The sequence below is a fragment of the Apium graveolens genome, chromosome 2 (genome assembly GCF_009905375.1).
Source record: "Apium graveolens cultivar Ventura chromosome 2, ASM990537v1, whole genome shotgun sequence".
Taxonomy (NCBI): domain Eukaryota; kingdom Viridiplantae; phylum Streptophyta; class Magnoliopsida; order Apiales; family Apiaceae; genus Apium; species Apium graveolens.
Genome location: NC_133648.1, coordinates 280,451,240 through 280,523,328, shown reverse-complemented (window position 1 = coordinate 280,523,328; position 72,089 = coordinate 280,451,240). Strand labels below are relative to the sequence as shown.

At 37.2% G+C, this 72,089-nt stretch overlaps 2 protein-coding genes across 3 annotated transcripts; one reads left to right on the top strand and one right to left on the bottom strand.

The window, feature by feature from the left end:
• The first annotated feature begins 46,651 nt into the window (after positions 1-46,651).
• Positions 46,652-47,499, top strand: LOC141701372 (uncharacterized). Its single transcript, XM_074505039.1, has 2 exons — positions 46,652-46,739; positions 46,781-47,499. Exons 1-2 carry the CDS (start codon positions 46,652-46,654, stop codon positions 47,497-47,499), a joined length of 807 nt encoding a protein of 268 aa, XP_074361140.1.
• A 7,031-nt stretch (positions 47,500-54,530) lies between these two features.
• LOC141708533 (protein HUA2-LIKE 2-like) lies at positions 54,531-70,552 on the bottom strand. 2 transcript variants are annotated; one of them, XM_074512201.1, is made up of 12 exons: positions 70,083-70,552; positions 69,377-69,453; positions 62,998-65,085; positions 62,243-62,840; positions 57,363-57,471; positions 57,143-57,255; positions 56,870-57,054; positions 56,225-56,699; positions 55,544-56,105; positions 55,272-55,448; positions 55,096-55,151; positions 54,531-55,013 (listed from the first exon to the last, which is right to left on the bottom strand). In XM_074512201.1, the coding sequence occupies exons 1-11, from the start codon at positions 70,203-70,205 to the stop codon at positions 55,120-55,122; spliced, it is 4,539 nt and encodes a 1,512-aa protein (XP_074368302.1). In that variant the 5' UTR covers positions 70,206-70,552; the 3' UTR covers positions 54,531-55,013; positions 55,096-55,119. The 2 variants fall into 2 exon arrangements, with proteins under 2 accessions (XP_074368302.1, XP_074368303.1); XM_074512202.1 differs by having other exon boundaries at positions 55,096-55,145.
• Positions 70,553-72,089: the final 1,537 nt, after the last annotated feature.

The following is a 72,089-nucleotide window of genomic DNA, read 5'->3' as shown; positions in this document are numbered from 1 at the left end:
GCAATCAAAAAGACCACTAACTATTAGTTTTAAGGACCCAGACTTGCTTGGATCCTTTGGCCTTTTTAGGTTTGTTAACATTTGCAGCGGATTTAGCATCAGATTTTATGTTAACAGTTTTCTTATCAGAACTTATACTACCAGACTTTGAATCAGAACTTACACTAGAAGGAACAACAGAAACTTTCTTTAAAGAAGGTTTTATTTGATAATAATCATAGTGCAAACTATGATATTCCTTACAAGTATAAATGGAATGCCATAAACTACCACAATGAAAACAAGGATCTTGTGGTTTGTATCTAACAGACTGACTCTTAACTCTTGATTTTGTAGATAAGGAGTTAATATTCTTATTCTTCCTGCAAAAAGAAGCCAGATGGTTAGAACTTCCACAGTTATGACACGCTTTCCTAGGAGCATCAGGAACAGATTTATAGTTATTGCTTTTATTCACACCTTCCTTTCCATTCCTGTTTTTCCTAGGTGATTTTACCTTGTTTGCATTCTTAACATCTTTCAGCTTATGCTTAAGCTGCTTCTTTGTCATTAAGCCTATGTTAACTTCAGCTGTCTTTTCCTGTTTTAGTTTGTCAGAAGCTAATTCCTTTTTAACTTCTGATTTCTCATTTTCAGATTTTTCAGTTACAAACTTAACAGGTTTTAACTTCAGCTTTTGCTTATCAACAGGCTTAATTTCTACAGTTCCTTTTTCATTTTTATTTTCTCCATAACCTAAGCCCTCTTTCCAGTTTCCACTGCTTAGCAAATTTTGAGTTGTTTTGCCAGAGTTAGTCCAAGTTCTGATAATCTCTCTCTCCTTTTCTAACTCAGTTTTTAGAGATTCATTCATTTTTAGCACTTCATCCCTAACATAAAAAGCATCATCTCTATCCTGCTGAGTTTGATGGAACATGACTAACTCTTTTTCTAAGAAATCATTTCTTTTCCTAAAAGCAAGATTTTCAGAAGTTAATCTTTCACATGTTAAAGTTTGATCTCTATAACTAACAAACATGGTTTTAAGATATCTTCTCAACTCATTAATATCATCAGTATGAAAAGCATAAGTAGTCTGAGGTACCTTTGTTTCAGCAGCTTCAGAACTGCTCTCAGAACTTGATTTATCAGCATTTGCCATCAATGCATAGTTCTCCTCACTTTCAGAGTCTGAGGTGTCTGTCCAGCTTTTCTGCTTTGTGACAAGAGCTTTGCCTTTGTCACTCTTGGTCTTCTTGCAATCAGGAGATATGTGGCCTACAATTATAACATTTAACATTAGCGTAATCTCCTCTGTCAGACTTTCCTCCTCTTCCTTCAGATCTTCTGAAATTCTTCTTATCAGAACTTATGCCTTTTCTGGAAAACTTCTTTCCCTTCTTGAACTTCCTGTATGCAATCTTTGTGATTCCTTTCACCATAAGAGCACACAGCTTCATCATCTCCTCATCAGCATCAGTTTCAGGCAAGCTTTCAGAATCTGAGTCATCATCACTCTCAGAACTTGATGACTCAGTATCAGACTTTATGATAAGAGCTTTACCCTTGTCTTTCTTTGAGGAAGGTGGTTTGGGGGATTCCTCTTCAGCCTTGAGAGCAACTGTCCTTGACTTTCCTCCTTTCCTCTTGCTTCTTTGTTCCATCTCAAGTTCATGAGTCTTGAGCATTCCATAGATTTCATCAAGAGTTGTTTCATCAAGATTGTAGTTGTCTCTTATTGTTGTTGCCTTCAAATCCCAACATTCAGGAAGAGCTAACAGGAATTTAAGGTTTGTATCTTCAAGATCATACTCCTTATTTACGAATGACAAGTCATTCAAGAGTTTGACAAATCTATCATATACATCATTCAATGACTCATTAGTCCTAGAGTCAAAGTGTTCATACTCTTGAGTGAGTATTGTCTTCCTGTTCTTCTTAACTGTTTCAGTTCCTTGACACCTTGTCTCCAGTGCATCCCATATCTCCTTAGCAGTCTTGCAGTTGATTACCCTGTTTGACATTACATTATCAATGGCACTATGTAATAAGTGTCGTACCTTGGCATCCTTAGCAATAGATGCTATATCTTCAGCAGTGTAATCACTCTTTTCCTTTGGTACGGTCTTTGCTGCTTCACCTGCAACTACAACAGCGAGCTTGGTAGGTTTGTGAGGCCCTTCCTTGATTCTATCAAGGTATTCTGGATCTGTTGCTTCCAGAAACATGGTCATCCTTACCTTCCATATGGGATATTCAGATGGTCTCAATATGGGAACTCTGATAGTCTCATATCGACTCTGAGTTGATGTCTTTGATGATTCCTCAGTTTTGGTAGGCTTAGTTGGAGTTTCTGTGTCAGACATGATTGTGTTTGGATCTTTAACTGTATGTGTGTTAACAGAAGGCTCTGATACCACTTGTTAGGTCACACTTTTACTGTAGAGGGGGTGAATACAGTGTTTATTACAATCAAATCAAACTTCAAGAACTTATGTAACAGAAAACAAACTTTATTGAAACAATAAACTCTGTTACAATCTGGAACGTGTAACTTAGAACTTAATCATCAGAACGTGTAACTTAGAACTTGTCCTCAGAATTTGTGCAATAATGACACAATGACTGTTTATCTAAAATAACATAGACCACCACAGAAATTTTCATCATTCAGATGGAGTGATTAGTGTGTGCATTAAGCTAAAAACAGACAAAGAGTAAAGTCTGATTCACTTCAGTACATCTTAGAAATAAGGCATAACTAAAATTTTGCTAAAGATCTGTCATTGTCCTGAAACCTACTGAAGAATGAGTTTATGCTTGAGTCCACCTCAACTATTTTGTGCTAATTTTATGCATCTTTTGAAATTCTATTTTACAGTGGCTTCTCAGTGTAAGTGAGTCACGACTGTTTATCAGAATTTATGCTATTATCAGAGTATTTCTCCAGTAATCATAGAGTGTAAAAAGTCACCAAGAAAATATTTTGCTTTTCTAATGCATATTTACTTAATACCAGCAATGCACTTGGGTCGTCCCTTCCACATTTTTACTCTAGATCTCAAAGGAGTACCTGATTTTAATCTTTGATCTTTTTGCTGTTTCTTTTGATAAGAGAGGTTTATCAGCACTTAGTACATTCAATAGTTTTACTAGTATCAGAACTTAACAGATGAGTAGCATTATTCTAATTTGTGACTCAGTAATAAGATATACAAAGTAAACTTAACTAAGCTCAGTTATCAGAATTTGCTAGTGTCATAAGATTTCCACTGAAATAATTACTTCTTCCATGGAATCATTTGTTTATTGAAGACTACTAGGTCAGTATCTAGCACAGTTATCCTCATAGGATTGAATAGGTACTAGAACAGATATATCACTTATCAGAGTTTAGAAACATATATCAGACAACAATCAGTACTTAAAGACATTTATCAATTAAGCACAGAATACACAATGAGATTAATTCTGTAAATACTGAGCATAAAGTCTGATACTACAGAACAAGTCTAAGCAGATTTAGAGAAAGAACCTGAAACCATTCCAAGTTCATTTACCAATCTTGTAAAAGTAGCTTCACATAATGGTTTTGTGAAGATATCTGCCAACTGTTGATCTGTGGGAACAAAATGCAATTCCACTGTACCTTCATCCACATGTTCCCTGATGAAGTGGTACCTGATGCTGATGTGCTTTGTCATTGAGTGTTGAACTGGATTACCTGTCATAGCAATAGCACTTTGATTATCACAGTAAATAGGGATTTTGAAATATGTTAACCCATAATCCAGTAACTGATTCTTCATCCAAAGAATCTGTGCACAACAGCTTCCTGCAGCAATATACTCTGCTTCTGCAGTTGATGTGGAAATTGACTTTTGTTTCTTGCTGTACCAAGAAACCAATCTGCCTCCAAGAAATTGGCAGCTTCCACTTGTGCTTTTCCTGTCAATTTTCCAACCTGCAAAATCTGCATCTGAGTAACCTATTAGTTTAAAATCTGATTCTCTAGGATACCATAATCCCAGAGCAGCTGTTCCTTTAAGATACTTAAAGATTCTTTTTACAGCTGTTAAGTGAGGTTCTCTTGGATCTGCTTGAAATCTTACACAAAGACAGGTAGCATACATGATATCAGGTCTACTAGCAGTTAGATAGAGTAGAGAGCCAATCATACCTCTTTAGTCAGTAATATCTACTGATTTACCGGTATCCTTATCCAGTTTTGTTGCAGTGGCCATTGGAGTGGATGTACTTGAACAATCTTGCATTCCAAATTTCTTTAGCAAGTTTCTGGTGTACTTGGTTTGACAAATAAAAGTGCCTTCCTCATTCTTCTTGACTTGAAGGCCCAGAAAATAGCTAAGTTCCCCCATCATACTCATCTGATATCTTGACTGCATTAGTTTGGCAAACTTCTTGCAAAGTTTGTCATTTGTAGATCCAAAAATGATATCATCAACATAAATCTGGACCAGAAGTAAGTCCTTTCCATGGTTGAGGTAAAACAGTGTTTTGTCTATTGTCCCTCTGTTGAATCCACTTTCCAGAAGGAACTGAGCTAAAGTCTCATACCATGCTCTAGGAGCTTGCTTAAGTCCATAAAGTGCTTTGTCAAGTCTGTAGACATAGTCTGGATGTTTGGTATCTACAAAACCTGGAGGTTGTTCAACATATACCTCTTCCTCCAATTCTCCATTGAGAAAAGCACTTTTCACATCCATTTGAAAGACAGTAAACTTTTTGTGAGCAGCATAAGCCAAAAATATCCTTATGGCTTCTAACCTAGCAACTGGTGCAAATGTTTCATCATAATCAATTCCCTCCTGTTGAGAATATCCTTTTGCAACCAGCCTTGCCTTATTCCTTGTAATTATGCCATCACTGTCAGTTTTGTTTCTGAATACCCACTTTGTACCAACAACAGATCTATTCTTTGGTCTTGGTACTAGGGTCCAGACTTTGTTTCTTTCAAATTCATTCAACTCTTCCTGCATTGCTTGCACCCAATCAGCATCTTGAAGAGCTTCTTCCACTTTCTTTGGCTCAGTCTGAGAGAGAAAAGAATTGTAAAGACACTCATTTGAAGTACCTGTTCTAGTTCTGACACCTGCATCAGGATTTCCAATTATCAAATCAGGTGTATGTGATTTTGTCCACTTCCTTGCAGATGGAAGGTTTTCTCTAGAACTGGATGCTCCCCCATGATCCATGCTATCTTCATTTTCATTTTCTGATGCTCCCCCTGAAACTATGCTCTCTGAGTTGGATTCTTCAGTATTTAGATTTTCAGCACTATCAGAACTTGGCTTATCAGAACTTGACGAATCAGAACTTGAGGAGCCAGATGCATGTTCGGATGTTTCTTGAGATGTGGTAGGATCTTGAGTATGCTCCCCCTGCATAGGTGCATCTTCCTTTAACGTAGTCACCACAGTTTCAATAACATCAGAGTTTAATCCATCAGAGTTTGCAGTATCAGGACTTAGACTGTCAGGATTTTCAGTATCAGAATATGAGACTTCATTTGCAAATCTCAGCTGATCATGGTCAATGAAATCTTTAAGACCAGTGATCTTCTTGTCATCAAAAGAGACATTGATAGATTCCATGACCACTTTTGTTCTCAAATTATAGACTCTGAAGGCTTTTGTGGAAAGTGGATATCCAACAAAGATTCCTTCATCAGCTTTTAGATCAAACTTTGATAGCTGTTCAGGATGAGTCTTGAGAACAAAACACTTGCATCCAAATACATGAAAATATTTCAGATTTGGCTTCTTTTTCTTCACCATCTCATATGGTGTTTTTCCATGCTTGTTAATGAGTGTTGCATTTTGAGTAAAACAAGCAGTCTGCACAGCTTCAGCCCAGAAATAGGTTGGAAGCTTTGCTTCTTCAAGCATTGTACGTGCAGCTTCAATGAGAGTTCTATTCTTCCTTTCAACAACTCCATTTTGCTGTGGAGTTCCAGGAGCAGAAAATTCCTGCTTTATTCCATGGCTTTTGCAGAACTCTTCCATTATCAAATTCTTGAACTCAGTGTCATTATCACTCCTTAAAATTTTCACAAAATCTTTGACCATTTTATCCAGCTGTTTGACATGATCAATCAAGATAGATGCAGTTTCACTTTTTGTGTGCAAGAAATACACCCATGTGTATCTCGTGAACTCATCTACTATGACCAACGCATACTTCTTCTTTGCAATAGACATGACATTTACTGGACCAAATAGATCAACATGTATAAGATGATAAGGCTCAAGAATTGATGAATCAGTCTTGCTCTTGAATGAAGATTTTCTTTGTTTGGCTTTCTGACATGAATCACAAAGACCATCAGGGGCAAATACTGTGTTTGGCAATCCTCTCACAAGATCTTTCTTGACCAGTTCATTTATATTATTGAAATTTAAATGAGAGAGTTTCTTATGCCAATTCTAGCTTTCTTCAATTGATGCTCTACTTAACAGACAGATTGTAGAGCCATCAGTACTTGTTGAAAGCTTAGCTTCATAAATGTTACCACGTCTGTATCCTTTCAGAACAACTTTGCCTTTAGATTTACTCACAACTTCACAGTGTTCTTCAAAGAAATCAACATGATAACCTCTGTCACATATTTGACTTATACTCAGTAGGTTGTGTTTAAGTCCTGAGACCAGAGCTACTTGTTTAATTATGACATTTCCAAGATTGATATTGCCATATCCCAATGTTTTTCCAATGTTGCCATCTCCATAAGAAACACTTGGGCCAGCTTTCTCCACAAAGTCTGATAGCAGGGCCTTATTTCCAGTCATATGTCCTGAACATCCACTGTCCAGAACTATAATATTTTTCCTGTTGCCCTGCAATCACAAAGACCACTAATTATTAGTTTTAAGGACCCAAACTTGCTTGGATCCTTTGGCCTTATTAAGTTTGTTAACATTTGCAGCGGATTTAGCATCAGAGTTTATGTTAACATTTTTCTTATCAGAATTTACACTATCAGACTTTGAATCAGAATTTACACTAGAAGGAACAATGGAAACTTTCTTCAAAGAAGGTTTTATTTGATAATAATCATAGTACAAACTATGATATTCCTTACAAGTATAAATGGAATGCCATAAATTACCACAATGAAAACAAGGATTTTGTGGTTTGTATCTAACAGACTGACTCTTAACTCCTGATTTTGAAGGTAAGGAGTTAATATTCTTATTTTTCCTGCAAAAAGAAGCCAGATGGTTAGAACTTCCACAGTTATGACACGTTTTCCTAGGAGCATCAGGAACAGGTTTATAATCATTGCTTTTATTCACACCTTCCTTTCCATTCCTATTTTTCCTAGGTGATTTTACCTTGTTTGCATTCTTGACATCTTTCAGCTTATGCTTAAGCTGCTTCTTTGTCATTAAGCCTATGTTCACTTCAGCTGTCTTTTCCTGTTTTAGTTTGTCAGAAGTTAATTCCTCTTTAACTTCTGATTTCTCATTTTCAGACTTTACAGTTACAAACTTAATAGGTTTAAACTTTGGCTTTTGCTTAACAACAGGCTTAATTTCTTCAGTTCCTTTATCATTCTTATCTTCTCCATAACCTAAGCCCTCTTTCCAGTTTCCACTCCTTAGCAAATTTTCAGTTGTTTTGCCAGAATTAGTCCAAGTCCTGATAATCTCTCTTTCCTTTTCTAACTCAGTTTTTAGAGATTCATTTAATTTTAGCACTTCATTCCTAACATAAAAAGCATCATCTCTATCCTTCTGAGTTTGATGGAACATGACTAACTCTTTTTCTAAGAAATCATTCCTTTTCTTAAATGCAAGATTTTCAGAAGTTAATCTTTCACATGTTAAAGTTTGGTCTCTATAGCTAACAAACATGGTTTTAAGATATCTTCTCAACTCATTAATATCATCAGTATGAAAAGCATAAGTAGTCTGAGGTACCTTTGTTTCAGCAGCTTCAGAACTGCTCTCAGCACTTTCTTTATCAGCATTTGCCATCAATGCATAGTTCTCCTCACTTTCAGAGTCTGAGGTGTCTGTCCAGCTTTTCTGCTTTGTGACAAGAGCCTTGCCTCTGTCACCCTTTACCTTCTTGCAGTCAGGAGATATGTGGCCTTTCTCACCACAGTTATAGCATTTAACATTGGTGTAATCTCCTCTGTCAGACTTTCCTCCTCTGCCTTCAGATCTTCTGAAATTCTTCTTATCAGAACTTATGTTTTTCCTGGAAAACTTCTTTCCCTTCCTGAACTTCCTGTATGCAATCTTTGTGATTCCTTTCACCATAAGAGCACACAGCTTCATCATCTCCTCATCAGCATCAGTCTCAGGCAAGCTTTCAGAATCTGAGTCATCATCACTCTCAGAACTTGATGACTCAGTATCAGACTTTATGAAAAGAGCTTTACCCTTGTCTTTCTTTGAGGAAGCTGCTTTGGGGAATTCTTCTTCAGCCTTAAGAGCAACTGTCCTTGACTTTCCTCCTTTCCTCTTGCTTCTTTGTTCCATCTCCAGCTCATGAGTCTTGAGCATTCCATAGATTTCGTCAAGAGTTGTTTCATCAAGATTATAGTTGTCTCTTATTGTCGTTACCTTCAAATCCCAGCATTCAGGAAGAGCTAACAGGAACTTAAGGTTTGAATCTTCAAGATCATACTCTTTATCAACCAATGACAAATCATTCAAAAGTTTGACAAATCTATCATATAAATCATTCAATGACTCATTAGTCTTTGAGTCAAAGTGTTCATACTCTTGAGTGAGTATTGTCTTCCTGTTCTTCTTAATTGTGTCAGTTCCCTGACATCTTGTTTCCAGAGCATCCCATATCTCCTTAGCAGTCTTGCTGTTGATTACCCTGTTTGACATTACATTATCAATGGCACTGTGCAGTAAGTGTCGTACCTTAGCATCCTTAGCAATTGATGCTATGTCCTCAGCAGTATAATCACTCTTCTCCTTTGGTACGGTCATTGCTGCTTCACCTGCAACTGCAACTGCGAGTTTGGTTGGTTTGTGAGGACCTTCCTTGATTCTATCCAGGTATTCTGGATCTGTTGCTTCCAGGAACATGGTCATCCTTACCTTCCATATGGGATATTCAGATGGTCTCAGTATGGGGACTCTGATGGTCTCATACCGACTCTGAATTTGTGTCTTTGGTGGTTCCTCAGTTGTGGTAGGCTTAGTTGGTGTTTCTGTGTCCGACATGATTGTGTTTGGATCTTCAACTGTATGTAAGTTAACAGATAGGCTCTGATACCAATTGTTAGGTCACACACACACTGTAGAGGGGGTGAATACAGTGTATAGTACACTCAAATCGAACTTTAAGAACTTAAGTAACAGAAAACAAACTTTATTGAAACAATAAACTCTGTTACAGTATGGAACTGTTACCTCTCAGTGATGAACAAATATCACGAGAGCTGCTAGGGTTACAATGAATAATCTTTTCTAATAATGATAACACTTATAGTGTAAACCCTATGTCTGTGTTTATATACTACACAGTTACAAGATAATCGCTAATTGATATGGAATATAATTCTGCTTCCTAAAATATATCAATCAGATATATTTTCTTCCAAGTATTCCATTCTTCACGGAATTCCTTCTTCATGCATATCTCTTCTTATGTTTATCTCGATCTTCTTTCCTTTAATCAGCTACTGTCCTTATCTGATTGTCCTTCAGCACTTAAGTTCTGATATCTATCTTCTGATGATTATCTCCTGATAATATAAGTACTGATATCCTTAAGTCCTGACTTCCAGTATAAGTACTGATCAACAGTTAAGTACTGATTTATCCTGTTCACGTAAGATCTGAAAGCTAAACATAAAACATATTAGCCATGACATTATCAAATATATCTAACAGTTAATATATGCAGCAAAAGACTTCATATCAGAGTTTATGTTAACATTCTTACTATCAGTATTTATACATGCAAAAACAAATTTTGCTTTGTTTAAAGAGGGTTTCAATTCATAATAATCATAATATAAACTGTGATACTCTTTACATGTATAAATAGAGTGCCACACACTACCACAATGAAAATAAGGATTTTGTGGTTTTATATCTAACTGCTCTATTCCTAAACTCTGATTTGGGAGGAGTAGTATTTATCTCCTTATTCTTCTTGCAAGAATTAGCAAGATGATTAGTACTACCACAGTTCAAGCATGTCTTTCTAGATGCATTTGAAGCAGTTACATAATTACCATTCCTATTAACACCTACTTTACCATTCATGTTCTTCCTAGGATTTTTCTCCTTGTCTTTCATGTGTAATTTCTTCAGCTTTTGCTTAAACTGTTTCTGAGACATTAAACCAATATTTACTGATCTTGTGTGAACTTGTTTACTCTTATCATTATTTAAGTTTGATTTAGGTGCTCAAGTCGAACCTACCTCAAAAACTGACTTAACAGCGTCAGCACTTGAATTAAACTTAATAGGCTTCATCTGAACCTTGTTCTGGATAACCTTAGTATCAGTATTTACTGGTTTAGTTCTCTCAGTTTCTTTTCCATTTTTCTTATCAGAATCAGATCTATTAGCATATCCTAATCCTGATCCCCAACAGTCATTTTCTAAAATTTTCTGAGTTGTGAGTTAGTCCAAAGCTTAATAACCTCTCTTTTTTTAGCTAACTCATTTTCTAGATAAGCATGCTTTTCTAATAGTTTTTCTTTAACATAAACAACATTATCTCTTTATTTTTGAATTTCTAGCATGGAAAGTAACTCTATTTCTAGGTGATCATTCCTTTTTTTTAACTCAAAGTTTTCACTCTTAATTCTATTATTCGCTAAAGTTTGATCCCTATAACTAACATGCAGATATTTAAGAAACAATCTTAATTCATAGATATCATCAGTGTCAAAAGTAAGTGTGGTTTAAGATACCTTTAATTCAGCATTATCATCCTTAATTTCAGCATTTTCCATGAGAGCATAGTTAACACCATCATCTGAATCTGATGAATCATCCCAGTTTTTCATTTTTGTGATCAAAGCTTGTTTCTTCTCAGCCTTTGGTTTTCTGCAGTCAGCTACAAAGTGTCCAATTTTATCACAGTTATAGCATCTTTTCTTTGACTTGTCAAATTTTCCAGACTTTGATTCCTTCCAATCAGTATTTCTTCTGTCATTCCTCTTATCAGATTTTGAGTAATTAGAACCCTTTCTGGAAAACCTTTTCCCTTTCTTGAAGTTCTTGTAGACCATCTTCTTGAAACTTTTAACTAGTAGAGCAGCCATATGTTCCATGTCTTCATTATTATCATGATCACTATCAATATCTGATTCACTATCAGTATTTGAATTATCATCAGAGTTTGATGACTTAGTATCAGACTTTACAATCATAGATTTTCCTTTGGAGTGACCTTTTCTCCTAACTTTCTCCTTTGACTTCTCTTCAACTCTAAGTGTAGTTGGTCTTGACTTTGATCATTTTCTCTTACTTCTTTGCTTCATCTCTAGTTCATAAGTCTTCAACATGCCATAAATCTCATCTAGAGATATATCCTCAAGTTCATAATTATCTCTTATTGATGTGACTTTAAAGTCCCACTTTTCAGGGAGTGCAAGTAGAAACTCCAAGTTTGAGTCCTCTAAGTCATACTCCTTGTTGACAAGAGATAAGTCATTCAACATCTTTTGAAATCTATCATAGATCTCAGTTAAGGACTCATTGTCTCTTGAGTCAAAGTGCTCATATTCTTGAGTAAGTACTATCCTTCTGTTTTTCTTGATAGTAGTAGTACCTTGACACTTTACTTCTAAAGCATCCCAAATTTCCTTTGCTGTTTTACATCCAAAAACCCTATTGGACATAACACTATCAAGACTGCTATGCATGATATGTCTTACTTTTGCATCTTTCATGATTGATGATAGATCCTTAGGAGAATAGTCATTCTTATCTTTATCAACCATCTTTTCATCTTGACCTGCAACTGCTACTGCTAATTTCATTGGCCTATGAGGACAATCATAGATCCTGCTTAGATATTCAGGATCTGTAGCTTCCAAACACATGGTCATAGACCTTCCAGATTGGATATTCATGAACTTTCAAGATTGGAACTTTGATGGCCACATATCTTGTAACACCCCCAAATCCGAGGTCGGGGATCCGGGTTATCACGAGTTCCATTTCCCTTAATAACACCCAATCTTAATCCACAATCAACTACTCTATACTGTGACCCCACAATAAACACACACACCACAAGTTATAGTCTCAGAGATGAATATCCAAAAATAATCTCAAGTCGTTTTATTCCATAATTATATGTCAATACACCTTAAAAAGGTTTCTGAATAGATTTACATTTCTTTGCCATTATTACAATTGATAAAGATACATAAGTCTGGTACATCAAAAGTTGAAAGCCTAGCCTATTGGTAGTTCCTACCTCAGCTACAGCGACATCAACGCCTATAGGAAACTGCGGAACATTTCCTAATCGCTTGCGAATCGGGAGCTTGGTCCTGTTCATCTTTTCTATCTGTTGTTGTGTGATGAAAGAAGAAAGCAAGGGTGAGCAGCAAGCCCACCAAAATAATATGTATAATGATTAATAATATATGAGCCTTCTCATAGTACTCATGAAAGTCTTGGTCAAAAGAAATGAACCAAGTTTGATATCTTTAATGCGATGAAGTCGCAAAATATTCAGTATATATACATATATACTTTTCAAAATCTTGGAAGTCCTCTTCCATGTATAATATATACAAAGTTCCAGTTTATAATTGTATAAAAATATCGTTGCAAGGTGATCTCATATATCTAACCTTGTCTCAACGTTTTTCTGAAAATCTTTGTCATTCATAAGACAATTATTAACTAGATATAAGTTTAAAAGATGAAGTTACAAGATACTCCAATATACTTATATCTTTTCCAAATACTACTTGAACTACCACCGTTCAAGATATAATAGTTTCAAAAGTTCATCACATAGATGAGACTATAAGACAAGTTTTGAATAGATTTAATCTTTGAATATCTTTATAAATAATGAAGTTACGAGATACTTCATTAAGTCCCGATATATATATATATATATATATATATATATATATATATTCATATATATATCTCCCATACATTTCCTGAAAACCTCTATCATGTAAAGTATGAACAGAGTTGCAATATCCAATGAATTTGGAAGGAAAAGAATTTTGGCATAAACCCGATATCTTGCTGATCAGGAAAAGATACCAATAAGTAACCTTTTCTACTAGTAGATGGACGAATTCCCCACTGGTCATCACCCTGGTCGCAATAGGACCTTATGCTGGACTGCCACTCAGCCACTTACGCATTTGATGGACTCCCACTGAGCCACTTACACTATCATGGACGCCCACTGAGCCCATGTTGCTTATGCCGACTCGATAGATGGACTTACTTCCCGAACGTTGGGTAAGTAATCAATTTATTTACCAAAACTGCAACCTTGTTGCGAATATAAAATACACCATAGAGCCGGATCCTTCAGGTTTTGAGCGAGTATTTAAATCCCCTTTTTAAAAGGAAGATCTTAAATATAAAAATGAGTTTTGGGATCCGCTCTAACTTTTAAAAATCATTTTGAAGACTCGAAAACACTTTAAAGAGTGTTTGGAGTAATGCTGATTTAATGAAGTAAATCAGTCCCAATATATTTAGAAAATGTCTGAATATTATTATTTAAATAATATTCTCATAAAGATAATCCTTATAAAAATAATCGAAGTAGAAGTATTAAAACTTATACTTTAAATGGATATTAAATAACCAAAGATATACTTATATAAAAGTACTATCTTTATTTGAATAATCGAAAATAAGTTTGATTATTTACACCTTATTCTTTAATAAAATAAAGAACAAATCTCAGCCAATAATCGGAGTCATAGATCCTCAAATGAATATTCAAAAATATTCATTAAATAATATAAACTGAGTCATAAGCCCTCGAATGAATATTCAAATAATATTCAGATAATAAAATAAAAGGAGTCATAAGTCCTCGGAGGAATATTCAAGTAATATTCATTAAATAAAATAAAGTGAGTCATACATCCTCAATTGAATATTCAAATAATATTCATTTAATATAAAGGAGTCATACGCCTTCGAATAATATTCGAAATAATATTCAATAATAAAATAAAGTTAAAGTTATCGAATAAACCTTATTCGATTAATAGTTTTGAAAACTATGACTATATATATATATAAGTATATATATATATATATTTATATCCATATATACAAAATCTACTCGGGATCCTCGACTCCCGGTTTTAGAAAATATTTTCACCTTTGGGTCCCTGTACTAAGGGTATATGCAAATTACCGCTATCCTCTAGCATAGGTATTATCAACTAAATCAACAGATATATATGGAAAGAATACGAAACAGGCATGCATATATATATACCATAGCAGCATGCTTCAATATATTGCAACATTTGCTAATTAACCAACATGCATCTATCGCAAGATAATGCAAATACATATATACATCACAACAACAGTTATAACTGGTAGAAAACTTGCCTGAGCGACTGGGGGTTACAAATGGCTCGGGACGGGTCTGGTAACCTATAAACAACATGTGAGTTGGAATTAAACCAAAGTCACTTGTAAATCTATACTTTAACCAAATTAGACTCTAACGCTCGCTTTGCGCTTACTGATTCTCTTAAGTCACTCGAGTACCCTCGGCTCCACTATTTTTAATAATTTAACCATTATGAGTTTTAAGGCGATTCTTTCGCGAGTGTCTTATCAACTTCCTAAAACACTCTACATAAATGTTTCATGCTCCAATTAGTCATTTAAGGGCCTTAACCAAGGTTTCAAAATAAGGCGAGGGGTAAAGGTTCGTTCGCGAAACACCGTTACTTAAAACGGTCGTTTCTCCTAAACCGTACATCGGATTCAAGCAAACCATATATCAAAACGAAGCTTGAAACATAACCTATCTAAGCATGGAAGTGGTTAGTTTATAGAAGTGGGTGTTCGGGTCCAACAGTTAATCACAAAACAGTTTATAGAAAATCGGGCATTACGACGGCTATAACCTAACGATTTCCAAAGTTTAAACTACACCAAATCATCACCAATTCAACAACAATCTAACATCCATCAACATCAAACTAAACCCATTCATCTAAGCACTATTATCATCCAAACAAACCAAACTTAAAACTAAGGGTTCAAGAGTTTATACCTTCCTTGGAGAGTGGGTAGTCACTAACAAACCTCTAGGAACCTTGATCTATGCTTAATCAACCTTAAGCTTTCATGAAAATCAAGAAAATCAAAGTAAGTTACTATTCACTACTATTCATCATCATCTTTGATGAGTGGATTAGCTATGCAAACCATGGAATCTTGATCTTAAACTCATGGTATAACTAAGTTATGAAATATAGGATCCAAGGAAACAAACCTTGTAATTTTCCATGGCCTAGAACTTGAGTTTTGAAAATCTATTTCTTCATTTCTTGAAAAGGCCGAATGGAAGAAGAAAGAAATGGGGGAGAGCTTTTGCTTGCTTGTCTTGCCTTGATATTTGTGCAAAGAATGCATGGTTGTGGTTAATTATTGGCTAAATATCTTGTTTTCACTTGCTTATGTCATTGCTTACATCACTACTTTGCCACATGTCTCATTCTTGTGGTGTGATGATGTCACCTTGATTCTAACCACATGTTTTAGCTTATATTAGAAGCTTCCTTCTCATGTTACTTGCATGTGCTTTCCCCTTGGACGTTTATTTGTTTTACGGTTCGCTTAACTCTCTTTCTCGTTGATCGTTTGAGGGATCATACCCGGGATCTTATTACTTGGGTTCCCTTATCCTTTCTCAATACATTATATTCCTTTTTATAATCCTCTCTTATAATCCTTAAATTTAAATCCCTTTAATCATGTTACCTTATACTCAATTCTTTCGGTATCTGGTGGATTTTCGAGAAAAATCAAAGTGTTCGGAACTGGATTCTGACGATCTTTACATACACTTATTTACTTTATGGAATACTAATACGATCTTAGAATTTCCATAACAGTACTCCTATATAGCGTGGTCTGATAATTTTTCTTAATCAGCATCATCAGCAAAAGTTACTATTCATCCGTGTTTCAAAAATTCCAAAAATTGGGGTTATTACAGTCTCCCCTCCTTAAAAGGATTCCGTCCCGGAATCAGATAAAAATGAATATGGATACTTTCTTAGCATTGCACTTTCTAACTCTCAAGTAAATTTTCCCACGTTGTGGTTCTACCATCAAACTCTGACTAGTTTGATAACCCTTCTCCTAAGCACTTGTTCCTTTTCAATCTATAACCCTTCCTGGTTGCTCCATATAGGTTACTTCTGGTTGCATGTCTATGCGCTCATATGCCCCTATTTGTCCGGCATCCGAATTACATTTCCTTAACATTGATACGTGGAACACGTTATGAACTTGCTACATGTACGGGGGTAGGGCTAGCTCATATGCTAACTTTCCAATATGTCTTAATATATCCTAGGGTCCAACAATTCGTGGACTTAGCTTTCATTTCTTTCCGAACCTCATCCTTCCTTTCCAAGGGAATACCTATAATAACACTAGGTCCCCTACTTCCTATTCTTTGTCCTTTCGTGTCAATTCAACATACTTCTTATGTCCATCTTGGGCTACTAACAGCCGTCCTCTGATTAGATCTATTATATCCTTGGTCCTTTAGACTACTGCGGGTCCGAGCATCTTGCGCTCTACAACTTCATCCTAACATAAGGGAGATCGACATTGTCTTCCCTCAAGGATCTCATAAGGCGATACCTCGATACTAACATATGATCGATTATCGTGAGATAACTTAATCTGCGTTAAGTGATCATTCCAGATTCTTTCAAGTCTATTGCACCGGCTCTCATCATAGCTTCTAGCATTATATCTTTTGCTTCTCACTACCCATCCTTTTCCAGTTCGTAGTCGTTACTCTCTTTCGTACATAATATTATACTGGTTACACTTTTGCTCGTTAGCGTTCTATAACCTTTTAATAACCACGTCAACCTTAGTATCACGAACGTGTTTCCATTCTGAATACCACCATAACTTTACTACTCCTTTTTCAGCTGCTTCTATCTTTGGAAGCTTGATCAATCATATAGAAGTAAAGGAATTTGTTGAGAGATCACTATGATCATGAACACTTGTTATATCGCATAGTTAGTACAGAAGGTGGCCAGCTTTTAGTACTTGACAAGCAATTAAACAATAGATGGTATCCTACTAGGCTTCTATCACACAGATAGATAGTCATTCGGCAATACCTCCCCTTCTGGAAGGGTTGTTCTTCTCAGCTTACATGAAATGAAAAGAAGAGAAAAGAACGAACTGAAGAGAATTGTATATTCATAAAAAAATTTCTTGCCATAAAATATCTGGCTTGGAATCTACCTCTGAACTATAGAGGTTTGTTATAGGAGAACAGAACATATACGTATTTATATCAACATCAAGTATTATAGCATCGTATTTCACATGCCTAAATATTTTAGCCATTCCGTCCATCATTCTATGGACCCATGCTCTTCCTCGAGCTTATACACAATCACCTTTGAAACTCCCTCGATATCGAAAATCGAACCTGGGATCTCTTTCTAGACATCATCGTTACTAGAATTCTATGCTTGCATCGCAACCTTCCTCATATAGTAATACGACTCTCTTTTCATAAGAGGGAATAAATATTCAATAGGTAGATACTCTACTTAATTAGTCTATCAATGATAACTTATATACTACCACGACCCGATTAGTGGTACTTAATCTCAACATCCATTCCAATACAACTCTCACGGTTGTAACCAGCTCATTACTCGTAGAATCATTGTTGCATTACTATGGTCCACTACTGACCTACTGTCGTCATTCGTTTTCCATGAAGTCTTAATAGCTAACCATACAGAGTCCATACATATCGTATCGAATTCTTCTAAGGAGGTAACATGATCACCATTCATGATTCATGAAGAACACTCCTGAACTTGACGTACTTTCATGATATGAAGTAGATAAAATTGCAGAAGAGTTTCAATCAAAGCAACGATAGCAGGTTAATACCATTCTTAATCGTATGTCTTCAATTGAAGACTTAACTCAAAGGTTCGTTTAGTCCTTTTTGAAATATGGTCCTGGATTATTCTCAAGATAGGACCTTCTAAGATAGATAGCCCGTTCATGGCGATTACACGAATTAAACCTTTACCAACTACTATTACGGTTGGGTATTGCACAGTCATCAGAAGGAATGTCAATCTTTCAAACCATAATACAACCTTTACGGCTTCAACCATCATCACTGTATTGCTTTGGCACAAGCGCCTATAATTATCCTCTTACCTTTAAAGTGTCGGCCACCTCTTTGGCCTTTCCTGATAGTAAAATTTCCCTACAGTCAATGTCATTTTAACCACCTCCAAATAAATTTTCTACCTCATTTCAATCACAGCTTATGTGAAGATGTTTTCCTTAAAATCTGATGAGTAAAAAAAAGAATCACCATTTTTCCATAAGTTATTGCCTCAGTCTTTAGAGGTTAATCACTGTCACGACTGACTCTCAATTATACTTAGAACATCTTTTATCTTAAGTCCTAATTGCCTGGAACAATTTCGACCTTTACTAGTTCGATCCATACTTTCTCGTGGTTTAACATGTGCCCCACTTGGCATCATTATAATTACGTCATATTTCCTTTATCAACATTTCTATTCTTGAGAATTTTGAATATTACCTTTCTCCTTGTAAAACCTCTAAGGTTATCCTTGAATCGTTCCTCATGTATTCCCTAGATACAGGGCATATCAAGGTACCATTTATTAATACCAGAATCATTGTCTATATACTTCTGAAAAAATTTCTCCACTGATTCTTAAAGGTTTTTATTATTACCTTAATCCTTTCCAATTCATACTGTCAAAACTCATACTATCCCTATTAAGGGTGAAATGCCAACCTTTATGCATTCCCCTAGGATTCGTTTTAAGTTACCGATGTTCTATCCTTAATTCCACCTTTTAAAAAAAAAGTACATGCATCCTTCCATGGATAAATCAAGTCATATATCCCTGATAAGGGTGTCTTATTCAATATTCCCACCTCGATAGTATATGCCTAATTTCACAATAACATCTGTATACAAAATGAGGTTAATCAAAATGGCCTCCAAAAGATAACAACGGTTATCCGCTTTTCTTGCCTAATCTGGTAACGATAACAAGGATGTTCTGGAAGATATTGGTCGTGTTCAACGTGAACTTCTTCTTAATAATTCCTTATTTACTTTTGTTGTTTATCTCAACAGTCACCTCAATGTTGGGATATCTTTCATATCTGGCGTCTCCCTTTCTGGGTATCATGCCACCGGTCTTACACTTCACCTTCTTGAAGGTCACTTCCTTCATCCAATTTTCTTAATTTCTTACTTTCTTGTCTCCTCAGTCTATCCGCGTCTCATTATTTATCCTTCGAATTATCTCAAGGTTTCCTCAAATCCTCCCAACTTACAGGGGATAAAATATATGTATCCCTTATGCCTTCAACCATCAATTTTAACTCATGGTGAATCACCCTCATCCTGACGATTACATACTTTCCTATTTCTATTGCTACGAGTCTTTAGGGTTTCCTCATACCCAACTTCTTTATCATACCTCAAACTCTATTGCCTTTATATTCCTTTCCACTTCAATTTCTTTTTTTTCTTTTTTTATTTTCCTTTCTCTTATCATTATTTCTTGAACCAACACAACATAAACATTGATTTCAAACATCCCGTCATTCTGGATTCGTGTCCTTAGAACGAATCTTGATAACTTTTACAACTTAGATTCATAATTCATCCTACTCGTCTGCCTTTGTTCTGGCTCTAAAGCTTTTACACTATTTCCATAACCTTGGGAAGTACTTTCCTGAAAACAATTGACTGAACTAAAATCAGTTTATTATAATCTCTTGCTCTGTGCCTTCCTTGGCCTTTCACCAGCGGGTGGCCTCTCTCTTAGGAGGGTAAGTGACAAAAACAGTCTTTTGTGATTCGTCAATCATTTAGAATCTCAAATGATTCCTATATTTCCTTTAGCCAGGCTCTTGCCTCAACTGGGTCAGCTTGTTCCTTGGAACTCTGAGAGCTTAGCGACTTAAAGGTCCTGAAAGAATTTCTCACCGCATTGTTTCCTCAGGGTGGTGGTTGGGAATAATAGTCTAAGTCCTTTTTAGACAGGTCCATGAATCGCCGTATAGGAGTACCATCTCGGGTCTCCTTTCCTTACTCGACTTCTGTTTCCTCAGTATGAAATGTTTCATCCTTCTCCCATATTTGGGGTTATCTTATACGTTAAAATCCTCATTTTCCACTTCATTATGTTATGGGTTCCTTCTATCTTGATGGCGTCCTCCCTGACTATCACATTCAGGGTTTGCCCTTAATCTTATTCCTTAAACTATGACTTTCATCTAAGATCTCATCTTTAAGCTCTTGAACATTTGGAACCCAAATTCTATAGGAATACCTCATTATTCCCTTATCATCTTTCTCGGTATTAATCTCATATCTATTTGTTGGCTCTCTGCCTTCATTCATCACTTTTTCTGGCACAATATGTTCTTTTCCGATAATTCGGTCTGTATTGCAATCTCAAACAGCTTTTCGGTACCGGCTCCGGTTACCTTCATATCTATTTCCATTTTTTTCAAAATCTCTTATCAACTTTCCCAAAGACATTAACCTCTTGAGTCTCTCCTTTTTACTAAGGGCATCAGCCACCACATTGGCTTTCCCCGAATGATAAAGAATCTCCCAATCATAATTCTTGATTAGCTCTAACCGCCTCCTCTGGCGTATGTTGAGCTCTTTCTGCGTGAAAATGTACTAGAGCACTTATGGCTTAGGTAAATCTCGCACTTCTCTCCATACAAGTAGTGCCTCCAATATTTAGGGCAAAACTATTGCCACGAGCCCAAGCTCATGGGTGGGGATATCGAATTTTATATTCCCTTAATTGCCTTGACGCGTACGCGATTACCTTGTTGTGCTGTATAAGAAGCACCCTAATTCCTTATGCGAAGCATCATTACAAATCACAAAATCTCCTTTTACATCCGGCAACGCCAACATAGGAGCCGTCACCAACCTTTGCTTCAGTTCTTGAAAGCTGTTCTCGCATTTCTCTGTCCATTCGAACTTCTCAGTCTTACGAGTAAGCCGCGTTAAAGGGGGCTACTATCTTTACAAACTTGAACGAACCTCCGGTAGTGACCGACCAATCCTTCCTCTGGTAGTCGACCTAACCATGGTCATCAATTCATCAGTGGTCCTTTATTCATTCTTGTCAGGATCCTCCATGGGATTCTCCTCAGCAACTGTCCCTTCTAGGACAACATCCTTAACCGCTACATCCTTAATATGAACATCATCCGATCCCGCGTTAGGACGCTCTATCGGATCCATAATCTGATCTCCAATAAGTAGCAAAACATCATCGCGTTGTTGCTCCTCAACCTCAGGGTTCGGAGTCCCGCTACCATATACGATAATGAACTACGCTTCTATCACAATATTTATAAGGGTTCCCATAAGGGTTTTAACTGTCGGTGCAACGTTAGGTAGCCCGACTATGAACTTGGCAAGAGTTCTTATTATCTTAGTGAACTTATTATCTTAACGTCACATAATCTCTGAGGTTTATAACGCTTAGCTCTGATACCACTTCTGTAACACCCCCAAATCCAGGGTCGGGGATCCGGGTTGTCACGAGTTCCATTTTCCTTAATAACACCCAATCTTAATCCACAATCAACTACTCTATACTGTGACCCCACAATAAACACACACACCACAAGCTATAGTCTCAGAGATGAATATCCAAAAATAATCACAAGTCGTTTTATTCCACAATTATATGTCAATACACCTTAAAAAGGTTTCTGAATAGATTTACATTTCTTTGCCATTATTACAATTGATAAAGATACATAAGTCTGGTACATCAAAAGTTGAAAGCCTAGCCTATTGGTAGTTCCTACCTCAGCTACAGCGACATCAACGCATATAGGAAACTGCAGGACGTTTCCTAATCGCTTGCGAATCGGGAGCTTGGTCCTATTCATCTTTTCTATCTGTTGTTGTGTGATGAAAGAAGAAAGCAAGGGTGAGCAGCAAGCCCACCAAAATAATATGTATAATGATTAATAATATATGAGCCTTCTCATAGTACTCATGAAAGTCTTGGTCAAAAGAAATGAACCAAGTTTGATATCTTTAATGCGATGAAGTCGTAAAATATTCAGTATATATACATATATACTTTTCAAAATCTTGGAAGTCCTCTTCCATGTATAATATACACAAAGTTCCAGTTTATAATTGTATAAAAATATCGTTGCAAGGTGATCTCATATATCTAACCTTGTCTCAACGTTTTTCTGAAAATCTTTGTCATTCATAAGACAATTATTAACTAGATATAAGTTTAAAAGATGAAGTTACAAGATACTCCAATATACTTATATCTTTTCCAAATACTACTTGAACTACCACCGTTCAAGATATAATAGTTTCAAAAGTTCATCACATAGATGAGACTACAAGACAAGTTTTGAATAGATTTAATCTTTGAATATCTTTATAAATAATGAAGTTACGAGATACTTCATTAAGTCCCGATATATATATATATATATATATATATATATATATTCATATATATATATCTCCCATACATTTCCTGAAAACCTCTGTCATGTAAAGTATGAACAGAGTTGCAATATCCAATGAATTTGGAAGGAAAAGAATTTTGGCATAAACCCGATATCTTGCTGATCAGGCAAAGATACCAATAAGTAACCTTTTCTACTAGTAGATGGACGAATTCCCCACTGGTCATCACCCTGGTCGCAATAGGACCTTATGCTGGACTGCCACTCAGCCACTTATGCATTTGATGGACTCCCACTGAGCCACTTACACTATCATGGACGCCCATTGAGCCCATGTTGCTTATGCTCACTCGATAGATGGACTTACTTCCCGAACGTTGGGTAAGTAATCAATTTATTTACCAAAACTGCAACCTTGTTGTGAATATAAAATACACCATAGAGCCGGATCCTTCAGGTTTTGAGCGAGTATTTAAATCCCCTTTTAAAAAGGAAGATCTTAAATATAAAAATGAGTTTTGGGATCCGCTCTAACTTTTAAAAATCATTTTGAAGACTCGAAAACACTTTAAAGAGTGTTTGGAGTAATGCTGATTTAATGAAGTAAATCAGTCCCAATATATTTAGAAAATGTCTGAATATTATTATTTAAATAATATTCTCATAAAGATAATCCTTATAAAAATAATCGAAGTAGAAGTATTAAAACTTATACTTGAAATGGATATTAAATAACCAAAGATATACTTATATAAAAGTACTATCTTTATTTGAATAATCGAAAATAAGTTTGATTATTTACACCTTATTCTTTAATAAAATAAAGAACAAATCTCAGCCAATAATCGGAGTCATAGATCCTCAAATGAATATTCAAAAATATTCATTAAATAATATAAACTGAGTCATAAGCCCTCGAATGAATATTCAAATAATATTCAGATAATAAAATAAAAGGAGTCATAAGTCCTCGGAGGAATATTCAAGTAATATTCATTAAATAAAATAAAGTGAGTCATACATCCTCAATTGAATATTCAAATAATATTCATTTAATATAAAGGAGTCATACGCCTTCGAATAATATTCGAAATAATATTCAATAATAAAATAAAGTTAAAGTTATCGAATAAACCTTATTCGATTAATAGTTTTGAAAACTATGACCATATATATATATATATCAGTATATATATATATATTTATATCCATATATACAAAATCTACTCGGGATCCTCGACTCCCGGTTTTAGAAAATATTTTCACCTTTGGGTCCATGTACTAAGGGTATATGCAAATTACCGCTATCCTCTAGCATAGGTATTATCAACTGAATCAACAGATATATATGGAAAGAATACGAAACAGGCATGCATATATATATACCATAGCAGCATGCTTCAATATATTTCAACATTTGCTAATTAACCAACATGCATCTATCGCAAGATAATGCAAATACATATATACATCACAACAACAGTTATAACTGGTAGAAAACTTGCCTGAGCGACTGGGGGTTACAAATGGCTCGGGACGAGTCTGGTAACCTATAAACAACATGTGAGTTGGAATTAAACCAAAGTCACTTGTAAATCTATACTTTAACCAAATTAGACTCTAACGCTCGCTTTGCGCTTACTGATTCTCTTAAGTCACTCGAGTACCCTCGGCTCCACCATTTTTAATAATTTAACCACTACGAGTTTTAAGGCGATTCTTTCGCGAGTGTCTTATCAACTTCCTAACACACTATACATAAATGTTTCATGCTCCAATTAGTCATTTAAGGGCCTTAACCAAGGTTTCAAAGTAAGGCGAGGGTTAAAGGTTCGTTCGCGAAACACCGTTACTTAAAACGGTCGTTTCTCCTAAACCGTACATCGGATTCAAGCAAACCACATATCAAAACGAAGCTTGAAACATAACCTATCTAAGCATGGAAGTGGTTAGTTTATAGAAGTGGGTGTTCGGGTCCAACAGTTAATCACAAAACAGTTTATAGAAAATCGGGCATTACGACGGCTATAACCTAACGATTTCCAAAGTTTAAACTACACCAAATCATCACCAATTCAACAACAATCTAACATCCATCAACATCAAACTAAACCCATTCATCTAAGCACTATTATCATCCAAACAAACCAAACTTAAAACTAAGGGTTCAAGAGTTTATACCTTCCTTGGAGAGTGGGTAGTCACTAACAAACCTCTAGGAACCTTGATCTATGCTTAATCAACCTTAAGCTTTCATGAAAATCAAGAAAATCAAAGTAAGTTACTATTCACTACTATTCATCATCATCTTTGATGAGTGGATTAGCTATGCAAACCATGGAATCTTGATCTTAAACTCATGGTATAACTAAGTTATGAAATATAGGATCCAAGGAAACAAACCTTGTAATTTTCTATGGCCTAGAACTTGAGTTTTGAAAATCTATTTCTTCATTTCTTGAAAAGGCCGAATGGAAGAAGAAAGAAATGGGGGAGAGCTTTTGCTTGCTTGTCTTGCCTTGATATTTGTGCAAAGAATGCATGGTTGTGGTTAATTATTGGCTAAATATCTTGTTTTCACTTGCTTATGTCATTGCTTACATCACTACTTTGCCACATGTCTCATTCTTGTGGTGTGATGATGTCACCTTGATTCTAACCACATGTTTTAGCTTATATTAGAAGCTTCCTTCTCATGTTACTTGCATGTGCTTGCCCCTTGGACGTTTATTTGTTTTACGGTTCGCTTAACTCTCTTTCTCGTTGATCGTTTGAGGGATCATACCCGGGATCTTATTACTTGGGTTCCCTTAACCTTTCTCAATACATTATATTCCTTTTTATAATCCTCTCTTATAATCCTTAAATTTAAATCCCTTTAATCATGTTACCTTATACTCAATTCTTTCGGTATCTGGTGGATTTTCGAGAAAAATCAAATTGTTCGGAACTGGATTCTGACGATCTTTACATACACTTATTTACTTTATGGAATACTAATACGATCTTAGAATTTCCATAACAGTACTCCTATATAGCGTGGTCTGATAATTTTTCTTAATCAGCATCATCAGCAAAAGTTACTATTCATCCGTGTTTCAAAAATTCCAAAAATTGGGGTTATTACATATCTGCTCATATTATGATTGATGGGTTGATTGGCTGGTGGAGGAGGTGGGGGATTCGGTTGAGCTTTTTTGTCTGCCATTAAAGATTGATTTTCAGATCTTAAACTGTTTGTATATGAACAGCAAGCTCTGATACAAATTGTTAGGTCTGTAATACAACTGTAGAGGGGGTGAATGCAGTTTATGCAAACAATTCGATAAAACTTAATAAAATCAACAGTTACTATTACACAAGTACTCTCTCAAAGAATGAACAAATATTCTTGAGAGCTGCTATGTTATCTGAGAGATATATCAATTCGTAACACATATAGTGTAAACCTAATATGTGCTTATATAGTGAACAGTTACACAATCAATAAAAAATCCTATTCTATTACAATAAGGAAACCTAATTCATATCCATGTATTTGTAGAATGTCGTATAGAAAATGTTTTACATATCTTGTTTTGACATAGATTTTACAAGTTAAGTTAAATATAGATACCGTGTAAAATTTTCATAAATATTTTTAGCGAGTAATATTAAGTGTCCTGAATTTTTTTGGCAAATCTTTTTGAAATGGGATGGGAAGACATAAATTTTAATTTGTAACGGTATGCGTATAAATTTACTCTGCATAATGTATTATTAATATATGAATATTTACTTATATTCTTTATATCCTATATTAGTAGTCATTTTTAAAAATAACTCATATTAAGAACAGTTTATTGAATAATATTTTTTAAATTTTATCTTTATTTAAAGGACTATTTAATACATGAGGGGAGTGGAAGTGGGAGTGGGAGTGGGAGTGCAGTTGGATTGAAAATGATAAAAAGAAGAGTGTAAATTTAAAATTTTGTTCATGAAATATGAAGATAAACAATTAGTGTGAGATAAAAGAAAATTCTAAGAAAATATATTATTCTGGTATGGACTGAATACATGACATGAGAATTGTTTTAGTTTTTTTTTTATTTTTATAATTTTGGGATGGATAACATTTGTTGTGCAGTGTTGCATTTTGTGATATATCTATCACCACATTTGGGAATTGATCTGTATATCTAGAGAGAGAGAGAGAGACCCTGCTGACGTTGGGTTTTCAGCGTACAGGTTCCAGCCGGCCTCGAGTCCGTGTGAGTCAGTGACCGACTTAACCTTGTCAATAAAACACTTTACAGCTAGTCAGTGACCTTCTGCTCAATTCTTATTTTTTCTTTTAAACAAAGAAGCTGCCACCGAATGAGGGAAGGGCTGGGAAGTCTCGATTATTATTCAGATGAAGTTAAAATATTATATTTAATCCCAGCTGATTTTTAAAATATAATATACATAATAATACATCTTTCTTACTCAACAATTTTTGAATTCTATGGCAACCACCGGGGCAGCCTTGGGACGCCTACATCGCCACATATAATACTATTAATCTAATACTAGTCTATAACCCGCACGGACTGATTATAATTTTTTTTAATTTGTTCTTGATTTGTTAATAAATTATTTTTTTAAAATTTGAATTATTAAAATTAATTTTGGAAGTGTTTGGTTCCCTATGAAAAAGGTAAAAAAGAAGTTAAGTACGATTAGAAATCAAGTAGGATTATCATTTAAAGAGTTTGTAATTATATCAAATACATGATTTAATTTTTTTAAATAAAATATATTTACTTTAACTTTGTTTTGTAAAGTGTTAACAACCATTTTAGGAAGGTGGTAACCAACCGAACAAAGAAAGCATGTTTCGCTTATAATAGTATAAATAATATAGATATCCTCCATTGTTGATCAATTATACACATTTTTTTACATATTTTCTTATAATTTATGGGTTTTTTACATACATGTAGGTGGAGTTAAAAAAAATATAGTTGGGGAGTAAAGAGAAAAACATATAAAAACTTAAACTAAATTCTTCCATGGTCTAAGAATTACGCAGGTAAGAAAGTAAGCATTTGTGAATCAGCAAGTAAACAAGTAGAAAAGACAAGTTTCCATTCAAGCCCTCGCTTTCTTTACCCACCGCTTGGACAATTAAATCATATTCACACTTTCTGAGTCAACAACTACACGTACCAATAAGTTAACCCAAAATTCAATCCTCATATCAAAGGAGTTATGTTTCCGGTTTACCCGTTGCATTAGGCGGCATTCATGGTTGGATGTCGGACTATCTTTTACTTTACCCATGTAAAAATGGGTAGAGGGCAATTATTTTGCTTTAAACCAGAATTTGTTCAACTTAAGGTTGGTTTATATTTACCTTTAATTTAGACTTCATACATTTATATTTTGATTGTCAGATTTGCATGGCCGCATTTGTTTATATATACTAGCTTACGGTCCCTGCAATGCACGAGTCTTGATTAATATTTATATACTTTTATTTATATTTTTTATAATTTTTCTAAAATTCTATATAAATAATGAATATTAAATAAAGATTATATAATTATAATTTCATTATGCATAATTTCAAATTATGTTCAAATAGTATAATTAGTATATGATTGATGAAATCTTATTCACAAATAATATTGTAATAAATATTTGTTGTTGATAAGATTTGAACCTGATAACTTATATGTATTTTTATAAATAATAATATAAATATTTGTTGTTGACGGGATTCGAACCTGAGAACTTGTGGAGTGTAATCTAACGACTCTGATTATTTGATGAAGAATATCCAACAGTCGTGATGGAAAAGAATAACCAAAATGAGGGTTAACCAAATTACAAATTATACCTCATTTCGGTTATTATAGTATAGTATAGTAAGTATATGTATATGGGCACACCACATAAAAACCGTATATATATATAGAGAGGGGAAGGATCAAATGGTAACTGAATTTGATCAGGTAACTTAGTAACTTAATTTGAGCCATTAGATGAATTTTGTATATACGGTCCAGATGATTTGGAAAATATAAAAAATAACTAACTGCACGACGTTAACACGTTAACGGATGTTTAAAAACCTAATTAACTTGCATTTTTAAACACCTTAATTTATTTAATTTTATAAAACACGTTAAACTTAATTTTTTAATCTTAATATATTACATGTGTTTTTAATTGCAACACATTAAATTATATTTTAAGATGAAAAATAAAAAGGCATGTTCAATGTTGATGTGTCATGTAAATTTTTTAATTTTGTCAATAATCTTTTTTTAAATCTTTTTTATCCCTTATTTTTTAACAAATAGGATTTTAAAATTAGAAAGCCTAAAAATAACATAAAAACAAATAAAACTCTAAAAAAATACTCGAGATCAAAATTTTAAAGAAGAAACAATTACTATAAAATACAACAATGTTAAAAAAATACAGAACAGTAAAGAAAAATATCCAGTACACAACATAATTACAGGACATGTTAAACTTTCACCCACATCAGTTAAAAATAACATTAACGAAAGAACAGAACATACAAAAATTACATAACATTAGTTAAAAATAAAGAACACGTACAAATTACATAACATTAATTAAAAATAAAGAACATTGGTAAATAATAAATCCTATAAAAATAATAATTAAAGAACATAAAAATAATTATAGAACACATAATTATTAGATGCAAAAAAAATTAAAGAACACTAAAATATAAAATACTTCAAAAAACACAGCACAAAGTGTTACAGAATAAGATGTTAAGTTGATAAATGTGTTATATACGTATACTTATGAGAAATAGTTATTTAGTTGCTTAATAAAATAGTTACTTAATAAAAGCAAGCATGATGCATGGAAATTTGCAGTGCATATAAAAAATGTGATGAATGCGATAATAGCGAATATATGATCACACTATTTATGATCCATAATAACATTGTCAGCTGCTGGATTATATGATCATGCAAAATTGAAATTTTCCGGTGTAAGCTTTTCTCAAAGAGGGAGAGATTGTGCATGATCACATTTAAATATTACATGATTAAGCTAGCTTTAATTTTTATTTATTTTTAATTATGATTTGTTTTTATTTGATTTTAAGGTTCCCCATATAACCTGTTGACAGAGGAATCTGGTAACAACAAAGATTGAGGTTTCTCGCCGGAACTAAAATCTGTGACGGTGGTTCTTTGCCGGAAAATCAAGCGGTGTGTGGTGGTTTGTGGTTGTTTTAGGCTGAGATTGATCAGAGTAAGTGGTGGCTCTCTTATCAGCTCTCAACTTCTTACCCTCTCAATGTGCCTACGTACCCTTTATATAGGGATCAAGCCTGACGTAGTTCTTGTGGAACAAGAAATCTAATGGGCTTAGACTTCTTATCCCTAGGCCAGGTAGAAACCCATCCAGAATCCATCTTCCGCTAGTTTTAGGAATGTCCAACTATGAGGCCCAACCGCGAAGGCCCAAGGCTCGTCCGTAATCGCAAGACTTCACGGATAGTGCATCTCCCTGCGCAAGGATAACACTCCGCTACAGCTATTTCCCTTGATGTACGGACGCAGGTATAGCACGCATCCCTGTCCCCCGAATGAGGATAACCCACCAGATAACAGGACAGGTGATCTCAAGCTCTTGGGTGCAAAGTGCAGGATGACTCCAAAGTTCTCCAACGAGGACACCCGTTGAGTACAAGAACAGAGTTCCCAAAGCACACGCCAAAGTTAACCCTGCATCCCCAACGAGGACACCCGTTGAATACAGGAGGAGGCCTTCAATCATCAGGCATACCCCTGGAGGCCTTCAAGCATTTCACGGACATCCCCCTCCTTGACCGCCTCAAGGAGGGAATTCTTCAAAGAGTACCTGCAACAAATACGTTAGTAAAAATAACCTCCATTACTCCTCTCCATGCGAGCTTTGTCCTGTAGTCGCCATTGAGAACACAGAGATCAATCACATGACGCGTCCTCGAAGTCCGGGCGCGTCCTCACCTTTATAAATCCAACGCTGTTTCTTCATCAACCGTTCCTTACAGCATGCCACAGCTACAAGACGCGTCCTAATGGAGACAAGCGCGTCCTCATTGCCACAAGATCATATTTGCCAAGTAATTTTCCCAATGATGACGCGTCTACCTCAAGTGGGCGCGTCCTTTCCCAATCATGCACTCCAAGCTTTACCGTCGCCAGACCATAGAGCATCAACTCAACATTAGGCGCGTCCCCTATGCCTGGACACATCCTAAGCTTCTACAATGCAATACCGGGTTTGACCGCCCGTAATCCATATTTGACCCGAGTCAATTCAATGCCAAATTTCGGTTATAACAACTACCCCCCCGAATTCCATTTGCAGTTGAAAACAAAATTAGAATTCCCATCCTTAGATCCAAGCATCAAAATTTGGCTCTTAAAAGTAGGACGCGTCGTGGCCGGAAGACGCGTCTTGCTTTCTCCTTATACCTGTGGCGTACAGCTGTCATCCACGTAGCCGTCCTTCTTCTATAAATATCCTCCCCAACTCACAATTATACCTTATTCTCTTTCTTCTCGAAAACCGCCATTGCCGCCGCTCACAAGCTTTTGGTCCAAAATCCCGACGATTTAACCGCCCATTATTTGATTTCTTTTGCTCAATCAACTCCCCAACTCAAAATGTACACAAATCTCCTCTTATTTCTCTATTTGGTCGAGTACATTGGTTTTAATGAGTAAAAAACCGTTCATATGCTCCATGTTCATGTTAACTGTTCTTTATTTTCTTTTGTATGTATATCTGTATGTATATGCGAAAATACCATATTTAGCCTCCTTGATTCTTTAGTTACATCTTTCTAGGATTTCAACTGGATTTCCCCAAACTATTAACAACCGGTTAAAATTCTATTGCCTTGCAACCACATCGGACACGTCTACCCGTCTGGGCGCGTCTTTTGTTCCCTTTTTAAGACGCATATTTTAGTCATTTTAACCAAAGGCCGCATAGGGGCACACTTTACTAGGACGCGTCTTAGTAGTGCATCCCACACGATAGATTCCTAGGACGCGTCCTTGAATGTCTCTAATATCTTCCTTCTTCATCATCATTCATTCATTTTTTCTTTTCTTTTTCTTTTTTGTGGACGCGTCCTCAAATATTTATTCCTTCTTTTGCAGCTGGAGGACGCGTCATCTTCATAACCTTTCCATCCATTCAAGGTTCTCAATAAACGCCTTGGGATCTACTCCCCACACTTAATCTCTTTTAAACCCGATTTTCCTGAATTTCACAGGACGAGTCCCGTTCTTGAAGCAGAAAGACGCGTCTTCGACTCCCTCAAATCAAAGAACTCTATAATATCTGATTCCAGTTCTGATTCTATGGATCATGTTCCCATAAGCTCAAGAATGAAAAAAAAAGGATTAAAAGACAAAGAACTCCAATTCTCCACGCTAGAACCACCATCGAAGATTGGACGGACGATGAGATTATACCCACCACAAGCCAACGGCCCTAACGCCTGACTGTTTCAGATGAGGACGCGTCCCCTTCTCAGGACGCGTCAGCTTCCCAAGGCGCGGTCCCTTCTCAGGACGAGTCCCCTCTTAGTGTAAGCGAGTTTGAAAGGAGGGTTCCAGACCCCGAGACATATCCCGTATCCCCCCAGAAATCTGATTCTCCCCTGGAACACTAGGAACCTTCAAATGTTGAAGTGGATTGTGACTGGACAAAGCTTGGTGCCCTGACTGAGGCAGAGAAAAATGCCAGAAGGAAAAAAGAAGGTAAGCTGGCCTGCGTAGCTCTTGATTCTACTGCAACTGACTTGGAGATCCAGTGGCACATAAAATATTATGACATGGAGGGCATTTGGGCGCGCCCTCTTCGAACCATGAGGCCACACATCTTCAACATTTGGAACCAAAGGATCCCTAGAATGGTGCTTACTCCAAAATTGATTTCTCTAGGTGTGGGCGCGCCCTTGCACCCATACATCAAAAAGATCTTGAAGTGGTATGACGTTGCCCCGATCCAATTATCTCCAAACTCATACAAACTAGCTTGGGCTTTGTTCATGATGTACCACAACCTCAGACTGGGCGCGCCCTTCATGAAGGAATTCAGCTTTTTTTACAGCATAAGAAAGTCAATCCCTGGTTATCATTTCTTCGTAGTCAACAACTGGATTAAAAACAAGGGATTTAATGAAGGCAAGATCAGCCACAAGAGAGATTGGAAGGAACCTTTCTTCTATATCTATGACGTCAAGAGATCCCAAGTTCGTTTCAACCTAGAACCAAGTAAGTGATTCCCAAAGCATGTCCTCACACACTGGATGCGTCCTCTAGTGGGGGCGCGTCCTCCCCCTTTATTTTTAACAAACTTTTCCCTTCCCCTTTAACAAATTATTACTACCTTTTATTTCTAGACAAAAGAGTTCAGGAGGAACTATTAGGAAAAAGAAAAAAAAGGGCAGATAAAGTTCTTCAGTATGCAGAGAAGCACTTTAACCTCAAGAACATGATCACGGAAGACAACCTCAAGCTGGTGGGCGCGTTATCTGCCCGGGTTGGCTCTATCTGCAAGTTCCGTGAATTTCATAACGGCAAACCTGTTCTCACAGCCTCAGAAAAAACCAGGGGCCTCAGCACCGCAGAGTTGGTCGAGATTGACATTAGTAAGCAATTCAACCTAGAACAAGGTAAGTTTAAATGAGGGAGGATGCGTCATAAGTTTTGGACGCGTCCAAGGCTACAAAATTAGCTCCCCATTCAAAAAATATCAATTTACATAAATTTGTAGGGCGCGTCATCACCCTTTGACGCGTCATGTTAACGTTTGCATCTCTTTTTGTACCCATGACTTAAAAAGTTTTACAGGTGTTTCCTGCACACACATCTCTTGTGTTGGGCACGTCTTACTCTCAAGGCGCGTCTTATTCTCAAGGCGCGTCCTGTTTTAGTCATTTAGGACTTGCACTATATCCCCGTGACTTATGCTTTTCCCATAACTCGTTATAGCCAGTATATCCTTAGGTAGGGCGCGCAATATGTTTAGGATGCGTCATCCTTTTCTTATTTGACACATACACGCATTATTCATGTCTCATATACTTTCCCTGAAATATCTTCTCACATTTACAAGCTTTTACATATGTTTTACTTGACATCTTTTCATGCACTTTCATACCCTTAACTGTATACATGTAAAATTTGAATATTATAATATGGGCGCGTCCTCTTATCTGGACGCGTCTTCTTTATTTCACTGACACCTTTTTACGTTTATGTCACAGATATAGCCTCTCTTCCCAAAGGATTCGCAATTGGAGCTTCCAAAAAATTGAGAGCCAAAAAATCAACGCATGTGAAACCTGATCTCAAAGCTAAGGATCCTACTCCTGCCGTGACACCTTCCCCTCCGCCAAAAATCATCGACACTACAGTGCTGGACATCCCTGAGAAGGAGGACGCACCCTCAAAGCGTCAAAAGATTGTTCCTGACGACCAGTCTTTCGTTCTCAGATATCTGGGCGCGTCCTCGGTTGGTGACTTTTCCGAGGATGAAGTCAGAAGTTGGACTTTCAGGACTGAGCAACAAACAGAGGAAGCTATGGTCAGGGCTGCAGCTGAGCTTCACTTGCATGCCAGGAAGAGTGCTAATATGCCCGCATGGCTCAGGGCGCGTCTTGCTGCCACTGATACTGCTAAAAGCCAAGCTGAAGATAAGGTAAAATCTTTGGAAAAGTATATCAATCTGCTTGCCCAAGAAAAAGATGCTGAGATCAAACTCCTGGAGGGGGAGAAGGCGCGTCTTGAGGCAGAAAAGGCTGTGTTAGAAGGTAATGTCTCCTCTTTGGAGAAAACAATGGACAGTGTTATCACACTGAATTTCACCATGCAGTTGGAGCTTGATACTCTAAACGATGACAGGCTGCATGGATGGACAGAGGAGAAAAAGTTGGTTTACCAGAATGGCTTTACGGCTGGGTTTAAAGAGTGGTGCTCCGGGTTTATTGCAAATGACCCAGAGTATACCTTTTCAAAGTTTGATGCAAATACCCAGATATGGGTCAATGATTTCAGGGTCAGGGCCGCGGATTCGATAAAAAGTAAAAGGATTTTTCTTGGTTTGGAGGAAGTGGACGCGTCCCCTGCTCCTACTCCACTTCAAACTCAACCTCCTCCTGCAGGCGACCAAGACAAGCCACAGGACGCGCATCCTGCGTATGACGCGTTCTATGTTTATTCATGAAGTTACTTTTTGAACTACTTTTAAGGGTGCAGGCCCCTTGAAGCCTTGCAAATTGTAATGACTATTTTTGAACTTCATTCGCTTGCACTTTTTATGAAGCTTCTCTGCCTTAACCATGCAAATTTTTACATAAGTATTCCATTCTGTCATTTATATGGGCGTGCCTTGTGTTGAGGACGCGTCACATTTGAAATATTGTTGTTATCTTTTCTACTATCACAGGTCAAGCAAATGTCCGTTGTGGGCGCGTCCTGTCTAGTTGAACGCGTCTTTGTTTATTTTGGAAAGTACATGAGCATAACTCTATGTTGTATACGTGTATTTAGTCAAGGCACAAAGCACAATGGGGCGCGTCCTAATATTTTGACGTGCCTAAACTCTATCTCAAAGAAATACTTCGTCCCTCAGGCAGGACGCGTCCTTAGTAAGGACTTGTCTTCCTTTTTTAGTTATGTTTTGTCAAAATTAAAGAAACATTCAACTGAAAGAGCATCAACCAAGATAACTTGGGCGCGTCCTTGGAAATAGTACACGTCTTAGTTCCATTTTTACTTGAGTTTTGTTGTTCCTTTTGACAACCACTACTTCAGTTAACATATGTAAAGAACTATCACTCAGGGCGCGCCCTATGGCTAGGACGCGTCATGCAACCAAGCAAGCAAATAACTTTTGGAAAAATTCAAAGTTTTCATTTATAATGCGCTCTGGTGTCAAAAGTGCACCAGTCCCACGGCTACTATGCTCTGTGGGGAAATTATTTCGAAAAAATGACCCTTCAACTAGTTCCAAGGTAAGTAGTACATGCACTACCCCCCTAGGCTAGGAGGAATTTATTTAATTCTAGCCTATAATCCGGGCATAGCCCTAAATATATAATAAAAGAGGTACATAAGGGGCCAAAGCCACGCCTTACTGGTAATACTTTCGGAGATGCTTTGCGTTCCACGCTCGCGGAACCAACTTCCCTTCCATATCTTCAAGGTGATAAGTCCCTTTCCACAAGATAGCCTTTATTCTGTATGGTCCTTCCCAATTAGCTCCAAACACTCCATGTTGGGGGTTCTTCATATTGGGCATCACCTTCCTAAGTACTAAATCTCCCACCTTCAGCAATTGTCCCTTTACCTTCTTGTTGTAATACCTTGCGGCACGTTGCTGATAAGCTGCGAGCCTTAGCTGAGAATTTTCCCTTGTCTCCTCCAAAAGATCCAAATGAAGCCTTTGATTAATCTCGACATCTTCCTCTGTGTAACGGTCTCTGAAGCGATCCTGAACCAACTTCCACGAGGACCATAGCTTCATAGCCGTAAGTCAGCATGAACGGAGTTTCTCCCGTAGTAGATCGTGGTGTAGTGTTGTATGACCACATCACCTTCGAGAGTTCTTAAGGCTAATTTCCTTTGCGTTCTTCCAGTTTTGTTTTGAGGGTATGCTTTATTATTTTATTAACAGCTTTTATCTGCCCATTGCTTTGAGGATGATAGACCGCTGCAAACTCCTTCTTAATTTTCAACTCCTCACATAGTTGTCGCAACTCCTTGCTATCGAACTGCTTTCTGTTGTCAGAGACAAGCTTGTAAGGGATTCCAAACCTGCACATGATGGAGTTGAAAATAAAATCTCTGATTTTCTTTGCGGTGATAGTAGCCAACGGCATAGCTTTCACCCATTTAGTAAAGTAATCGACCGCAACCACTGCATACTTGACGTCCCCTTTAGCTTTAGGTAATTCTCCGATAAGATCAATTCCCCACATGGCGAAGGGCCATGGGCTTGCCATAGGCGTCAAGAGCGTCACCGACATAGACGAGTAGTTTTCAAAGTGCTGGCAGCGATCACATGCCCTGACAAAACTTATAGCATCCTCTTTCATTGTGGGCCAATAATACCCTTGGCGCAAAACTTTCATCGCCAACAAGCTACCCCCCGAGTGATTGCCACAGATTCCCTCATGCACTTCCCTTAAGATGTAATTTCCTTCTTCTTTGTCAACACATCTAAGCAACGGTTGATTGAACCCTCTTTTGTACAGAACTTCGTCATATATCACATACCTTGCAGCCTGATAACGGAGTCGACGAGCCTTAAACTTATCCTCGGGGAGTGTTCCCTCGCAAATGTAGGCCAGAATGGGCGTCGTCCATGTTTCCTTGGGAGCCTCATCCACTTGCATAATTTCTATCTCTAGGATACTAGGAATCTCCTGGATTTCAAGGGGGATGGATCCTAACAACACAGCCTCTTGTTGCGACCTCATTTTTGCTAGAGCATCTGCGTTACTGTTCTTCTCCCGCGGAACACATTCCAACCTAACTTCTTTGAATATTCCAATCAGGCGCTGTGTACATCTCAAGTATAATTCTGTTCACGGGCCTCGTGCTTGAAATCCCCGTTCACCTGATTCACCACCAGCTCTGAGTCACTTCTCGCAATTAGGTTTCGCACCCCCATTTCCAAAGCGATCTTTAAGCCATTAATCAACGCTTCATACTCCGCATCATTATTTATTGCATAAAACTTGAAATGAATTGCGCTCATCAGATGATGGCCTTCTAGAGACACAAGTACTATACCCGCACCTGCTCCTCCATTGTTAACTGCCCCATCCACATGCAAGATCCACCAGGGATGTGGAAACTCCTCAAAAGGCTCCTCAACATGAGGTGGATGTAGCATCACCAAAGCTTTGTCATCAACTCCAGAATCAAATTCCAACAAGAAATCAGCTAAGGCTTGCCCTTTAATCGTTGTTCGGGGCACATATTCCAAATCAAACTGTCCCAACTCAACAGCCCACTTCAGCATTCTTTCTGACAACTCTGGTTTATGCAGGACCTGTCGTAGCGGGTATGCCGTACGGACTTCAATTCTATGGGCTTGGAAATACGGCCGCAATTTTCTTAATGCAAGAATCAGGGCGTAAACCAATTTCTCCATGCTTGTGTAGCGAGTTTCAGCGTCGTGCAACCGCCTGCTCACGTAGTACACTGGTGACTACTGCCCATCTTGCTCTCTTACCAGAACTGCGATGATTGAATATTCAGACACTGCGAGGTACAGTACTAGAGATTCTCCATCTAATGGTTTTGACAGCATGGGAGGGTTTCCCAGTTGCTCCTTGATTCTTTTGAAAGCCTCTTCGTATTCTGATGTCCATACAAAGTCTTTCCCTGCTAACTTAATCGCCTTGAAAAATTCCTTGCATCTATCGGATGACTTGGAAACAAATCGATTTAACGCGGCAATTTTCTCAGTCAAACTCTGCACCTGTTTCACATTGGTGGGTGACTTCATATCCAACAATGCCATGATCTTTGCGGGGTTGGCCTCAATTCCCCTATGATTGACGATGAACCCGAGAAACTTGCCCGACTCCACGCCGAACAAACACTTTTATGGGTTTAATTTCATGCGAAACCTCCTTAGAATGTTAAACATTTCCATTAGGTGCTTGATGTGGTCATTCACCACTTTGGACTTTACCAGCATATCGTCCACATACACTTCCATGGTTCTCCCGATTTGGTTCTTGAACATCATGTTTACCAACCGCTGGTAGGTTGCGCCAGCGTTAATCAAACCAAACGACATTCCTATGTAACAGTATAACCCCCTGTCAGTAATGAAAGAAGTATGCTCTTGATCAGGGCCATACATCGGAATTTGATTGTAACCGAAGTATGCATCCATAAAACTCAGCAAAGCATGCCCTGCTGTCGCGTCAACCAACTGATCAATTCTTGGGAGCGGGAAGCTATCCTTCGGACATGCCTTATTGAGGTCTGTGAAATCCACACATGTCCTCCACTTCCCGTTCAGCTTTTTCACAAGCACTGGATTTACAAGCCATTCGGGGTAGAACGATTCTTTGATTGGTCCCACCTCCAACAACCGGTCTACTTCTTCTTTTAATGCTATCGCCCTTTCCCCACTCACCGGGCGGCGCTTTTGATATATGCCCGTACAATTCGGGAAGATATTCAACCGGTGACACATTACTTCTGGGTCGATTCCTACCATGTCCGAATGACTCCATGCGAAGACATCAAGATTTGCAATTAAGAAGCGGGTAAGACTTCCCCTCATTTCATCATCTAACTGGGATCCCACTTTCAAAACCTTGTTCGGGTCATCTTTGTCAACCGGAATGGATATTGTGTCTTCGGCCGGTTCCGTCTTTTCAGCGGGCATAGGGATCCTGGGATCCCAATCGAAATCAAAGTCTCTGGGGTCCTCGACTTCCACTTTTGCATCTGAGGGCGCGTCCCCATGAGTGGGAGCAACTACCTCAAGACAAGACATAGTTTTATGCAACGCAGGCGAAGAGGGCGCGTCCTCATTTGGAGGAGCATCAACCTCAATTCCATTTTTATTCTTCAAGGGCGCGTCCTCCTTTTGAGGAGCATCCACCTTGAAGTTATTTCCGAGACCTTACAAAATCTCACTTCTTCCTCCTAATTTTTCTCCGTTAACCTCCTTCTGCATAATCTCCTCTGCATAGTTCATCACCACTTCTTCTACGCTACGGATCCTCGAAACATTCCCCAGCGTCCAAACAGAGTTCCCAGTGACATAGGTTTCTTCCTCTTCGGGGCCTTCTACGAAATAGTGGGCATGAACCTCTCCGCTTGGTTTTGTATGAATGTCTTCCGCACCCTCAAGTGGAAGACCCTTTCCTTCGTACATTCACCTGCGGAATTCTTTAATAGCCTTGTGATAGCAGTCGCATGACTCATACTGCGACCCTCTCAGACTGCCTACTCCGTTTGGTGTTGGGAACTTTATCATCAAGTGATGTATCGAGGTTATCACCCTGAACGCTCGTAACCAAGGTCTGCCGACCAACACATTGTGCGCGGAATCCTGATCCAGCAATTTGAAGTCTATCATTTGAGTGACTGACAAAGCTCCTTCCCCGAGCGTGACGGGAAGCCTAACCGAACCCATAACTCTCACTGCTTCCCTAGTGAAGCCATAGACATGCGCATCTTCAAAATACATTTCGCTATCCGGGAAACCCAATTTTTTGTATGTGCTGTAGTACAAGATGTTCGCAGAACTCCCATTGTCCAAGAAGACTCGATGTACATTCATTGCCCCAATAAGCATGGTAATCATCAGCGCATCGTTGTGGGGATGATGCATCCACCTTGATTCTTTTTCCTTGAATGTAATGTCAGCGGACTCTCCATTAAAGATCTTCGGGGGTCTGTCTTCCAAGCTGTGAATGTTGGTGAGCGGCGGATGTCGCGCCTCTCTCGTATTTCTTTCCAGTGCTCGATTACTATCACCAACAAAAGGGTATCCTCCAAAAATTGCCCTGATGCTGCCAGCCCTCTGGAACTTAACTTCTGCTGTTTTTTCAACTTCTTCCCCCCGCGAGGGCTGTCTTTCATCCTTACCCTTATTGTCGCTTTCCCTGCGTCATTTCACCTTGTCAATCCATTCTCCCAGATACCCAGCCTTGATCAATTCCTCAATTTCATCTTCAGGTGACGACACTCGTGGATATCATGGCCGGTAGACTCATGGTAATCACAATACTTATTTTTGTCTCTACTCTACTATGAAGTTTGACGGTCGGGCTTCTTGAAGATTCCTCTATCCTTCTTTACCTCAAAGATATGATCAATGGATGCCGCCAACGGCGTATAAAAACTGACCCTTCTCTCATAGTTCGATGGTGGGCTCCATTCTCTCCGCGTGTTCACGGTGTTCACTCTATTAGGGCTTCTGGCACTCCGCCGATAATCTGGGCTCAAAAAATCTATCCCTTCTCTTGAATCGCCCCTTGGAGTTATGGGTGTTGTCATTCTTTTTTGTCTATGCAAGCGACTGTTCAATTGCTTTGAATGATTCCGCCCGCGCAAGCACATCAGCTAATGACACAGGGTCCTTCCCTTGCAAGTGCTTCCAGAAATCCGTTCCCACATGCAATCCAGCTATAAGAAGTATTTTCAGCATTTCATCAGTTACACCCCTTACCAACGTGGATTCTGCATTGAACCTTTTGAAGTATGAAGTTAAACTTTCTCCTTCCTTCTGTTTCATATTAGCCAGTGTGGTAACAGGTGGTGTTTATTTTACTGCGGCTTGAAATTGAGTCAAAAACAAAGTTTTCATCTGTTCCCAGGACGTGATCACACCTGAACCAAGTTTTTGGAACCACTGCTGAGCGCTTTCTCTAAAAGTGGCCGCCAGAAGACGGCATCGAGCCAAATCAGGTACTTGATATACATCCATTTCAATATTAAAACGCCCCAGGAATTCCACAAGATCAGAGTTCTCATGGAAACGCAAGTCATTGGTTGTGTTCCTGTATCCTGTAGGTAATTGCGCCTCCCTCACAACAGCAGCAAAAGGAGAAGGAGCTTGCGCAGTCGCCGTTACTCTTCCTCCCTCAAGATGGTTGAGCAACCTCTTGAGATCGTTCATATTAAACATCCCTACTCCAGGAATGGTTTGAACATTAGGCTGTAGGGGTTGCTCTGCGACTTGCTGTAATTCCCCTTGATTACCCCCCGGGTGTGGCGGTGGATCTCGCCGCCCCTCGCCCTGAGGCTGCGGCTGTGGCACGTTACCATCTTGGTTTCAAACATTTTCATGCACGCGAGGTTCCTCTTGACCGCGTCACGGGATTTCATCATTATTTTACATTCTTACTTGAACTCGCCCGCCATCCTGGTCATGTGGACGCGCCCTGGACCCATTACCTATAGCACTGTGGGAAGCTACGGGAATAACGGCAGGGGTTTCTTTAGCGGAGGGTGCTCCATCTCTCCTACCATTGTAGGGTGTTCTTCTGTATTGGTATCCCATCCTTTCTCGTCCATTCCTCTGATATCCCCGGTAGTAATTCTCGGGCCTTCCTCGCGGAGGGGCACGCTCGTGCTCGCGGTGCCGCGCCCCGTCATCCCTTTGGAATGCAGGGGGCACACGCGTTGTGTCACGGGGCCTCCCTTCTCCAGCGTTTCCTTCCTTTTTCCATTCTACCAGCAACATCCTCAAATCTTCATCTTCCAACCTTATGCCAAGTCTTCTTTTCAAGGTTGAAAGATCCCTTCCTTCCTCATCTTGATTTTGAGCGTTCTCCGCACGACGACGCTCGTCCATCATACGCCCAGACCTATGTGGGTGTGGCACCACCTAGTTACCAAGGCGAGGCCTTTCCCTACCATTAGTGTCCTCATCGACAAGCTCCACAATAGGCTCTACATCGTCCGAATATTCCAAGCGCCGCGGAGTGATTCGCGGGTTTTCCCCGCTGCCCTGGGTATCTCCTTCAACTACTGGTGCCTTCCCCACGGCGTGGCCGTGACGGGGAAAATGACGACCTCTCCTCGTTCTCCGACGCTCCACCGTGTTCAGTCTTGAGTGAAAACTATTAAGAGTATCCCCCATGCGATACAACTGCTCCAAGATATCAGCGTTGCTGATGAGAACTGGAGGTGTCCCCCCACATCCGGAGCTCTTGGTGGATCCGCCATGTTTCTGGAAATGTAAGGTTCATGGCGAGTGTAGCCCCCCCTGCCTTCTCCTTCAGATATGCTATCACTTCCATCATAAGAACTTCCATCACGATTATAAGACATCTTTTCCTTCTAAGATTACGACCTTAATTAGCACCCCTCCTTCTAGCGTCAATTTGTTGACGGAGGAATCTGCTAACAACAAAGATTGAGGTTTCTCGCCGGAACTAAGATCTGTGACGGTGGTTCTTTGCCGAAAAATCAAGCGGTGTGTGGTGGTTTGTGGTTGTTTTAGGCTGAGATTGATCAGAATAAGTGGTGGCTCTCTTATCAGCTCTCAACTTCTTACCCTCTTAATGTGCCTACGTACCCTTTATATAGGGATCAAGCCTGACGTAGTTCTTATGGAACAAGAAATCTAATGGGCTTAGACTTCTTATCCCTAGGCCCGGTAGAACCCCATCCAGAATCTATCTTCCGCTAGCTTTAGGAATGTCCAACTATGAGGCCCAATCGCGAAGGCCCAAGGCTCGTCCGTAATCGCAGGACTTCACGGATAGTGCATCTCCCTGGCAAGGATAACACTCCGCTACAGCTATTTTCCTTGATGTACGGACGCAGGTATAGCCACGGTTCACCCCAAGTGCCGAACGCATCCATGTCCCCCGAATGAGGATAACCCACCAGATAACAGGACAGGTGATCCCAAGCTCTTGGGTGCAAAGTGCAGGATGACTCCAAAGTTCTCCAACGAGGACACCCGTTGAGTACAAGAACAGAGTTCCCAAAGCACACACCAAAGTTAACCCCGCATCCCCAACGAGGACACCCGTTGAATACAGGAGGAGGCCTTCAATCATCAGGCATACCCCTGGAGGCCTTCAAGCTTTTCACGGACATCCCCCTCCTTGACCGCCTCAAGGAGGGAATTCTTCAAAGAGTACCTGCAACAAATACTTTAGTAAAAATAACCTCCATTACTCCTCTCCATGCGAGCTTTGTCCTGAAGTCGCCATTGAGAACACATAGACCAATCACCGGACGCGTCCTCGAAGTCCGGGCGCGTCCTCACCTTTATAAATCCAACCCTGTTTCTTCATCAACCGATCCTTACAGCATGCCACAGCTAAAAGACGCGTCCTAATGGAGACAAGCGCGTCCTCATTGCCACAAGATCATATTTGCCAAGTAATTTTCCCAATGATGACGCGTCTACCTCAAGTGGGCGCGTCCTTTCCCAATCATGCACTCCCAAGCTTTACCATCGCCAGACCATAGAGCATCAACTCAACATTAGGCGCGTCCCCTATGCCTGGACGCGTCCTAAGCTTCTACAATGTAATACCGGGTTTGACCGCCCGTAATCCGCATTTGACCCGAGTCAATTCAATGCCAATTTTTGGGTATAACATAACCATACCTACATAAATAATATTATAAGATATCATATAAAAATTGTTGATTGAATTAAAAAAACCTTAGGAGTTTTCTTTTATTATTTCCCGTTAATTCGAGAAACTCTTGTAAATTCAAGATTTGCATTATAGAGTTAAGGTATTAAAAGATTTATTCTGTAAGAGTACTTACGAGTATTAAGGCTTATTTTTCCTAGGCTTCCATGAGTTTCAACAGATAATTAATATAAACAATGCTAAGTATTTTTCAAATAACACTTAAAGTATCTCCAACCATCACCTGTTAGTTAAAAATCCTGGCACTCAAATATAGATATTAGGTAAAAAAAACAGCACTGCAAACACATCACAGCAAAAAGTTTAGATATCCTTAATCTGATATTTGTTGAATCTTTAGGCATTAGCTATATCTTTCATGTATAAATGTTGATGTTTAAACCTAAATCTACACATTAATACATACACATGCACATTAATACATACATATATTTATATAATATTTATTACATAAATATTAAAGTTATTACTTTATATATAATATTTTTAATTTATAAAATATTAAGTGTGAAAGTATTATTATCTTATTAACAAAATTTACTAATTATTTTTAACAAACAATATATATAATATAATAGTAACTTTTTATTAAATATATTTTTGTTTTATTTATATGTTATTATATTTTAAGTTGTAACAATTATTAAATTATAATTATATATTTTTTCATTTATTGAATTAAGTATTAACTAAATTTATTTTATTATTTAAAGTTTATATATATACATATAAATCTGAAAAATAAAAATAAAATAATATTTTTGAATATAACTAATAATTATAACTAATACCAGCATGGCCTTACACGTTTAATAAAATTTTAAATAATCCTGATTTGGCTAACCATTTTAGCTATCATGTTGGAGATGCGCTATGCGTGCATCTTAAATATTCCCACATCAAATTATATAACTATATAAATAACAATTTCAAACTTAACTAACAATACACACCATACCTTCTCCTACAGGGATGAAGCCAACAAATTTATAAAACATGAGCCCAAAAAAAATTTCATTACCGTGTTAAAATATTCAATGAAATTTAATAAAAGACTTATATTAGAGCTTTACATTTCTTGAATTACAAAACTTATCTATATTGAATCAGCAAATAAAATTTCCTCTATTTCTTTTTTAATTTAAATAAGCATATAATAGTCGAGAAACTCATTAATTTTAAGTCATGATTTTTATTTAGCTGTAACACACATAAAATGAAGTTGTATTTTTAATAATAATAAGTATAATTTCAACAATAACTATAATTTGCTTGTTAAGAAAAAAATAAATTATATAAGAAAAAGTAAAAATGTTACGTGGATAATAAAATTTGAATTGACGATCTGAGTGGGTTAACATTAATTAAAAAACTAATAACACGGGAAAGCACTAGCTCCGTTAAGAAGTGAGTTATGAGTTTTTGGGACGAGAAGACCGGAAGACTTCTTTCCAACATATACTTTTTCTCTCCCTTATGTGAGAGCCTTTGAGTTTGTCTCTCCTTTCTTTCTTTAAGATTGTGTGAGTTTATTTCTGTGGTCATCAATGGAGGATATTGAAATGCAAATGGAGGAGATGGATATAACATATGAAGAGAATGAAGAATTATCACGGGATGAAGGGGTTGAAGGGGTTGAGGAGGATATCAACAGGTTTGATCTTTGCTTGGTGGGACGATTCTTGACTGAGAAGAACATCAACATTCGTGCAATGAAGATAAAATTAGCCAATTTATGAAAACCTGCTATGGGTATCAACATCAAGGATTTGAAACCAGGCCTGTTTTTATTTCAATTTTATCATAGAGAGGACATGAATTGGGTTGTTTACAGTAGTCCATGGACGTTTGATAGTGCATTGCTGATGCTGAATTATATAAAGTCAGGGGAGGAGCCTACTATAGTGCCTTTATTTGAAGTGAATTTCTGGATTCAGATTTACAACCTACCAGTGGGGTATATGTCTGAGGTGGTAGGGAAACAACTAGGCAACTTCTTTGGCAGATTTTTACAGTATGATTCAAAGAATAATTCGAGTATTTGGAGAGAGTTCATGAGGCTGAGAATCAGAGTCGATATACGTAAACCGTTAAAAAGGAGGAAGAAGATTTGTAAGAAAGATAAATCAGAAGTGATGGTCAATTGCAAGTATGAAAAGCTAGGCGATTTCTGTTTTATTTGTGGGATGTTATCTCACACGGAACGTTTTTATCAGAAAAAACTGGAAGTTGGTAGTGAGGAAATTGTAAGAGAGTGGGGACCCTGGTTACGAGCTCAGCCTCGCAGGGCGGTGGGGAACAACAAAAGTAAGTGGCTTAGGGAGGAGGGAGATGGTGACTGGGGAAGGCACGGCGGGATGAGTAATCACAGAACGGAGAAGCAGGGGTTTGAAAAACCTGATTTTTCGTAGATAGGGTTGATCAAGCGTGATAGTCGGGCTGTTAGAGATTACGATAAGTCTGGTGCTGATATCTCGGGCAAATCAAAATTTGTGATTAGTAATGAGATTGGCAAGGAGGGAATTTCAAATGCTAGTGGGCTAATTAGACTAGACACTAAGGAGAATTATGGGCTTAAATTTGAAGAAAGAAAAAGACAAAGGAGCGAGGCCCAAGACAAAATAATGCAACTAGAACAGAATGATAACACCAACACGGACTCCACTCTTTCTGGAAAGGATTGTTTGGAGACCTCTTCATCTTTATTGGCTAAGCTTGCTAAGTAAGCTAGCCAGCAGCAATGAGTTGCATAAGTTGGAACTGTCGAGGACTTGGGAACCCTCGTACAATTCGAGCACTTAATGATCTTTTGAAGGATCATAATCCCGGTTTAAAATTGAAACTATTTCTTTCGCTAATAAAATTGAAGAGCTTCGAGTTCATTTTGGTTTTGATTCTTGTTTTTTAGTTGATAAGGTAGGTAGAAGTGGGGGTCTTGCAGTATTGTTGAAGCGTTCTATGCAGTGTGAGATAACAGGTTATTCTAATCATCATATTGATGCTCTTTTTTTGGAAAATGGTCATGCTTCTTGGCGATTAACCTGTTTTTATGGGTACCCTGAGCGTACTAGGCGTCGAAATTCTTGGGATTTAATTCGTAATTTGGCCAATATTTCTTCCCTACCGTGGTGCATATGGGGGGATTTTAATGATCTTTTGCTTGCTTCAGACAAGAAAGGGTTTATTCATCATCCCCAGTTTATGTTAGATGGTTTTGGGAGGGCCATAGAAGATTGTCAATTGTCTGAGCTCAGCATGAGTGGAGGAAAGTTCACATGGGAAAAGAGTAGGGGTTATAATGCTTGGGTGAGGGAAAAGTTGGATCGTGGCTTTGCAAATTCGAGTTGGTGGAATAAGTTCCCTATGTATAGTTTTAAATTGTCGCATACATCGGTGTCCGATCATGAGCCTATTTTACTGGAGCTTTTGAAGGCTGATATCTCGAAGAAAACGTTTCGGTTCAGGTTTGAAAACATGTGGCTGAGGGATCCAAATTTTGTTAAGGAAGTCACTGATGTGTGGAAAACTATTCCTATATTACATCTACTTCCCAAACTTTTTGAGGTCTCTTCGTTCATGGCTCGTTAGGGAAGGTCATTTTTTCATAAATTTATAGAGAAGGTTAAGGAGCATAAGGCTGTTATGAATACAGTGGTGGACTGTTGTGACAAAAATAGTGTGAAGTTATATTTGGATGAAAAGGAGAAACTGAATACTCTGTTATTGCAAGAGGAGACTTATTGGAAGCAAAGAGCAAAGTTGTTTTGGCTTCAAGAAGGTGATGATAACACAAGATTTTTTCACTCCTCTGCTTCTGCAAGGAAGAAAATGAATAGGGTTAATTTTTTGATTAATGATGCTGGAATTAGAGTGGAGGATCAGGTGGGAATGTGTGAAGTTGTTAGGGATTATTTTACGTCACTGTTCACAGGGGAGGTTAATACTGTGGACTCGCATGAACTAAATGGTCACAGAATTGTGTTTGAAGAATAAAACAACAGATTAGTGGAAGATTTTTCTTTTGAAGAGTTTACAGTGGTGATCAAACAGATGCACCCTGATAAGGCCTCAGGACCTGATGGTCTCAACCCTGCGTTTTTTTAGAAATTCTGGTCGATCATGGGTCAAGAGGTGTTTAGTTTTTGTAAGGTATGGCTTCGTACTACAAACTTTCCCAATGAACTTAACTTTAAAAATGTTGTTCTAATTCTGAAGAAAGATAATGCCTCATGTCTTAAAGATCTCAGACCTATTGCTCTTTGTAACGTACTCTATAAAATCCTTGCGAAAGTATTATCTAATAGAATGAAGGAAGTTTTTCCTTTTATCATCTCTGAAAACCAGTCAGCGTTTGTTAAGAACAGAGGTATAACAGATAATGTGTTGGTTGTATTCCAAATTCTTCATCATATGAGCTGTAAAAAGCGTGGTGAGGAAGGTGAGGTCGCCCTTAAGCTAGATATTATCAAGGCCTATGACAGGGTTAGTTGGTCTTTTCTTAAGCAGCGAATGAGAATCATGGGTTTTTGTGAGATATGGATTGACTGGATGATGTTGTGTGTGAAGACAGTGACGTATAACTTCTGTTTTAATGACTCTATCATTGGCCCTATTATTCCGAAGAAAGGGTTAAGACAGGGGGATCCTCTTTCTCCCTATCTATTTTTGCTTTGCGTTGAAGGCTTGTCAAATGCTCTTGATGTTGCTTCAGATGCTAGGGAGATTAAAGGGTGCAAAGTAAGTCCAACAGCTCCAGTTGTATCTCATCTCTTGTTTGCAGATGACTCGTTTTTATTTTCCAAGCAACTACTGAAGAGACCACCATCATTAAACGTTTGCTTGTGAATTATGAGAGATGTTCAGGGCAGTCAGTAAATTTCCAGAAATCGGGGGTTTATTTTATTGCGAATGTAAGGCGTGATAAGCAAAGGGAGTTGTCTTCAATTCTGGGTGTTTATAGCGACCTATCAAACACAAGATATCTTGGGCTGCCTTCTTTGGTGGGTAAGTCTAAAAAACGGGTGTTTAGCTTTCTAAAGGATAAAGCTACCAAACGCATTCAAGGGTGGAAAGTGAAGCCTATCTCTCAAGCAGGCAAGACAGTGCTAATAAGGAATGTGGCTCAAGCTATCCCGTCTTATAGCATGTCGTGTTTCTTGATTCCAAAAACGCTATGTCAAGAGTTGGAGCGGATGTTTAGTAATTATTGGTGGAGATCTGGTAGGAGTAATGACCAAAAAGGAGTTAATTGGCTTGCGTGGAGTGGAATGAGCACTGCAAAGAGCAAAGGGGGGTTGGGTTTCCGGAATTTATATGGTTTCAATATTGCCCTGTTGGGCAAACATATATGGAACTTTCTTTATAACCCTAACTCTTTGGTGGATAGATTATTCAAAGCGAAATACTTTCCCAGCTCGAATGTTCTGAAGGCTGGCAAATGGAGTGGTTCTAGCTTTGTTTGGCATAGTATTTGGACTGCGAAGGAGGAGTTGTGTAATGGGTTCAGGTGGGTCTTAGGGAATGACAAGGATATAGTTGCTACTAAGGATCCATGGCTTAGGAAGAAATCTGATTTTCGTGTCGAGAATAGTGCAGTTTACGATGGGAGAGATGAAACTATTTCGAGTCTTTTTATTCCAAATGAAAAGCAGTGGAATGTAAGGTTGATCAAAGATCGTTTTGTGAAGGAAGACGCAGATGTGATTCTGGCTGTTCCCATCCCTCAGCGTGAGGTTATGGATAGAGTGGCTTGGATAGACTCACCCAATGGAATTTATAGTGCAAAGTCTGGTTACCGGTTCTGGTATAACTTGAAGTTCAGAACTAATGCAGTGCCTCAGAGTGTTGGCTGGAAGAAGGTATGGCATCTGAGAATTCCTAATAAGATAAAGGTGTTTATTTGGAAATTTCTTCGAAATGTTGTTCCTACACGTAAGAGGTTAAGTGAAAGAGGCATCAGAATTGGTATCACTTGTCCAATATGCTTATCGGATATAGAGCATATGACACATCTCTTTTTTGAGTGTGAGTTTGCTCGTGGCTGTTGGGAGCATGCTAATTTAGTTTATGATTGGAGTGAAGTAGAGTATGCCCATGATTGGTTGCTCTCCAAGGTTAGTTCTGCACCTATGGAAGAAGTAAGTAAAATTTGTGTTGTCTTGTGGGGAGTTTGGCATTGGCGTAACAAGAAGGTATGGGATGCAAAATCAGTGTCCTCTGCGTTTGCTATGGACAGCAGTTTTAGTATACAACGGGAATGGCTTGAAGCCAAGGGGATTCAGGTGGTTGTCTCTTCTCATACCAGTAGAGTAAAGCACCAGGAGGTTCATAAATGGAAATGTCCAGATCCAGGCACCATTAAGATCAACATGGATGCTTCTATATTTCAAAATGCTCAGTTATTTACAGTGGGTATGGTGATGAGGAATTACTTGGGTGAGTTTCTAGCAGGTAAGAATTTGTGTCTTCCTATGGCCGACTCCGTTTTCGAGGCTGAAGCATTAGGGGTTCGCGAAGCCTTATCATGGATCAAGGACCAACAGCTTCATGGAACTAAAGTGTTCGTAGAGTCGGACTCATTGCTCACGACCAAAGCAATTGAATGTGATAAAGTGATCTGTTTAGAGGTGGGTGAGGTAATAGAGGAGTGCAAACAAGCTCTCCAGAATTTGTCTACAGTGTTAGTCTGTTTTATCCGGAAGAATGCTAACAGGGTAGCTCATAAAATTGCTAGAATCCCTTGTTTAGTCAATTCCCAAAATGTTTTCACGTCTCCTCCTACGTGCTTGTTGGAGCCTCTTATGTTTGATCTTTTGAGTTGAATGCATATTTTATTTGATTTCAAAAAAAAAGACACGTTAACGTTTACCTTAATGACATATCACATTACACAATCCATTTTTGTAAATAGTATAATCGTATATTTGCATAATGGGACTGGTTCAATCAGTGTCGTATAGCTTCCTCCAAAATGGTACTATATTTGGTGATGTTTTGCCGAGCAGAGGGATTCGTCAAGGCGACCCCATATCACCTTATATATATTATGTGTGCAGAGGGGTTAAGTTCTATGATACGGCGTAATGAAGCAGCTGGATTACTTCATGGATGTACTATAGCGAGGGGTGCGCCGGTTATCTCCCATCTTTTATTTGCAGACAACTGTTATTTCTTTTTCAGAGCAGTTGGACCTGAAGCTAATGTTAATGAAAATTAAAGTCCAGGAAAATACTTGGGGATGCCTATGACTATAGGAAGAAGAAAAAATGCAACTTTCTCGTTTTTGGTAGAACGGGTGGAACAAAAGCTTCAAGGATGGCAGAATCAAACTATATCTAAGGCAGGAAAAGTGACTGTGTTGAAGATGACAGCCCAGGCTGTACCAAATTTTTGGATGAGTATGTTCCTAATACCGCCGGAGGTATGTGATGGAATTGAAAAAAGAATGAATTCTTTCTGGTGGGGGAATGGAAATTCAAACAAGGGAATTAAATGGATGTCGTGGGACAGGTTATGTGATGTTAAAACAGATGGTGGATTGGGTTTTAAAAAATTAAGGAGCTTTAACGTTGCAATGCTTGCAAAACAAGCATGGAGGATTATCAACAATGTAAACCCACTGGTGACGAGTCTAATGCGTGCACGTTACTTCCCCAAGACAGATTATCTAAATGCTGTCATGGGCTTAAATCCGAGTTATGTTTGGCGAAGTCTGATGGAAGCTCAAGAAGTACTTCGACAAGGGTGCAGACTTAGAATAGGCAATGGTATGCGTACGAAAATATGGAAAGTGCCATGGCTTCCTGACTCTGGAAACGGTTATCTCACAACTGATATGCCGGATGAATTAAGAAGAGGTGGCACTGTTTATAACTTGTTTGCTGAGAATCGTTGTAGTTGGGATAAGGAGGTCCTGAATGATTTGTTTAATGAGAGAGATAAAATGCTTATACGACAGGTCCCATTATGGGGTAGGAGAAAGGAGGACAAGTGGTTTTGGCATCTCGAAGATAACGGAGACTTCACGGTAAAAAGTTGTTATAGGAGTTTACGAGGGGTGAATGCATGCCCAGACAGAATATTCTGGAGGCGATTATGGAGCTTAAAAGTGCGTGGCAAAGTCATTAATTTGTTATGGCGTGTATGTCGGAGTCGCTTGTCTACGGCGACTGCTTTAGCAATAAAGAATATTAACATCAATACAGTGTGCTCATGGTGTCAAAGATATGCAGAGGATGACTTACATGTGTTGTTCCATTGCTGTTTTGCTCAGGAAGTGTGGGAAAATGCAGGACTCCAAAAACTAGTTAATGTCAAGCCAAATGATACCGTAATGAATGTCTTGCAAAGGATCTTCCGAACAGGGACTGAGGAGCAAGTTGTGATGGTGGGATTATTGTGTTGGAATTTATGGCATAGAAAAAATAACTGGGTCTGGAACAGTGTACGCATGTCGACATTTGGGGTTAAGGCTAAGGCGTATAGTATGTTGGTTGATTGGAACACGGCAATGGCAGAAAAGAAACAAGTAAAAGAGACGCAAACAACTGGAAGCCGAACCTGGACCAAGCCTCCTACAGGGTGGTTAAAAATTAATACGGATGCAGCTTGTGTTCCGGGATCAGATCAAGTGGGAGTAGGCTGTGTTATTCGAAATGATAGGGGAGAATTTATTGGAGCTGGAAGTAGTATAGTGCAAGGAAGAATGCAGCCAAAAGAAGCAGAGGCTATGTGGTTGAAGGAAGCCTTAATGTGGATAAAGACCTGGAGACACAGTAAATGTATATTTGAATGTGACGCAAAGCTTGTGGTAGATGCAATTACTGGAGGTCGAGGCAACACTTATTTTCATATAATTATTGAAGATTGTATTGATATCCTAAAACACTTTGAAGAAGTGTTAGTTATGTTTGTGTATAGATCTGTGAATATTGTAGCACATCTTCTAGCGAAGGCTGCATATTCTACGTCAGGTCCAACGGAGTGGTTAACAAATGCTCCGGAGTTTATTCTGTGTAATCTTGAGAATAATATTTGTTAATGCAAGTACGTTTTTATCAAAAAAATTTGAATTTGGTCTAATAAATAAATAAGAGAACTCTAATTAATTTAAATTTTATTTTATAGGGTTAAATGTTTTTTTGGGTTGCCAAATAATATTTTTAGGAAAGACAAAATTTCTATTTATATAAATATATAAATAAAATATATATATATATATATATTTTAAAAAAAATCAAATAATAGAAGTTCCTATATTATGACCAGTATTCCAGAAATCGCTAGGCGTGACAGGGCGGTGAGGGTACCTTCGAGAGATTAATCGGCAAGTCGGAGATTAATCGGACCGATTAATCGGAACATTAATCGGAAGAATATAAATATTATTTTAAATTTTTATAATTATATAATGATCAACATGTCAAATATTTGTTTGAAAAAAGAAATTAGAATGGTATTAAACAATATCTACACATTTGACATGCGTTATGTACTAATTATTGAATTTACAATATTAACTATATTTTAATTCACACTTTTAAATTAATTATAATATGTTATTTTTATATTTTAAGTGAGAAAATAAATATATTAGATTACTTGTTACTTCTTACCAATACTTTATATTATAAATTGACATGATATTGTGTGAAATTATGAAATTAATGATTTAAAATTATAAAAACGTAAAAAAAAAATATTTTTTAATTATTTTCCGCCTAGACCGCCTAGGACCGATTTTTGACCGCCTAGCCCGCCTAATCCCGATTTTTTGAAAAATCGCCTAAATCACCGCCTAGGTCCGAGTCGGGCGTTTTACCACCGCCTAACGCCTACAGCCACCACTAGACCGATTTTTAGAACACTGATTATGACAAACCTAAGGGTAATGGCTATCTCCAGCCCTTGTATAGTCTCATCCTTGCAAACTTATCAGATACAAGTCTTTTTTCATACCCAATTACATAAATTTGTGAACAATACATCTTAACTCTAGTAATTTTTTAATTGTACAGTACTTGCACAATCTAGTTATGTTGTATATTACATGATCAACCTATCAATTTGGGTTGAAAAAACAACATTTATACTCAAATTAATTGTACAAGATACTTGGATTGAGCATGAAACTAAATATTTGAAGTAAAAGATAAACGAGTTCACGGTAAAAAGTATACACCTATGCCACTCCCTTCATTTAAAACAATAGTCCAATATAAAAAAATCACGCATATATTTAATATTCATTACATATTTTTATTCAGGTCAATATTTTTTACACCTGTAAAATATAAACTAGATAATTTATGTAAAAGTTAAATTGATTTTCGAAATATAAGATAGTTTATTAGGTATCTTAAAAATTAAAAACTTACTTTGAAATTTGAAATGAACAACTAATTTGAAACGATCTTTTTTTTTCCGGTGAAAAGTGAACTTCTAATCTTCAGATCATTTGTAGATCATAATTGTAGACGATTTGTAATATAAATTATTAAAATTGAAATATTTGAAGCTTGTAGTCTTAAAAGATATTATTGAAACCATGCTTACATCAGAGTTGACTATGCACTTCACTGGCAAACATAACACAAAAAAACAGTAATATACACAAGAACTTAACATCAACCCAAGGATTTTTTTTTATCTCCAGCTTCAACATTCTTGCCAACTGTGCAAGAGCGGGAAATCGATTTCACAATGTACAGAAGTATTGTAAATACTTTACAATGATTAATACACTTAATAAGGTCTAATGAATGAAAAAAGATGCACCAGCTTCAAAACTAATGGACCACATCCCGGGGGATATCCTATCACTACATATATATTAAATATATTTATGAAAATTCTATTTCCTTGAATCTAACAATATTATTAAATTTGAACTAAAATTGCAACATAAAGTTACAGCTTTGCCTCTCTATTCGGGGGAGTTGTAAGAAAGATGGCAAAGAACATATGTACAGTCAAACATTAGTTGCTAATTCTTGAGTGCCATTCCATCCCGGAAATTGTTCATCGAATTTTCTCAATGTAACACCCACAAATTATCTTGAACTATTAAACAGCCGCACGATCTAGGTCAAAATTGGTAATTCCTGTTATACATCCCATAACTTGAATCAAAACATTAAGCAGTTGAAAACATCGCAAGGAACTTTAACAATCCTGAAAACATACCTCGAACTGTCACACTAATATTTGTCATCTAGGTCGCCAGTAGTTGGGACCTGAAACTCCGAAAAACAATACTCTATGTCAGCAACCCTGACCTTGTTGAAACATCTAAATCAATTTCAAGACAAAATAATGATGGTAAACAGAATTCCATGGATTTATGAGATAAAGTAACAGACCTCTACTTGCCACAGGAATAGGACCATCCAAGGATGGTCTACGAGGCATAACTTCTCTATGATGCATAGGCCTGGGTGGGAAAGGCCAACCATGATTTGTAGCAGGCGGCTCACGCAACGGTCCACCATAGCGACCTTGTGCATATGTAAGCCTACCACTATCACGATAGCTTGGACCTAGGCGGAAGCACAAAAAGCAAATTAATAAGAGACAGCAAATCTACACCCTAAACATATAAAATCTATTTAATCAACATTAATTTGTTGTGTACCAGAAAAAGAAGGCTCTGAATGCCTCCAATTATCACCAGCATCATGCGGTGCTGCTTCAAATCTATCATTGTCACTGTAAAAGTTACCTCTATCTCTATTATGCGCAAAATGGGACCTGGTGTGATAGGATTGGGGGGGAATCTCCCTCCTTTGTGTTCGCTGATCCGCATGCACATACGAAAACTGATTTGACGGAGCAGGATGAGGTGGCCTCAAGTGAAATGCCTTTTGAGAAACAGCCCCATCTAACTGTGGAACACTATTCATGGACTGAGTTGGTGGATGAGAGGCAGGTAGACCGTCAGGTACCTGTGGCCTTATTAAATGAAATGCCTTGCTATGCGAGACAGCACCATTTACTTGTGGAACACTATTGGGTGGCTGAATAGGTAGATGGAGAGGCAAACTGCTAAAAGAGTCATTTTTAGCACATTCAGGTATCTGAACCGACATCCGACAGTTTCCATTATCAGGAGCATTATACGAAGATGCATCTGGAATTATTGGATCAATTGTTGGTGCAGCTGAACGTACAGCAAATTGTTGTTTATCATCATTTGTCTGCAGTAGCAAGCAAGAAAAGGCAGAAAATTAAATTACGTGTTAATCCATTACTAGACACTATAAAACAAACAATGAGACCACCTCGGTAGAAAAGTAAAAAAAGGCTGCATACTTACATATAACTTTGAATCCAGAACGTTAGTAACTGAATTGGGCAATGCAGACAATGGAGGTGGTGGTGGTGGTGGTGGCAGGGGCGGAGGGGGAGGAGGTGGAGGTGGTGGAGGCGACATCGGCAGAGGAGGAGAGGAGGCTGGTACAGCCTTGGGCTTTGGAGGGAGGTTTACAGCTGGAAGGTTTTGTTCGATTCGGTGATCTGAGACCTCTGCATTGCGAACTCGACCATTGCTGGTGCTACCCAACTCAGCTTCACAAGAGGGTGCAACATCTTCCATTTCTAGTTCACCGTCAACAGCTTCCAATATGTGACTACGCTTCTCACTGACAGCTATTTTGGTATCTCCTCCAGGGCTATTTGTATTATGTTCAGGAGTAACAGCCTCGAAACTCTCCCCATCAGAATCACATCCTTCATCTTCATCTTTCAGCATAGGAGGCATCCGAAAACCAGGAAGCTGAAAACATGAGTTGCTGTAGCAATAAAAGGAGACTTAATACTCCGAAAGACATTTCAAAGTTCAGAATAACATACATGTACGACACCCATAATATTATTCAACAATATATACATGGGACAAAAATTAGAATAATATTAGTAACTCTTATATATGCATAATAAAAAAAATGAGAAGAGGCCACACCTTCCATACTCATCAACCATCCCTTCAACTTCTCTAAGAGGATCATCAAAAGCCCTCTCATTTCTTTCGACACGGCGACAAAGGGGGTCACCGGAAGCAGGATTATTGGCAGAATCAAGATCTCGAATATGACGACGGATTACCAACTCTGGAAGGACCCTTCTTTCCTGCCAAAGCTTCAATACCTAGCCAGAAATTACGAGTCAGAAACATTAAATTTGTAAATATAGCAACAGCTTCAACAAAGCTGCAAGATAACTCTCAAGCAGAAACCTTTAAGCACTGTCTGCGGTTTTCCCGACCATTACTCCCGGGAGGAGCAGCAGCTAATAACAGGCGTGGTAGCTGTGCTTGAACTTTAGAAGGATACACTCCACCAACTTCACCTGGAAAACAAAAAATCACGATGGTAAAAGTGTGATAGTGTACCGAGTACTGACCAATAAAGTGAACTTCAGAAAGCTCTCGGTACAGATTATAAAATGTGACTTGCCTTTCAGGCCTCGACAGCACTGCGTAATAGAATCCACAAGAAAAAACAAGTCTACTCTTCTGGGTAAACTAGGTTCCTTCTCCAGATGCCGAGCAAGTATGTCAATCACCTATATCATGAAGGTATTATTAATCACAAGCATGGCAGAAAATATCAGCAGAGTGACAAGTACAACTCCGAAACTTACAGAACCTGTACAAAAAATGGTGCAACAGGTTTTTTAATGCCGAGTTCGAATGAATATCCAAAAGATAATTATTAAAATAAAAAATATTCTGAGTGTACAACAGACTTTTTATTGCCGAGTTCGAATGAATATCCAACGATAATTATTGAACAAAAATAATCTGAGTACGTATCCTAATATTATATATCTAACGACATTCACACATAAGTTTTTAACACGAAAGAGCTATAACCTATATCTCTAATACCCTCTATGTTGAGAAACAAAAAATATGATAAAATATATGTAAAACGGCCTTTTTCAGGCGCCTTACAGTGTCCACAAAAAAATTTAGAATGAAAGTCATTTTTTTTGGGATGAGTACCAGCAAGTAGATATAGTTAAGTGGGGGTTTTCATCATTCGGAACTTCTGTTACTTCTATGTCTTAGCATCAGGAACTCTTGTAGTACTAATACCAGTTAGATCTTAATTGTGTATTCTCCTTCTGGAGATAATTCACTGCTTGACCAAGTCCAACAACTTCCTTATATAAGCTCTTAAGTCCAATTATAGGAAATTTGGTACAAAATGACACTCAAACAGTGTCTTAGAGGTTCTCTAAATCACTAATACATGACCTTCATTTCTAATTTTTAAAGAACTACTAGTACTCCCTCATATCACTTTTATCTATAAAAAAATTATTTCTCTCCCTTCTTTTTACTTTTTTCTCTCTCTTACTCCTCAATCTTTTCAAATTTATTAATATAATAATGATAAGGAATGAGAATAGGGATCATTGTTGGAGCTGAAATTCAAAATCATATCTAAATTGCTAAGAGTCAATATTTTATATTATTTATAAGGAGGCTACTAGCACACTGTTGGACTTGCTCAGTTCATAAATCCATAATCCTAGACATCGTCCTATATCAAGAACGCCGAAATTTCTGGTACTTCTTCAATTTACATATTTTTCAACTACCAGATTTTCTAGCCTCACCATACATTGAAGAATTTGTCTCAACCCGAAAAATAATTTAACTCAAAATCAATAATGCACAATTACGAAACCGGCCTTTATATATGAATATGATAACGTAAACAAAGTTTTCTGATTTAATTAAAACTCTAGAAGGTGATATTTATGTCATGAACTTCCCAAGTCTAAAATATTGGTCAACCTAAGTTAAGGAACACGATAAAGCATCAAAGTTTGTTATATGATTGGCATATAGAACAAACACATGTTAAAAATGTGGCATCTCCTTTGAAAATAGAGTCTTAGAACGAGAAGCATAACATGTGTTACAAATTGGAAGCCATAGATGTCTAGTAGTACGGCATAAAAGTTAGAGAGACAAGACATCACCCACAAAAATCATATAACTTGACAAACAAAAATGCTTCTTTTGAAAAAAAAATGTTTTTGATTATCAAGAGCTAGAAGAGTGTGATAGTTTCTAGAATAATTTTGGTACATGTATTTACATTTTCTATATTCAATGTATTGACCTGCATATTATATCCTTATCCTTATATATATTAAGCGTAAGAGACTTCTTATCCAAAACTTTGATCATGTACCGCCAAAACAATCTCAACCTTTGATATGATATTATTAAAAATAGATGATTACGATTATGTTTTAATAGAATCAGTTTATTATTAATACAATCATAAATAGAAAACGATTACATTGTTCTACTATTATTCACACCAATTTCTCGTAATACAATCCTTAGATAGAATATGATTAGAGATTTAACCAATCATAAATATGAAAAGAATATGTTGTTCTAATACTGTTCAAACAACAAAGTATGATACAATGATAGTACATATAATATGATTAGATATTCTAATATATATATATAACTGTAATTCAATTGAACAATCGGTATATTTCTCAATATCTGGACATTTGTTGAAACTATATTACAACAAACTATCAAAAATAAAAAAAAAAATCAGAAATAACAATATACATGTACATCAAAAAAAAAATTAGAAAAAATTAACGTTAAAAAACCGAGAATCGCAGGCTATAAGCAAGTAATCCCTAAAGAATGTTCTAGCAAGTCACTTGGAGTCTACGTAGATACTTCAGTAGAGCCTTATATAATGTCTTGTATCAAGTCATTTATATATCAAGCAATACAGGTTAAATACAAAAAACTTGTTCTCCTAAATAGAGTTTTGTGTGAGTTGAGCGAGTTCCTTTATTCCAACACAGTAATATCTAAAGCCAAAGGTTCTACTTAGGCTTGTGTTTATTTAAGAAAAGAAGATCATGGCGAGGAGAATGTCTCAGTGGCAAATGCCAAAATTCACTAAAGATAACTATGAGAATTGGTGCATTCTCAATCCTTGGAGCAAATGATTTGTTGGATGTTGTCCAGAAAGAAGTAAATATACACGACGAACCGAAGGGATGATGGACAAAAGATGGCCAACAAAGTGAAGAAAAATCAAAACGACAAAAAGTTGTAAGAGACAAGAAATTTAAGAGACTGTGGAAGACGATAAACTTTTATGACAAATGAAATGGTAAATACTAGAATTGTCAAAAGTTATGTTATAATGCACCTTACATGAAAAATTAAATCTTGATCTTGAGCCCATTTATGGTGAAAGGCTACACAATTATTTTGAAACATGAATTTATTAAGAGATTCTTGTGATAATTAAATTGCTAAACTACCTAAGACCAAGAATCTTATGTTCATTTAAGAAAATTAAAAAATATGTAGCAAAAAGCTTAAAGGCCCGTGTTGACCTACAATGAAAATCAAAAGAGCAACTAAGTCCTACATGTAGTTCATCTTAACTTTATGCTTAACTGTACTTATTCCAATTCTTACTATGACTAACTTCTTTAGTTGGTAAGAGTTTTACCATAATACCACCACATGTATGAACTCATACCCCCAAAGGGTTGGAAAAATATAGAGGTTTTCGGCAGACTAAGGTCAACTTGACTCAAGCGATGAGAATGTAATATCACAGGCGTTAAAACAAAAAGGTTTTAAACTTCAGCGGGATAGGCTCAGCCTCAACCAGAAGTGCAAAATGATTAAATGGTATCACACTCCTCAAAACAGCGATCCTGCCTACAGCAATCCGCTGGGGACTAATACATATAATAATATGGTTGTCACGGCGCTAAGTCGAGGCGAGTCGATGGACCTCCGGTCGTGGCTAGTCATAGACTAGTCGACCAAAAAAATATAAATATAATTAAATATAATATAATATAATATATTCATATATATATATATATATATTATAATTTAGGCTTCTAAATTTCAAGTTTCCAACATCTACCAAAATATTGTATTTCAAGTCCTTATATTTCATATCCAAGGATGAGGATTTGTTACAACTTTGTTATTTATTACTTACAGTTTAAACTAAGTCTGACAGCTAAAGTGATGAAAAACTTAAAATTACTTACATACACGAATATATGTACATATACACAAAAATTCGTGTATATATAAATACATATATAATATATGTGTACCGTTATAAGGTTACATCATATATACTTATACTACTGTACATATATGTGTATATATACAAATGAAAAAGAAGAAGAAGCTTACTGTAAATTAGGGTTGAAGAAAGTCTGGAAAGTGGAAAAGGTCTGAAGAGCATCTGTTTGGGCTAGGTCGCGGTGTTTCTATCATTAAATTAGAAATTAGGGCTGAATTTTCCGTTAAAATGGTTTTCAACAAGGTTTCAATTGGATTTGGGTCTTTAAAATGATTTAGTCGATGACCTAGAACAAATAGTCGACCGGACTAGTCGCCCGAAATATCCAATTTTCTCCAGTCGACTTCTCATTCTCGACTGCTCGACTAGTCACTAGTCGAGCGCCGTGACAACCATGACAGACAACAGATGGAATACATCAACACAATACAGGCACGACTTCAACAAATGCTAATACTCTTCCCCAACCCAACACTGACATCATTAACCCAACACTGACATCATTGAGAAGGCACTAACAGATAAGATAAATGTAAATTCAACGATAAATTAGTCCAGAATTTTTTTCACTTGGGTAGCTCATTCGCATGTATTTAAAATCATCACAAAATTAAGAAGTCGATTAGTCCAGAAGTTTCTGTGAATAAGAAACACACAACACCCTTGGTATGACAAGACTAAAGTTTAAATTTGCTCATGTAGCATTTTTATTAAGCTATTTGGTATTTAACAATACATGAGATTACAGTTCTTCAAATATAGCATCTCGCACAGCATTTTTTGATGGAAATTCACACAAGTAACGAGGGGGTTAATCAGAGAGCCATTACGATACTTCAGAGCTAAAAACAGAAAAAATGGCAAGGGACATTTCATTTCCAATTCATTTATCTGGTAACAAGTATAAGATGGTTCACCGCATATTTATGAATATTTATTAGTGAACGCATTCAAATGGAACTAAAATAGAAAAAGCAAATTCCTGTGTTCCTAACATAACAAACACCAGGATCGGTATATACTGGTAGACAGTGTAGAAGAAAAATATTCATGGTTCACTAACTGGACACAAATCCTACAAGAAAAAATAAAGGCTCCAACGGGCAATTTCTCAATATAACATAGAAAAGATAAAAGAATTAACAAGTCCAACCAAATAGCTATCTGCATGAAGTAAATCCTGTTTTTTTATCAAAACAATGCTATTAACATACCTCAGAAGCAACACCGAGTTTGCCACATTCGATAGCGATTCGTGTCGCTCGACCAATGCTATCTTTTGTCCTTGTCAGCAATCCAAGATTTTCTTCGAAGGATTTAAGGGTAGCATTGGCTTCTATTTTACCATTTTGTTTTCCAACATGTTTTATTTTCTCATGCGGCAAGTGTACATCAAGACTACAAAAACCATCTTTTGTCCTTGTCGGCAATCCAAGATTGTCTTCGAAGGATGTAAGAGCAGCACTGGCTTCTTCTTTACTATTTTGTTTCCCAGCATGTTTTAGCTTCTCAGGCGGCAAGGGTACATCAAGATCACAACAGCCATCATTTTTAAGAAGTAAAATGTTATCTGATGCGGACATGTTACAAGCTGAAACATGTGAAGGTGCTTGGGTAGTCGAGACTAACCCACCAGTCAGAGACGAAGATGAGCAGATACCCGGGACTTTTTTGTGACTCAAATTATCTTCAGAATGAGAAGTAGAACGAAGCAGATGTGGAAGATCCTGCAAGGAAGTAGTCCTTGCCTCTATGTTTGGAGATTGGATGACTTTCAAATCCTTTACTGTCGGATTTTCTTTCACCACAAGCCTACAGAAGAGAGAAACGTAAGCAATACTTGGAATGATAAAAATAAATATATAAAGCAGGAAACAAATAACAATGAAAACTATATAATAGACATGTCAGCAGTTAAGAACTCTTATTATCTGATTTTAGAATGACATAGATATACAGCCCAACTTACATTTCAGTGCCCTCGTTATCTCTATCGATATCAAGCCTCAAAAAGTTGGTGGTTTGACATTTATCCTGTAAATTGCACAACGACGAATCTTTATCTTCCTGCGGCAAACAATTAATAACCTCTGTATTGTTTATAACAGAATCTGAGCTTCTTGTAGCTAGCCTTGCATGATCACCTTCTTCAAACGCTTTTTCCAGACCAATCTGCTTGTTATCAGCAGAAGACTGCAGGAAATCCTCTTGCTTACCTTCATTGCTAATCGCTTTTATGTCCAAGCTAGCTCTTAGAGGTGTTGGCCTTTGAGGCATCACCACAGGTTCAGGAATATTCCTACTCAACGATGATACATCAATATCCTTACAATCCGAAGAGTTGACAGCCTCTACAGGAAGTCCAGTAGCACAGGGTATAGGTTTTTGGCCGTTGTTACTTGATGGAATATCAGATTTTACAACTTCAACATACGGCACATGAGACTCGTCAACTGTGGAAAGAATTGTATTAGTAGAGCACCCCAAGATGGTCTCTTGAGTACCATTTTTGCAAGAAGGGACTACATTCCGCAACATAGTTTCACCCTCTAATTTGTTACTAGGAGACAAGTTGGAGCAATTCTTCATGGGTGGGAAACAAGACGCATTCATAAATGTTTTCATGGATGATGGTGACCCAAAAGTGTCTTTAACCTCTTCAGCAACATTAGCTGACATTGCTTCTAATGCACGGTGAATGCGCTTTGATGGAGGTAAAGCAGCTTCACCATCTACTGAACTACCAAATGATTTCTTGACTTCCCAAGGTGCTGGCTTATTGACAGGAAATTTGTTAATTCTCAACGGATTATCCAACTCCTGCATAGCAACAGATAGATTTTTGTCAACGGGACTATCTTCCTCCAAATTCGAGGATGCATTCAGCCGCACCATCTGACCATCTGAAACTTCAGAAGATTTCTCCTCCGGCTGGATAAAGGAATCTGGCTGGCCAAAAGTTGGTCTACCCATTCGAACCCTGGCTCTTTTGAGTAATGGCAGATGCTCATCTCCGTCGTCATTGATGTACTTCTCATTTAGGTTTTTATCATCACTTGTTACACTCCGACTCTGACTAGGTCTATGCTCTTCAATCTCTGATTCTGGCTCCTTCTCCAGTCTACCAATAGGTTCATTAGCACCACTGTTTGTTCGTTTTCTGCTTGGATTTCGTTTTTTCTTAATAATAACAGCACTGGAATGGAAATCAAGCCTTTGATTTATGTGGGTATCTCCCTGGGAACATTCGACAACAGCATCCGTTTGCAGTAGTCCATAACCAGACTCCACAGTGCTCCCCTCATTGAAACTAAAAGTATCAGAGTCTGCTGTTCCAGTTTCGGAATCTTTTTCTTCAGGATTTCCACTTGAAAGAAAAGCAGGTGAATCCACATCATTCACTTCGGAAATTTCTGGTGACTTCCTGATACGCTTGCTCCTTCTACATGATGCATCCCGCAACTCATACCTCTCTACAATCCCCGCAGTTTTTCTTAGGTTTCTAGATGGCAATCTGAAGTTCCGAAGTTTGCGGGTATCTACCCTGGTTGAACTTCTTGACCTTCGAGCAGACGGCACTCTTTTCTCTATAATAAAGTTATGTGCTTGCGTGACTCCATTTTTTTTCCTTACATACGTTGTCGGCTGAGACATTTCTTTAGCAATAGTATCAACTGCAGGATCCTCAAATGAAGCCTCTTCATTATGGAAAGGGTCTTGTGTTGTTCCCACTGGAGACCCTTCAACTGGATAATCTTCACACTTGACTTTGGTAGAATCTGTACTTTCATGAGATGCTCCATTTGTTGCTTTAGGAGCCTCATCCTTCATAGCAGAGTCAGCCAAAGATTCTTCAGAATTGCCACCATTTCTCACAATGATATCATTAGTTGAGAGTGCATTTGTATTTTGGTCTTCATTTTTTAACTTCTCGAAACTGTCAATGATCTCCCGTACTGCCCGAACAAAATCAGCACCTTTACCATGACGCTTTCCTAAAAGATTTTCTTTCTTTTCTTCCGTGAAGGCTTCAACATCAGCTGGATTACAGAATGCACTGTACATAAAAAAAAAGATAATTATATTTAAAGTAAGAAAAACAGATCAGCAGTTGTAACATGATAATTAAACACACTTGTAAAAGAAGTTACATTTAAAGAAACGCTACGAGGACACTATATAATATGTCCATGATCACAAATAGACTTTTTTCGTTAAATTTTCATAAAAGATGTCTCCAACCTATTATTTTGATCAACATATTTCATGTAATCAGTAATCACAGAACCTTAGCATACCTACATAGCATACCTACAAGTCTTTTATAGGAAAACAAATTAATGTAAATCTACACATGTATCAATTATACTGAGGTAAGCTAAGCCTTTTTGCTATCAGCTGCAAGAACATGTTATGGGTGTCTTGGTATTTTCCAAACACTCTGGCTATGTTTTCAATGACTACAATCCTTCAACTATATATGATTTGTACTATTGTCGCGGCGGTCAATTAGTAATCGACTAGTCGTTTTGAGAAATTCGACTAGAGAGCTTGACTTGCGAATTGTCGACTAGTCGGTTGACTTGGTCGACTTATCGACTAGTCGGTCGACTTGGTTGACTACTTGCTCGACTAATTGGTCGACTAATGCAAAATCCAATTAAAAATTCAAACGATTTTTTTTTCTAAAAATCTACTCAACATTAGCAACAATCAACATGCAAATTTCAACTTATATATATTTATGTGGGTGTTTTTATTTATGTATAGTCAGCTTATCGATGTGAGCATAAGAAAGGAAATATAATATGTGTGTGTGTTTAATAAATCTATTTTCTGATTGATATATATGAGTATATATATGAGTATAGGATGTTAGACTTTTGTTGTGGAAAACCATGTATATAGATATGTATTTATACATATATATATATATAATTTAATTATTATTAATATTTTGACTCGCCGACAAGCTGGACCTCCATCGTCTCGACTCGACTTCTCGACATGACAACCATGATGATTTGTACTCGTTTTATCACATTTAAGATAATTACAGTAACAAGTTACTAAATTTCCAAATCATTTTTGGTGATTATGTATTAAGATCTCTCACAAAGTATTCTAATGCCATGGAAATGATCTAAAAAGTTGATTAAAACCTCATGAATGGGATACTTGTCCTTCAAATCTATAGTAGATAAACAAAAATTACGGGGAATTATAATACCATAAATAAAACGTAGCTTAAAGGTGCAACGATGTACACACAGAAGTCTGCAAAATTTCAGTATGAAGGATTCACAAAAACTTGTTATCATCCACTATCAATCAGCAAGTCAGCATTGGTCATAATACCAGATCCAAAAATAGACTACAAAGAAGAGGTAGCAGTAAAAGATACAATCATCTTGGAAATATATTCCGTTTTTTGGTTTAAACTAAATACCATAATCTTCATGGATATCGGTTAAAAACACAAAGTGACTACGACATGCATTGAACACAAATTGTTCTCAAAACTAAGTAGCTAAAAATGTTCCCAAAATTTTGTGAACCGACTCCTTGTGTGTCTAAACACGTGTTAATCCTGATGCATACAATGTAACCAACTGTACACTTGTCCAGCACACCCTAAACAGAGAGTCACTGTCTGAAAATTGTCCATGCTCTACAGGCAACATTTTCAGGTAATTAATTGCCTGCATACATAATTGACATTTTGTCTCCTTTTGGGATTGTGCAGAATAATCACGTTTTAAGTACACAATGCCATATCACTTCCAAAAATGAAAGCAATCAGTTGATTTTCTCATGCGTCAATTGAGGTAAATTACAGGAAGTAACTAAGAAGTTAGTCACATACCAAAACACGTAATTTCAGGACTTATTACAGTAAACCTTTAAAATTCAAAATGATAGGATCAAACAGCTTCAATAATACAAATGCAACTTGACAAAATTCAGAGGGACGAAAAAGAATAAAAAAAAATATCTTCCTTCCCCTTTCCCAATAATTGATTCTAGTAGGGTATCTGGATGGTAAAAATGGGATCTTACTCAAATGCTTAGGCCGCCTTTACTACAAACTTACTTTCTATATATTGCCTAACCAGATAGTTCACAATCACGCCAGTACAGCAAGCAATTCCGAAAGGGTTACAAATGTAATTTTGTTTTTGCAAAATGTGACATTTGAAACATTGATTTAAACCCCAACAAATATTCAGACAAGGAATGTAGAGATACTACAAAAACTCCACACCTAAAAGAATATAAATTAAACTAAAAACAGATCATAACAAAGGATGCATTAAAACTTGTGGCATCCATTACTGTTAAATTACATGGTACAAACTCAAAGCAAACACATTTACGTTTTTACATAGATGAGGGTTTCTTAATGTAATAATGAATATTAAAGTAACTTAATATTCTATAATATCATCTGCAAAAACAGAGGTGTTATGTACCCTGGGGAATAAGCATTGGTCCAAAGTTATTACCATTGAAAATGAGATCACCACTCACTGATCTTATCCCATCGACCTAGAAGAGTAAGATGGCATCTGACAGAAAAGTAGTGTGCAAATGGAGTAGTGCATGAATCAAAGATAAATTGCTTGGTTCTTAATTTTTTTGCCAATTATAAGACTAATTAAAAATATCTGTTTGAACAGTATATAGCCTTCCTTATCTTGTACACTCATTCAAATAATTGGACATGTCCTCTGTCCAAAATAATATACATACCCCCAGAATGCATGTATCACTATGAAAATTATGGTGGTGGAGAATGGTCACTATGTCAAACAACTGTGCCCAAGGCCCAACATACATTGAATTAATTTCCTTTTATTAGTGCAACGACATAAAAATAAAATATTCAATCTGCAAGGGTCATCGACTCATCGCCCAGAGATTCCCAGTTAAGTCATGAGTTTCTAAAGAAAAAGCTGTTTACTAAATGACAAAGCATCCGGACATAACTTACAGAATATTCAAAAGTAACAATCTGATAAATAACAATGGAGCTAGACATATTAAACTCAAATAAACTGGCTTGGAATGAACCTAAAGACTTTCAAATTACAGTTAATCTCAAGTTCTCAACACAGATTATCAGAAGTACAATGTTAGCTTTAAATTCAAATGACTAAAGACCTGCATATAGAGCTACACCAATGCGGTAGTCATGTTTCCATGTACAGAAGCCCAAATTAGTTAGAATGATACTTAATCCAAAATCTAGGACAGCCAGTTTTTGCTTCCCACCATTCAGTACTAAAACTGAGAGAAAATAGTCAACTACATAATCATGTTAAAAACGAAAGAACAGACAAATCTTCACATAAATAAGAGATCCAGAATTCCAGAGATAGAGGTGTTAAACTGCCAATGCCCTTGTTAGCATTAAAATTTGATAAACAAAATCGTGTTAGTTAAAAAGAGCTAGTTATCTTACAAATTTAAGGGACAACAACAGAGCTTCCGGCCAACAGAAATGTATCCTGGTTATGAACTCCCAATAGACTTCCACTGGTCCTTTCAAGCCGAAGAAATGACAATGTGCTACTACATAATGGTAACCTAATTTTTGTGTCTAAGATGAAAAACTTTCTCATCAGTGGCAACCACTATCATGAGAAAATAACTTATGTATGTGCTCATAAACTTTCCAAATAATTTGTGAGGAAGCACACCTGACACATCTAGCAGTGTTCTTCAAGGATGAAACTTTACAAAAAAGTCCAGAAAATGCTTAAAAACTTGTTTGATATCTTTACCAACATTTGTCATTCTCAGGACAAGCACCCCACATTCTAAATAGTCATCTTATACTCCCGTAATACGATTTATGTATCTCATAGTCTAATTAATATTATATAATTACCAATAGGTACCTCCCAAAGTGAAAAAGTTTGCACTATCAATGTGGCAACTCTTTTAGGTGACAATAAAATTTAAGCTTCACGTACATTCAATGGGTCCACAACACAAGCAGATATTCGCGTATATAACAACTCGTTAATAAGTTAAAAGACACTGTTTATCAGAGTAACTTGTGTGCATAATGAGTATGCAAGATTCAGACTGAGATTGAGGTTATGAAATATTCCAACTTGTAAACTCAACTACCTTGATCATTCATTGGCAGGCACAATTGATTCATTTTAACATAATCATTTTGGAAAAGGAAATCCAATGTTTTATGTTTGGTTAATATATTTAATCCAAGCTAGGCACATAATTTACCCTTTAGGATAATCAACACTTACTTAGACCTAGTGATAAAGCTAACTTAAGAATAAAAAACAAGTAGTGCAGGGATTGCCAGGATAACTTACACTTGTTCTGTGCCAAAGAAACATACAAATACTTTCTTCATGTCCACTTGAAACCCCCACTTTTCCGGCTCACTTACCTGACAATGACAAACAGGCAAAACTAGTTAATATCTTTCATTTCTTTTATTCATACAATTAATAAACTCATGTACCTGAAGCACATACACTTAGTCTGCCTACGTTGTACTGTAGCATCTACATCTACTCTTCTTTTACTCATGTATATGACATATGCCATTTAGTTTACTCATGTTATTTAATAGCATCTATATACACCCTTCTCAAGTCCATTATTGGCAAACGAAAAAAAAATGCCAGATTGCTAAAAACTTTTATCCATTTACAATACAGTTTCAAATTCTCTAGTCAGTACTCTACCCACTCAAATATTCCCATTTATTATGAAAAACACAATTTTAAGCCACACAAACATAACTTTCCGCCCAACACAAAGTTAACTCCTACCAAACAATCGACTAAACATACCATCAATAAAAACACCAATTAAAACATTCCTCCCACCAGATCCATTAATTTCAAACAAATTCCAACCCCTAAAACCACCTTCTACCTCCAAAATTTAATTTCTCTCACCCGTAAAATCGAAAACTCTAACCAATTCACAACCTAATTACTCAAACCACACAATCAAAACTAAAGCTTGCAACTTTACATACACAAACACAATAACAAATTAAACACATACCGTAGCAGGCCAAGCCGGAAATCCTTTAACCTTGGCGAGAACAAGATCGCCGACCTTCCACTGCTTCCGCGCCGCGGAAGCAATCGCCGCTTTACTGGCACCTTTTCTCCGACTCGGCGCCATCCAACAACAATTAATTAAGTCAAATTAAACTCATATACACAAAAAAACACAAATTAAACGCCTTTTATATAGGCGTTTATTGAAACCGCCTATTTTATCGAATCGAAAACACTCGAATCACACCGAAACGACAATTCATGAAGAAAAGATCAAATCAAAAAAAGAATAGGCATCACATGACTTGATTTGAGAAAAGGCCTAATTTTTATAAGTGAAAGAAGGTGTAAAAACCCTAATTTGCATAAAAGAGATGGATAGAGAATAGGTAAAATGTGTGAGAGAGAGTGTTTGTGTGTGGGAAGAGAGCAGATATGAATTGGGTTTGTTTGGCTGGTGGTTGCTATTATGCGCTATGGGTGACTAGGTTAAGCTTTTAGTTTTTCGGAGAATGAAAATCTGGGCCTTAGATTTGATGATTTGGAGTAGTAGTACGTGAGATGGGCTTTCAAGTACATTCATTATGTTGTATGTGGTAGTTGGGCCACTTCGAAAGTAGCCCATTGATATTCGATAAATCTATCTATTTTATTTTAATAATAACTAGGAAATAAACGCGTGCTGCGAGGCGGCCGCGGTTTAATGTTTATTATAAAAAGAATATAAATTTATTTTTTAATCAATTATTATTATATCTTAATGAGCACTAGTATAGGCTCCTCCAAATTTTGTACTAGAAAGGATATCATGGTAAATATACATAAGGCCCATTTTTTGAAATTTGACCAATGAGTTGACACATTTTCCTAAACATACTATATCTTATACTATTTAGCCCAGATCCATGGATTATCCAATAGTTACATGTGTTTTAAAATAAATAAAATATCGATAAATCAATACTAAGGAGATCAAACCTATTATTAAAATGTATTTGTTATTATACCACATCAATCATATATCCACAATCCGCATTAAGAAAAAAATCAAAATCAGATACTTCATCTTCTTCGTTGTTACAGGAAATATCCATCAAACTCAACATTTGTTCTTCATCATTGTCTCTTATCGAATTTGTATTGTTGATCTAATATCTATCATGCATTGTTGTACATATTGTTGTTAATAGTTTAACAAAATCTAAGTATTTTTATAGGAAATAATTTGAACCATATCAGAAACTATGAAATATAAATAAATAGTTGAATTTATAATATGCTTATATTTACAAATTTGAGTGCATTGTGTGACGACACTTACTAATTCTCCGTCAGAAGTTGCGTAAGGTGTAATTAATGATTGAAATTTCTAGTAGCTTGCATCCTTCTTTAATACACAAACCTTTTATATCCGAGTTCATATTATGAGAATTTTTTCAGGACATTGTTATGCCCAAATTTTGTTACAAGAATCAATCGGGTCAAAGTCGGGTCAATTGGATGAAATTGAGGTAAAGATATGACAATAAGAATTAGCGTTTGCCCCCTCTCCCAAAAGGAGAGGGTGCGCCCTCATTGAATAGTAAATTAATATCATCCTAAACATTAGGGCTCGCCCTAAAGATAACAAGACAAAGAAGGCTTCCTGTGAAGTTAGGGCGCGCCCTATGTATCAAGGAACCACCCATTTTGTATGAAGGATAAGGCGCGCCTTTAGAGGGAAAGTCTTAGTTTCCCTGAAAAGTCAGGACATGCCCTCAATTGATAAACAGAGAAGGATATGATCAATTTTTTGGGGTTGGCACCAACACATGAAAGTATTAGGGCGCGCCCTCATTGGAAAGATTGACTTGGAAGGAGATTTCAACATGTTGCTTGAACTAATTCTTCGGGTGCTTCTAGAGGATAGGAAGACGATGGTTGATTATTACTAACGTATTTTCTGCAGGTACTCTATTGAAGAACTCTTTCATGTAATGCAACCATAGGAAGGCGGTGCCCATGGTCA

Coding starts and splice junctions, on each gene's coding strand:
- LOC141701372 (XM_074505039.1), top strand. CDS start 46,652: ATGAGTTGCATAAGTTGGAACTGTCGAGGACTTGGGAACCCTCGTACA. Junction 46,740..46,780: donor TTTGAAGGATCATAATCCCG/GTTTAAAATTGA, acceptor ATAAAATTGAAG/AGCTTCGAGTTCATTTTGGT.
- LOC141708533 (XM_074512201.1), bottom strand. CDS start 70,205: ATGGCGCCGAGTCGGAGAAAAGGTGCCAGTAAAGCGGCGATTGCTTCC. Junction 56,106..56,224: donor TTCTGGATTCAAAGTTATAT/GTAAGTATGCAG, acceptor TTGCTACTGCAG/ACAAATGATGATAAACAACA. Junction 55,152..55,271: donor TATTCCTGTGGCAAGTAGAG/GTCTGTTACTTT, acceptor TGTTTTTCGGAG/TTTCAGGTCCCAACTACTGG.